Source organism: Oncorhynchus gorbuscha, linkage group LG02 (assembly GCF_021184085.1).
Source record: "Oncorhynchus gorbuscha isolate QuinsamMale2020 ecotype Even-year linkage group LG02, OgorEven_v1.0, whole genome shotgun sequence".
Lineage (NCBI taxonomy): Eukaryota > Metazoa > Chordata > Actinopteri > Salmoniformes > Salmonidae > Oncorhynchus > Oncorhynchus gorbuscha.
In genome coordinates, this window is record NC_060174.1 from 25,257,468 (window position 1) to 25,329,556 (window position 72,089).

The 72,089-nt window shown below is 41.5% G+C and overlaps 4 protein-coding genes and 1 pseudogene across 8 annotated transcripts in view; 3 read left to right on the plus strand and 2 right to left on the minus strand.

Moving 5' to 3' along the window:
* LOC123999641 (phospholipase A2 group XV-like) overlaps positions 1-3,595 on the plus strand; it is a 6,489-nt gene extending 2,894 nt beyond the window's left edge. Inside the window, exons 3-6 of the mRNA XM_046305604.1 lie at positions 1,090-1,208; positions 1,320-1,418; positions 1,767-1,991; positions 2,144-3,595. Coding sequence (XP_046161560.1) covers positions 1,090-1,208; positions 1,320-1,418; positions 1,767-1,991; positions 2,144-2,655 — 955 coding nt within the window. The 3' untranslated portion in view covers positions 2,656-3,595. The remainder of the gene's footprint in view (positions 1-1,089; positions 1,209-1,319; positions 1,419-1,766; positions 1,992-2,143) is intronic.
* Positions 3,596-8,013: 4,418 nt separating this feature from the next.
* On the minus strand, positions 8,014-10,461 carry LOC123989790 (annotated as a pseudogene).
* Positions 10,462-11,318: 857 nt separating this feature from the next.
* LOC123999618 (zinc finger protein 319-like) lies at positions 11,319-20,304 on the plus strand. Of its 5 annotated transcripts, none has more exons than XM_046305580.1 (3): positions 11,319-12,332; positions 14,565-14,597; positions 14,820-20,304. In XM_046305580.1, the coding sequence occupies exon 3, from the start codon at positions 14,885-14,887 to the stop codon at positions 16,664-16,666; it is 1,782 nt and encodes a 593-aa protein (XP_046161536.1). In that variant the 5' UTR covers positions 11,319-12,332; positions 14,565-14,597; positions 14,820-14,884; the 3' UTR covers positions 16,667-20,304. The 5 variants fall into 5 exon arrangements, with proteins under 5 accessions (XP_046161536.1, XP_046161511.1, XP_046161518.1 ...); XM_046305555.1 differs by having other exon boundaries at positions 11,319-11,700; positions 12,270-12,332; positions 14,565-20,304; XM_046305562.1 differs by having other exon boundaries at positions 11,319-11,700.
* A 3,446-nt stretch (positions 20,305-23,750) lies between these two features.
* ccdc113 (coiled-coil domain containing 113) lies at positions 23,751-30,456 on the minus strand. Its single transcript, XM_046293395.1, has 8 exons — positions 30,263-30,456; positions 29,996-30,134; positions 28,955-29,116; positions 26,537-26,692; positions 26,105-26,341; positions 24,656-24,763; positions 24,366-24,521; positions 23,751-24,098 (listed from the first exon to the last, which is right to left on the minus strand). The coding sequence occupies exons 1-8, from the start codon at positions 30,331-30,333 to the stop codon at positions 24,021-24,023; spliced, it is 1,107 nt and encodes a 368-aa protein (XP_046149351.1). The 5' UTR covers positions 30,334-30,456; the 3' UTR covers positions 23,751-24,020.
* A 1,198-nt stretch (positions 30,457-31,654) lies between these two features.
* LOC123999648 (casein kinase II subunit alpha'-like) lies at positions 31,655-54,775 on the plus strand. The gene is made up of 11 exons (XM_046305614.1): positions 31,655-33,008; positions 47,558-47,669; positions 47,887-47,988; positions 49,416-49,475; positions 49,616-49,699; positions 50,060-50,170; positions 50,332-50,433; positions 50,695-50,795; positions 53,657-53,805; positions 53,912-53,994; positions 54,236-54,775. Exons 1-10 carry the CDS (start codon positions 32,905-32,907, stop codon positions 53,986-53,988), a joined length of 1,002 nt encoding a protein of 333 aa, XP_046161570.1. The 5' UTR covers positions 31,655-32,904; the 3' UTR covers positions 53,989-53,994; positions 54,236-54,775.
* Positions 54,776-72,089: the final 17,314 nt, after the last annotated feature.

Consider the following 72,089-nt stretch of genomic DNA (forward strand, 5'->3'; position numbering starts at 1 on the left):
GCACACCTTTATTTGGAGTTGCTCTCATTCCTCTGCAGATCCTCTCAAGCTCTGTCAGGTTTGCTGGGGATTGTTGCTATACAGCGATTTTCAGGTCTCTCCATGTTCGATTGGGTTCAAGTCCGGGCTCTGGCTGGGCCACTCAAGAACATTCAGACTTGTCCCAAAGCCACTCCTGCGTTGCCCTGTTGGAAGGTGAACCTTCAAGCTGAGGTCCTAAGCAGGTTTTCATCTGTACCCCTACAAAAATCATCTCAGCTCTTTTCCTCATTTCCTTCGACCTCATGGCTTGGTTTTTGCTCTGACATGCACTGTTAACTGTGGGACCTTATATAGACAGGTGTGCGCCTTTCCAAATCATGTCCAATTAATTGAATTTGCCACAGGTGGACTTCAAGTTATAGAGACACCTCAAGGATGATCAATGGAAACAGGAAGCACCTGAACTCAATTTTGAGTCTCATGGCAATGGGTCTGAATACTTATGTAAATAAGGTATCTGTTATTTGTAATGAATTAACAAAAATATCTAGCCATGTTTTCACTTCATTATCATTATGGGGTATTGTTTGTAAATTGCAGAATGTATTTATTTAATCCGTTTTAGAACAAGGCTGTATCGTAACAAAATGTGGAAAAAGTCAAGGGGTCTGAATACTTTCTGAAGGCACTGTATACTAGGCGCACTTTATCTCGCACGCCCAACTAGTAGAGGAGAGGTAGGCTAATGCATACAGGGCAGAAAGACGTCCATTTCCAAATAATCTGTGGGACAACAAAAATATTTAAAGTTCTGTCTGACCGCTCGCTCCCAACCACAGCATGAAGAATGCTGACCGTTCCACAATGATCTCTGTAGGGACCCGCAGGTGTAGCCCTCTATACTGAAATAAATTAATTGAAACTGGTGTTGCTTGTGGGGTCTCTAACCAAAATAACCACATGTCAGTGTGCTGTGGGTTTATTTCAGGAACAACTCATGAATTAAGTGAAGTGAAAGTTTCCAGTTCTATTCAATGTTATCTTCATAATACTTAGAATGTATACTGTAATTAACTTTTCTAATATTCTGGCATCTGTCTGTATTAGACTGATTTACAACCGCACAACAAGGCAGACGGAAGCTCCTCCGGGGGTAGATGTCAGGGTGCCTGGCTTTGGACAGACCTTTTCTCTGGAATACCTTGACCCCAGCAAGCGCGATGTTGGTGAGTGGGCCCATCGTAGCGTGCCTAAAGTATTTATTCAACGGTCTATCTAATAGTGTTAGTCGTTGCTTGTGTGTGGGTTTGACTAAGCTACTACTGTGTGTATTGCAGGCATGTATTTCGTCACCATAGTGCAGTCGCTGGTAGAATGGGGATATACAAGAGATGATGATGTTCGAGGGGCTCCGTATGACTGGCGTAAGGCTCCAAGTAAGTAGCCCCTTACAGTCCATTGCATTCTGTTACATTTGCGGTCTGATGAACCGAGCTTTTTGGCAACAGGTCTTTGGATGAATTGCATGTCCTTGTGTTAGGAGCTAGCTATGTGTTATTGCCGCCAACCTTTATAGTGTTGTTGGGTAGATTTTAGCCTGTAAGTTGTATTACTTTGTATCTAGTCATTGGAATTATGATCAACATCTTAATACAGAAACAGAATGTCAATATAGACCTTTTAGATGTATTGTTTGCTTTAAAATATTGTTATAGGAATCGCAGTAGTTTAGAATGACCAGTCTCATGCAAGTTTTCTCCCTTGCTTTTATATGATTTTGACAGATGAGAACAAGGCCTACTTTTTGAGTCTGCAACAGATGATTGAAGAGATGGCAGAGAAGGCTGGATGTCCAGTTGTACTGATTGCCCACAGCATGGGGAACATGTACACCTTGTATTTCCTAAACCATCAGCCCCAGGCCTGGAAGGATCGCTACATCAAGGCCTTTGTGTCCCTGGGTGCTCCTTGGGCTGGAGTGGCCAAAACCATGAGAGTTGTGGCTTCTGGTAAGAGTCTGAGTGGGCTTTTTGGCATGAAGTTACATAGGAGTCAGACACAATAGTGGAGTTACTGTGGGCTACATACCAATCATAATGTCTAGCAATTATGTACTTTATATTAACTATTGCAGTGGTTTATATTGGGTCTTTCCTTATAGGTGATAATAACCGTATTCCAGTCATCAGTTCACTAAAAATCCGCTCACAGCAGCGCTCTGCAGTCTCAACCACATGGCTGTTCCCATACGCACATTCCTGGCCCGTTGACCAGGTCCTGATCCAAACACCCACCACCAACTACACCGTCAAGGACTACCAGCGCTTCTTCAAGGATATTGATTTCGAAGATGGCTGGGAGATGCGTCAAGACACTGCGCCACTGGTCAGTGCACTGGAGCCCCCTGGGGTGGCCATACACTGTCTGTACGGCAGTGGAGTTCCCACAGCGGAGGGTTTCCTCTATACCAACTTTCCTGATACAGACCCCACACTGATTCTTGGAGATGGGGATGGGACAGTCAACCTGCTGAGTGCCACCCAGTGCAAGCGTTGGATAGGCCACCAGAATCAGCCTGTCCATATGCTTGAGCTGGAAGGGAATGAGCATGTGGCAATGCTGCTTAACTTTACGACGGTCGCCTACATCAAGACTGTCCTTTTTGGCCCTTGAGCGACCAACTAGATCAGATCTTAAGAGAGTCACAAACATGAAAAACTGTGATGGTACAAAGAAGATGAACAATAGGCTTGTGGATAGATTATGACTTCGGAGCCTGATGAGGAAATGTTTTACCCTATTCCTGATTTTTATTTTATTTTAAATAAAATATCCCCTCAGCAGACATTGTTTCCCCCCCCCCCCCCCCATAGTGTCAATCCAAATGTGACAGTTAATTGATATTATAAGTAATGATTCAGTTTTCTAAGATCTTTTCCAATCCATTTAACTCAGATTACCAGATTGTTTCCTGTTGTGCTAAACCAAAACGCGTTGTGATTTTACATACAGATTTGACCATATTATATGTAAAGCATTGGGGGCATAGCTACAATAAGTCAGTAGTATTTGTACCATTAACATCAGTGATTTTACTGTACACATTAGCCATGTGAACACAGAAATAATAACTTTCGTATTCATTTTTTTATTCAGACCTTTTCTGCTGTTACAAAGCGTTACATTTTGTTTTGTTCTGTAGGTCACCATATGTATAGTATACCGGTTCATATTCTGTATCTATAACATAAGGAAATAAATGACGGTAATGCCTGTAATTTTGTTCCTAAAACATGTCCGCTATTAACATTTTTTTTTAACACTTCCAATCTAAATCAAACCAGGTTAACTGTTTAATATGTGATCCTCAGAAGTAGCAGTATGTCCAGTATTGAGCTGTGATTAATGCATAAATTCAGGTCCTTTTGTCAAGGCTAGGTTGTTTACTGGGACAGCACAGGAAGATGCTGTCCGATCAGCTTGATTGTAACTGTTCCATTGCGCTATGGTTGGGCTTGACCAATATGTTATTGCTGGTACTATCATGATATGTTTGTGTGCTGCCCTGTGACGATTAAGTAAAATGTAATGCTGAACATTGCATTAAGCTGGCCTTCTGTGGGAGCTCTGTTAAAGTAAGAGGGAGTGAAAATTGGAACTCTGTTTCATCAGCCTCGAGGTTCCTCTTCTCTAGTCTCTTCTCACAGCTGCCGTGGAGCGTGCATGCAGCGCGCCCATTGTCTGGCGAAAGAGACTACCTCTTCCCCTCAGATGTCTTAACACATCTACTTCAGTACTTTCACGGATCAAACGGGACCTACCATATGCACCTGTAACACTTAATCAGGGTTTCTGAACTCATCAGAAAGCCACGAGTGATTGCGCCATAAGTCATTGGGTCCTGTCGTCTGGAGTGTTAGTTCAGGATTATTATATCCTCTTTAATCAAAAAGGTTCATTAATGAATTCTATCCTTCTAGTTCACAAGTACCACTTTAAAAATGGATTTAGGCCTGTAAGCCTTAATCTAACAAAAGCTTTAGTTGACAACTACTGTTTCATTCTGTAGGTCAATTATGAACATTTGTCAGGTTTCACAACATTACAGTTGACCACAGAATGAATGAGAACTGGTTGTCAGTGTAGCGAATAGGTCTTGTTCCCAGACTAACGTTGCAACTCTTGACAGTCCAGTCTCAACAGGATGGCTCCATCCTCATGGGAGTCAACCAAACCCTACAAGACTTTAGTCTCTGTCAGACACTGGGGCTGTTTCATTTACTTGCACATTAACATCTATCACTCCAGTGTTAATGCTAAATTGTCATTATTTTGCCACTATTGTCTATTTATTACCTAATCTTACTACATTTGCACACACTGTATATTTTCTATTGTGTTATTGACTATATCTGTTTATCCCATGTGTAACTGTGTTGTTTTTGTTGCATTGCTTTGCTTTATCTGGGCCAGGTTGCAGTTGTAAATGAGAACTTGTTCTCAACTGGCCTACCTGGTAAAATAAATAAACTCCCCTGATAGGATTAGATAGCTGGTGAGATCAATATGGCAGAAACTACATGAAGTTAGCCTATTGCTTGCATTATAATTTTTAATAGGATCCCCATTAGCCGACGCCAATGGCGACAACTAGTCTTCCTGGAGTTTAACAAAAAAAGACTACATAAATACTTGACAATTTACATACAGTTGAAGTCAGAAGTTTACATACACATTAGCCAAATACATTTAAACTCAGTTTTTCACAATTTCTGACATTAATTCAAGGAAAAATTCATCAGGTCAGGTCAGTTAGCATCACCACTTTATTTTAAGAATGTGAAGTGTCAGAATAATAATAATAATATAATAATAATAATAATAATACATAAAATGTGAAGTGTCAGTGTAATAGTAGAGAGTGATTTATTTCAGGTTTTATTTTTTCACCACATTCCCAGTAGGTCAGAAGTTTACATACACTCAATTAGTATTTGGTAGCATTGCCTTTATCGTTTATCTTGGGTCAAATGTTACAGGTAGCCTTCCACAAGCTTCCCACAATAAGTTGGGTAAATTTTGGCCCATTCCTCCTGACAGAGCTGGTGTAACTGAGTCAGGTTTGTAGGCCTTCTTGCTCACACACACCTTTTCAGTTCTGCCCACAAATTTTCATAGGATTGAGGTCAGGGCTTTGTGATAGCCAATCCAATACCTTGACTTTGTTGTCCTTGAGCCATTTTGCCACAACTTTGGAAGTATGCTTGGGGTCATTGTCAATTTGGAAGACCCATTTACATTTAAGTCATTTAGCAGACGCTCTTATCCAGAGCGACTTTTGCGACCAAGCTTTAACTTCCCGACTGTCTTGAAATGTTGCTTCAATATATCCACATAATTCTTCACCCTCATGATGCCATCTATTTTGTGAAGTGTAACAGTCCCTCCTGCAGCAAAGCACTCCCACAACATGATGCTGCCATCCCTGTGCTTCACGGTTGGAATGGTGTTCTTCGGCTTGCAAGCCTCCATTTTTCCTCCAAACATAACAATGGTCATTATGGCCAAACAGTTCTATTTTTGTTTCATCAGACATTTCTCCAAAAAGTACAATCTTGTCCCCATGTGCAGTTGCAAACCGTAGTCTGGCTTTTTTATGGCGGTTTTGGAGCAGTAGCTTCTTCCTTCCTGAGCGGTCTTTCAGGTTATGTCAATATAGGACTCGTTTTACTGTGGATATAGATACTTTGGTACCTGTTTCCTCCAGCATCTTAACAAGGTCCTTTGCTGTTGTTCTGGGATTGATTTGCACTTTTCTCACCAAAGTACGTTCATCTCTAGGAGACAGAACGTGTCTCCTTCCTGAGAGGTATGACGTCTGCGTGGTCCCATGGTGTTTATACTTGCGTACTATTGTTTGTACAGATGCACGTGGTACCTTTAGGCGTTTGGAAATTGCTCCCAAGGATGAATCAGACTTGTGGAGGTTAACAATAAATTTGTGGAGTGGTTGAAAAATAGGTTTTAATGACTGCAACCTAAGTGTATATAAACTTCTGACTTCAACTGTACATTTAAAACAGACAGGACAGGACGGAGACACACATTTACATACAATCTATACACATATACAATGAATTCTGAAAGTATTCAGACCCCTTGACTTATTACACATTTGATTAAGTTACAGCTTTATTCTAAAATGGATTGAATAAAAACAATACCCTCATCAATCTACATACAATACCCCATAATGACAAAGAGAAAACAGGTTTTTGCAGCAACAGCTACTCTTCCTGGGGTCCAAACACACCAAAGCTCCCACATTACATTTAAAACAAAAGATAAAACTGAACTGTTTGTACTGAATGAGCTAAAGGTAAAATAGTACATCATAACACCTACACCACCACATATCCACAAAACAAGATGTTCAATACCACCATACAACAATATCACAATGTGTGCGTATGCATGTGTCTGTGCCTTCATCAAACAACACTGTTTCATGACGCAAGTGACATGGCAGGAGATGTTTTGAAACAATTACTGCTTCGCAGTCAACAGCTCCCGGTATGTGTCCGTTACGTTTATGGGGGGTCAATTAAAGAAGACATCCTCTTCTGCAAACCACTGGAAACCCGGACAACAGGAGAGGATATTTTTAAAGTACTGGACAGCTTTGTAACATCAAATGAACTTTGAGATGTGCTGGTATCTGTACTGATGGCGCAAAAGCCATGACGGAGATATGAGTGGAGTGATAACACGCGTGCAAGCAGTTGTTCCCGACACCCCTTGGGTACACTGCAGCATCCACCGAGAGGCTCTTACGGCCAAGGGAAGACCTGACAGCTTGAAATACGTTTTGGACACTACAGTGAAAATGGTTAACTTTGTTAAAACAAGGCCCCTGAACTCTCGTGTATTTTCTGCACTATGCAATGATATGGGCAGCGACCATATAACACTTTTACAACATACAGTAGTGCACTGGTTATCAAGGTGCACAGTATTGAGAGACGAGCTTAAAGTTTCCTTTACTGACCATAATTTTTCACTTGTCTGACCGTTTGCATGATGACAATGTTTTTTTTCGCCTGAATGATCTGAATCTAGGATTATAGGGACTCTTCGCAACTATATTCAATGTGCGGGACAACATTTAGGCTATGATTAAGAAGTTGGAGCTCTTCTCTGTCTGCATTAACAAGAACAACACAGGTCTTTCCATCATTGTACGATTTGTATGTGTGGAAATGAACTCAAGTTTACGAACAATGTCAAATGTGATATAGCGAAGCACCTGAGTGAGTTGGTTGCACAATTACTTAGGTACTTTCCTGAAATGGATGACACAAACAACTGGATTTGTTATCCCTTTCATGCCCTGCCCCAGTCCACTTACCGTTATCTGAACCTCATCGAAATTGCAACAAGTGGTTCTGTGAAAATGTAATTTAATCAGAAGCCACTGCCAGATTTCTGGATTGGTCTGCGCTCAAAGTATCCTGCCTTGGCAAATCATGCTGTTAAGACACTGATGCCCTTTGCAACCACGTACCTATGTGAGAATGGATTCTCAGTAGGGCTGGGCGATATGGCCAAAATATCATATAGCATTTTTCACATTTTTGACGGTATGATGGTATTTGACGATATTTTGTTTTTGATTCATAAAAGTTCTACATTTGCTTTATGAGTAGTGCGTGACCCTAGGGTGGCAACACATATGTTCTAAATGATTTCAATGAGTCTTTCTCCATTAGAATTCTTTTATACTGTTCAATTCAACTTCAACCTAAAATAATTTCCTGCATTCGTTTGAGATCATTTCCACACTGCCACGATATGGGGGGAAAAACTAGTCCTTGTTTTTAACCAAAAGTTGCAATTGCAGTCTCTCTGTCTCTCTGTCTCTCTGTCTCTCTGTCTCTCTGTCTCTCTGTCTCTCTGTCTCTCTGTCTCTCTGTCTCTCTGTGGCCATCTTCCAGAGATAGTTTCCCCCTCTGCTGGTTCCATTCTCTCTTTTATAGGGGAAGGAGAGTATGTCATTAGTACCGTCAGCTGTGCTTAATTGACTCTGGTTACCTTGTCTCCCATGCTTTGTTGGGCTACTATCCATGAGCCCAGTCTGCCCTCTAGTGGTCCTTCCACAGACACAATTGACATAAGTACAGAAAGTAACAAATTCTAGGACCGAACCGTTTTCATGCGCTACTAGCGTCTGAAACATGCTCCTCTAGCGACATAAAACCAGTGCACCTAACAAAAGAGAGGGCTATAAGATAAAAACAAAGATGTTTGGGAGATGTCATTTCTATTTATTATTACCTTTATTTAACTAGGCAAGTCAGTTAAGAACAAATTTGTATTTACAATGACAGCCTACATGAGGTGTCAGAAGAAATTGGTGAAAGAGAACAGTGATGGGTTGGAATTGAATAGTGTAGTTGTAATAGGCTATATGGTTTTGTGTTCAGACCTTGTAAAAAGTGTCAAGGGTGAACTCCTCCATGGTGCCGTCCACTGCTTTCATAAACTCTAGTAGCTGAGCCTGTCCTGTGGAGACTTCCATAGCCAGTAATGTCCTGTAGGGGAGAGCAGAATACTAGATCGTAAGACTATGATCTTGTACATGATCATGCTGTCAAATCAAGAAAATAAAAATAGGTGTTGACTACCGTGAAATGCTTACTGACAAGCCCCTTCCCAACAATGCAGTTAAAGTAACCTAAATTTGCTAAGTATAAAAGGAAATAGTGACAAAATAACAAGGCTGTATACAAGGAGTACCAGTACTGAGTCAATGTGCAGGGGTACGAGGTAGTTGAGGTAATATTTACATGTAGGTAGGGGTAAAAGTGACTGGGCAATCAGGATATATAATAAACAGAGTACCAGCTGTGTATGTGAAGATTGTGAAAGTGTGTCTGTGTGAGTGGCGTCAATATGCATGTCTGTGTGAGTGTATGTTGTGTGTGTTGGAATGTCAGTGTAGTATGTGTGAGTCCAGTGAGTGTGCATAGAGCCAGTGAAATGCAAATAGTCCAGGTAGCCATTTGATTAACTGTTCAGCAGTCTTATGGCTTTGGGCTAGAAACTGATCAGGAGCCTCTTGGACCCAGATTTGGTGCTCCGGTACTGCTTGCCGAGAGGTAGCAGAGAAAACAGTCTATGACGGGTGGCTGGAGTCTGACAATTTTTAGGGCCTTCCTCTGACACAGCCTGGTATAGAGCACAGCCCCAGTGATGTACTAGACCGTACGCGCTACCCTTTGTAGCGCCTTAGGGTCGGATGCCAAGCAGTTGCCATAACAAGTGGTGGTGCAGCCAGTCATGATGCTCTCAATAGTGCAGCTGTAGAACTTTTTGAGGATCTGAGAGCCCATGCTAAATTTTTCCAGCTTCCTGAGGAGAAAGATAAGTTGTCATGCCCTCTTCACGACTGTGTTGGTGTGTTTGGCCCATGATAGATCCTTAATGATGTGGACACTGAGGAACTTGAAGCTCTCGAACCGCTCCACTACAGCCTCGTCGATGTGAATGGGGGCATGCTCGGAACAGGCTTGGCACATGGCAGGAGGCCTGTCTCACTCATCGTGATAAGAGATCCTACTATACCTGGTTTTATCATGATTAGAGTAGACCTTCAGCTTCTCAGCCAAAGAAATTAACCTATAAAAAGATTGCAATCACTTTACCTCATTCAGACTATTTAGCAGAGTATTTGTTTCCTGCCAGTATACCTCTGGTGACATGCATCCTCTTACCAAAATATAACAGAGAATAGTAACACCAATTCCACAAACAAAAGGGACAAAACATAAATGTTGGTTGTACTATAGCAGACCTCCTGCCATGTGCCAAGCCTTTTCTGAGGGACTGTATGAAAGGCTGGATCCAATGATGCCTCAGAACCACTGTCTTAGACTGAGGTGAAACTCGTCTGTATGAGTGAGGGAGATGTCATGGGATCCTGCTACTTTAGTCATCTCATCAAGCAGCTCCAAGAATCCTTCCTCTGGGATGTCTAAGGAGGGACATAAGAAGTAGTGGGATGTTAAGACAGAGAGCAAACAACTCTTCAAGACAAAAACATTGTGCAGGTGATGTGAGTGTATGCAGCTCTGAAGATAAGGCATTTATGTGGAAAGTACAAAGTGGCCCAGTTTCCCCTCTCCTCTCATGTTTGAAAGAGCGAATCCGTCCACCATGTTGTATGTTGTCCAGTCTGTGGGCCATCATCTTCCTCTGTAAACATGTCCAGCACACTGCCAGGAAGAGGCAGTCTGGACTTGGAGTCATCTTCCTCCCTATGCACAGAGTCACTTGCTGAGATGGGATTGTGATTGCAGATACACATGCATGAAATAATTTAGGACAATGCAAGTTAAATCAATGAGACAGCCTACTATGAAATCGCTCAAACTAGTATATCTAATTGATAACAAAGAATAGTTTAAACAATGTTCGGAAAAGGATGCTACCTTGTTTTGGTGGTGTGTTCCTCTGATTTGTGCATTCTTCCTTAATGAGTTGTCATCTTTGTGCCAGTATCGTAGCCTTTTTGTTACATCCTCTAATAGCACATTTTCTATTTCCTCTTCAGAGCTGTTACTGTAACTGACTAACATTCTAATATGTAAAGCTTTCAATTACAAATTCATACATAAACGTTCTTAATTTCTGTCATAAAAATAAGAAATGGGAACCTTGAAATATTTTTTATATATTTTTTTGAGGGAACACAAGTATATATAGATGATATACAATGGACAGTCGAGCTTGGGGGTACAATATCACATGACAATTACACAAGGACCTTAAAGGACATACATACACTTACAATTCTAACAGCTTTTTTTTTGTTAGTAGAACATTGGACCAATGAACGGATTGCGCAGGCTTGCGATATACTTCCGATAAAAACAAACCGTTGCTGTGGTCATTTATGTCCCCCTGAAACAAAGTACCGTTCAAATTGGTTCCATATTCAGTGACGTTCTGAAAACATTTTCACAGTAGACTATATTGAATCATAAAGTACATAATGGTAGTATAATTTAAGTAGCTGCTTGTGTGGTATATTTTTTATTTAAACGTGATTATCAGAACACAAGTTATTATCTGAAACAACCTCTTCATATCAGCATCTTCATGGGGTTACAAAACATAGCAAGGCACCACACATTTATATAGCTTTCCCTTACTTACAATCAATAACATTATTTGCGAAAATACACAACAATATTACTGTACTGCATAGCTATAAAAATATTTTAATTGAAGAAAGATAAAAGCTATTCGTTGCAGGTTCCGGGTGTATGTGAGCGTGCCAATTAAACTTTGATTATTCATGTTCCCGTGCCTGGGAAGGAACTCTGAGGCTAGTCAGTTAGCTAGCGTTTTATTTAAAAACATAAATCGCCTTTTTAAGCGGGAGGAGTATGGCCTAGTGATCACATTCTCTGGGCGTTGACAAAGTTAACCATTCTGGGCAAAATAGAATATTACACATTTAGTTGGGTCAATTAGAACGACACAAAAGCTCTGAATTTTTCGGCCCTGATGCCAAACCCGCTTGACAAGAGAGCGGACAGATATTCCGACTGACCGAGGCTGAATACGGATATGAAAAGAGGTATTATTGGGCCTACGAATACTTTTTCTGTCAAAATCGTCAGACGCTACAAAAAACTCCGCAAAACGTTAAAGGTATGTTACCAGCAATAATGTCCCAAATATGTTACTCATTTATTTACTGCGTCTATAGATCAGTTTAATACAATAGCTGAATATTTTCCAATCGCAATATTACAAGCAAACGCAACGTTAACTAGCTCGCCATACAGATATATGCAGCTATGCTTCTGCAAAATGAGACCGCGACTGCCGCCCGGCTCCGTTAACAAATTCTGGGCTGTTTGCTGTTCTCTCTCGTGTGGAAAATGCAATGGCGTAACTAGCTAGGTAAATCGAGTTGTTTTTCTTCGGTTTACATTCGTGCGCAAACACCGACCAAATGGATGCTTATTGATTGCGCACGCTGTGGATGATTTTGAATATGCATGTCACCAATAGTGTAATCTTGGGGAACACCGATCGTAAATCAACCCAAACCAATATGATTGACATGTTCTGAAAGGAGTAACGTTAAGAGCATTACTAGACATTAGTGCTCACCCGGTAGAATGTTTTGAAAAATAGCCTGATGTACTCGGACGCACCAGTTTAAATTTTGTTCTGTCTCCCTATAATACTTATAAATAACAACCTGGACTCAGTGGAAGACGGAATATAGTACATTTAACGTGTTTCCCTCCATTTAGTATGATATGTTTCGTATGGTATGTATTAATTTGTGGATGTCCAAGTATGATGTAACAAATAACAATTCATATGTTATGAATTCCAATTTGTAAAATATGTTACGAATTTGTAAATAGGTATGATACGTTAGCTAGGTGGCTAATTTTAGCTAGGCTAGGGGTTAGGTTTGTATTTTTTTACATTTATTTAACTATGCAAGTCATTTAAGAGCTTAAGAACAAATTATTATTTACAATGATGGCATACCGGGTAACTGTGGGTAAACTGTCTTGTTAAGGGCCAGAACGACAGCTCGTCAGCTCGGGGTTTCAATCCAGCAACCTTTCAGTTACTGGCCCAACGCTCTAACCACTAGGCTACCTGCCGGGTTAAGGTTAGATGAAGGGTTAACAAACATGCTAAGTAGTTGCAAAATAGCAACCCAGCTAGCAATGAGGAATCGGCCCAGAAGCGCCCTCTTCCGGGGAGCTGAAACTGATTGCATCGACCAGGAATTGGTGTCGGACTCTGTCCGGAATCAAAATGAATGACTGCCCAGAATCGGATCAAGTACATTGAGCCATTTCCGTCTACCAACTTTGCCGGCATCTTGCCAGAATCTCCCCAATGCAAATTTAAATGAATGTATACAAAATTACCCAATTTAGTAGTTTTAAATATTACTATTATATATTTTATACATACAAATTATACCCACCCACAAAATAAAAACAATTTTGTCTCAGTGGAAACACCACACACCTGGTGACCATGTCAGCGTGCATGCGCCTAGCCTACCACAGGAGTCGCTACAGCGCAATGGGACAAGGCCATCCCTTCCCTACCTCGTGCCGACGCTGGGACAATTGTGCGCCCCCTCATGGGTCTAATGGTTACGGCCGGGAAGGGTCTCAAACCCGGGTCTGTAGAAACGCAGTTTGCACTACGATGCAGTGTCTTAGACCGCTGCGCCACCCGGGAAGTTCCAGCCACAAAGTTTTTAATGCTTATCAATTGCCTTGCAGAAAGTATCAAAATGCTACACAGGACTTTTAAAGAATTTAATTTAAATGTTAATTGTATTTTTATAATCACAGAAACAATGAGGGGGGAAATTAAATAAATAATGAAATGTTAATTATGTATAGCAGCCTGTTTAATCATCTGCCAGGGAGCAGCCCCGATCGGCCGAGCCCCAACTAAAACATTTGGGCCAGATAACTCACTGGAATTGTTCCGACCCCCAAGTAATATATTTGGGCCAGATAACTCACACCGGAATCAGGCCAAGCTCAATCCCCGCATCCCAATCAGGCCAAGCTCAATCCCCGCATCTGCTGAAGGCAGTATTACTTATGGCTGGGATGCGGGGATTGAGCTTGGCCTGATTCCGGTGTGAGTTATCTGGCCCAAATATATTACTTGGGGGTCGGAACAATTCCAGTGAGTTATCTGGCCCAAACTCTGACTCTCAGCTGAGTGCCCCGACTCTCATCTGGAATTGGCCCAGATCCACTGTGCTAGCTGGGTACAAAGTAGTAAGTAATGTTGTCCGAGATGAGATTCGAACATGCCACCTTTGTGTTGCCAGACGTTTGCGTTTTATATGCCCCCCCCATCCTCCCGGACCAATCATCCTCCTTTAGTATTTGCTTGAAGTAACCTATCTTATGTAACCATACCAAACCTAACATATCATAGTAATTTGAGTGTAGCGGATTTACATTTTACTATGTTATGTCTAGTCTATGAGACCAGGTTGAAAATAAGGGGTTTGATTGTTTGGATATGGCTATCTTGTTGTGTGTTTGATGATGGATCCTTAGACAAGTAAGCAGGAATGAAGTAGCCCTCTACAGCTGCTTTTAATCTGATGGAAGGATATAGTAGTAGCAGTGTTTTCTGACCTGCTTCTTCTGAAGTCTGGGGCGGCAGGTAGGCTAGTGGTTAGAGTGTTGGACTAGTAAACTGAAAGGTTGCTCGATCGAATCATCGAGCTGACAAGGTAAAAGTCTGTCATTCTGCCCCTGAACAAGGCAGTTAACCCACTTTTCCTAGGCCGTCATTGTAAAAAATCATTTGTTCTTAACTGACTTGCCTAGTTTAATACATTTTTTAATATTTTTAAAGTCTATCCTTTTGGGCTCTGATAATTATTCTGTTGTCTCAGGGAAAGTCTCTGAAACTGAGATATTGCGCTTTTTCTAGGATGCCATACCGCACTCAGTACTAGTAAATAGTTTAATAATAATTGTTCCCTTTTTCTGCAGTCATCAGAAGAGGACTGAAGACTCATGGAGACAGTGGGTTAATTTTTTCTAAATTTAAATGTCTTTGCAGCAGGTGTTCTTCCTCTGCATATAATTTTCAGAAACCCAATCTATTGCATCCTAAAAACAAGCCTTTTTTTTATATGTATATATTTTTATATAGTGATGTTCTCCACTGAAATGGCAGACTAAATTACTGACTTTCCACCCTACCCGTCCACCAATCAATGTACCTTTGATTTTTCTTCATAAAAGCCCCCACTACGATACAAAACTGAATCCCTACACAAGAGCCAGGATGAGTGAGGCGTGGCAGCAGCATGCTGTTGCTCCCCCTCCAGTGGTGCACACCATACCACCGGGGGGTGGAGAATGCGTTGGGCTGCGCCGTCTATGGTATTGTCCTGCAGCCTGACCCTGCTCTGCAGCAGCAGCAGCACCAGCATGGCCAGCAGCACAGCCAGCAGCACAGCCAGCAGCAACACCCTACCCAGGTACAGCAGCCCTCTCTGCAGGTAGGGGGCGAGGGCGGTCACAAGTGTGGAGCATGCGGCCACGACATCTCCCACCTGGCCAACCCACATGAGCACCAGTGTATGGTGAGCCAGGACCGCTCCTTCCAATGCACCCAGTGCATGAAGATCTTCCACCAGGCCACTGATCTGCTGGAGCACCAGTGTGTGCAGGTGGAGCAGAAGCCCTTTGTGTGTGGTGTGTGTAAGATGGGCTTCTCCCTGCTCACCTCGCTGGCACAGCACCACACCTCGCACAACAGCACCAACCCCATGAAATGCTCCATCTGTGAGAAGACCTACCGACCGGGCTCCTCTGGGAACACCACACCTTCCTCCTCTGCCACCAACCCTCAGCAGCCATCTGCTGATGGAGCCTCTTCCAGTGGGAGTGTGGCAGTGGGATCCTCTTCCTCAATTACATTTCCATCGGCCCGTGACAGGCCCTACAAGTGTTCCGTCTGTCAGAAGGGTTTCAGGCACCTGTCAGAGCTGGCCCGCCACGAGCGTGTGCACACTGGAGAGAAGCCTTTCAAGTGTGACACGTGTGACAAGAGCTTCAGCCAGTCCTCTCACCTGGCCCATCACCAGCGCACCCACAGCTCTGAGCGCCCATACAAATGTGCTGTGTGTGACAAGAGCTTCAAGCACCGCTCCCACCTGGTGCGCCACATGTACGCCCATTCCGGAGAGCATCTGTTTAAGTGCAACCTGTGTGAACTGCACTTCAAGGAGTCTTCGGAGCTGCTGCATCATCCATGCCACCCACAAGGGGCACGCCCCTTCCGCTGTGCAACCTGTGGAAAGGGCTTCAAGCGTCCATCAGACCTGCGGCAGCATGAGCGCACTCACTCTGAGGAGCGTCCCTTCCACTGTGAGGAGTGCCAGATGAGTTTCAAACAGCAGTATGCCCTGGTGCGCCACAGGCGCACGCACAAAAACCCATCTGACCGCCCCTTCAAGTGCAACCTTTGTGACAAAGGCTTCTTGCAGCCATCCCATCTGCTGTACCACCAGCACGTCCACGGCATGGAGAACCTGTTCAAGTGTGCATCCTGCCAGAAGGAATTCAGTCAGTCAGGAGAGCTGCTGCGCCACAAATGCGGTGAGTCGTCCTCTTCATCTAGGGAGACAGACAAGCCTTACAAATGTGATGTGTGCGGCAAGGGATACAAGAAGAGTTCGACACTGCAGCGACATCAGAACTCGCACTGTCAAGAGAAGCCCCTAAAGTGCTCCCTATGTGACCGCCGCTTCCTGTCATCCTCAGAGTTTGTGCAGCACCGCTGCGACCCGTCCCGAGAGAAGCCCTTAAAGTGTCCTGAATGCGAGAAGCGCTTCAAGTACTCGTCTGACCTGAATAGGCACAAGCGTGTCCACACCGGGGAGAAGCCCTATAAGTGTGCTAGCTGTGATAAAGGCTTCAAGCAACGGGAGCACCTGGCCAAGCATCAGAGTGTGCATTCCAGAGATGCCCAGTTCAAGTGTGTTTGGTGTGGAGAGCGCTTTGGAGACCTGGGAGCTTTGCAGGAGCACACAGTCCAGCACACAGCTGAAGGAGGGGGTTACCCTGTGCCACCTTGCATATAGTCACGCCCCTCCGCTCTGTACAAGTTCATAGCAAACGTCCCTGTCTACCATTAATTTGCAGCACCCAGCTTAACACACTTGAACTGGGCATCTCTGGAGTGCACACTCTGGTGCTTTCCAGAGATACCCAGTTCAAATGCTTTGGAGACCTGGGAGCCTTGCAGGAGCACACAGTCCAGCACAAATCTAAAGGGAGGGTTACCCGATGGTAGGTTACTCTGTGCCACTTCTTATCCAGTCCATAGCAAATGTCCCTGCCTACTCTTAATTTGTCCCCAGCATATACAATCCATACCCTCACTTCCCATCTGAAAACTGATACCAGTCCACTTCCCCACCCTAAGAAACCCATACAATTTATAATTGTTAAAAACAAAAAATAGAAGTCACTGCCAAGTGTCACTGCTTTAGTGCTACTGTCTGAAGGACAGAGGAGACACCAACAAGAATATGTCTTTCACTTCAAACACTAGGGTGGATGTTCTAGCCCAGGTCATTTACTCTTATCTATCCTTAGCTTCTTGAATCAACTTCCTTGCAAGTGGGGGAAAAAATAAATGTAAATCACCACATTCGCCTACATTTCTGTCTATGAAAAGCTTTGCATTTGTACATAAATTACCTTTTAGATTAAAAAGAAAAAAGGCGATGTGGACCAGTTCCCCTTGTGATGACCTGCTTGACTGGTGTGTTGCACCATGACCCAGAACTATTCTCTTGCCAACAGTGGTTGTCACTCTAGAATGCATCTACAGAGATCCTGCATGCATTAAATGTTCCATTCTCTTACCCAGGATACTCAAGACTTTTATGATTGCTAAGTTTCAGCAGCTGCTACAGTCTACTGATGGCCTCTTGCTTTTTTTATTTTGGAAACAATGACGCTGTATCAACTCTGATATAAAATGTTTTGTTTGGTGGGTGGAGGGTTGAAATGATTGTGTATTGGTTACTTTTCCACAACCTAATCACTGTAGTAGCAGTGTATGCATATCAGGAAATGGAACCGGTTCAGGGAACAGAACCAGAAATATCACTAAAACAAAAATGATGATCAGTACTGGGAACGGAAGTGATCTATACTGTTCTTGAACAGAACCGTTATTTTAAAAGCACGGGAACCGGGTAATGTTATTTTACATTCCAGCTATTTTTTTTTTTTTTACAGTCCCACAAACGCAACAATGCGCCTATGCAAAGCCCTCACTCTGTCACTCAGATAATCTTTGTGTGTGTAGTTTACCTGTCCCTCCCCCTCCGAAGCACTGTAGCCTACTGACGTTACATGCGTGATTCAGAAATGTAGAGATGTTTTATTAGAGAAGAATGGATTAACTTTATCAATGCTGGTTAACTATGGTATCCTTATCACGTTTCTCATAGGATTTATTAACTACAAAAAGGTAAGATGTTTTTTATTTGAATTCTGATGCCGCTCTGCACACACAAGTTTGTTAGCTAGCTCTCGTCCAACTTTAAGCCAACTCTTTTCAAGTTCAAAGACATTCAAAGTTCCTTCATATAAGCCGCTCCTCCGTAGGTATCATTCTGTGGGCCTAGTTCAGATAATGCATGTCATCACAAGATGCCCAGCACTTCAAGCCTCCTCCTCCCACCTCTCCATCTTTCCCCACCTGAAAATTTCAATTGCATCTCGCGCCCTACACTTGTTTACACATGCAGTAGATGTCAGACAACTATTGCTTGCCCGTGCCATAGCAAGCTGCTCTATCCTCACTGATTGGTTAAGTAATTTAATGTTGAGCTAAATATAGCGGTTTAAAAAGGAATGATATAAATCATTACTTTCTTGGGTCGAACCGGTTCAGAACATTAATTTGGCTGGTGGGAACAGTGCAACATAATGTAAAAAATAATGGTTCTGTTCTTCAGAATGAAACAATTGGAAAATAATTTTGGTTCCAACCTCTGACGCATATACAATAAAATCATACACCTCTTTGCTTAAGTATTTTTATGATTTTTTTTTTTATGGACACGAATCAACTCTAACTAGAAGTGGTTTATTTTTAGAAATTGTTTTTGTGCTATTGTGAAACATTTTGTAATATATGTGGACGTATATGTGGCCATCATTGTGGCAACTATAGTTTGTACCAAAACACCATTGTACTGCAGCAAATCCCAAAGGTGTGGAGATTAACAAGCTGAAGTATCAAGACATCTCACTGGTATATAGAAATATATATTTCACACATATACAGTTCATATTCCTAGAGATCCATGAAGAGTATCTGTGCTGAACATGTCTAAAACCTGATCAAGCTTCCTCTTACAGTAGAATATGTATGTGACTATGTTTACCAGTTTGGTTACAGAAGTTGCATAACTATTGTTTCTAAAACTGCATTGGCTGTTTTGTATGTTACAACTTTTTATCATATGAGGACTTTTAATTGTTTTTCATATTTTCAAGTCATTGTTATGATAGTGCTATATGTTGCAAGTTTCCAAGGAGAACATTCTGTCTCTAAGCCCTACAAGGATTCTGACCCCTGGTGCTCCTTTGTGTTTCTTTGATGAATGATTGTTGAATCATGTCTGTGAAAATGGAATCCTGGCTGTGAAGTGGATTGTATAAAACATACATCTGGTGTAGAATTTTGTCAGGTCTGTATAGTTTAACCCCAGTTATGTCAAACTTATCTGCAGTAGATTTGTGCAGATCATTTTAACTTCTGGATTTTATAGCCTTATTTTTTTTTTATAGCATCCTTACCAAAATGGGCTGCTTAAGCTTGATTGCAAAAGTTATGGATTGACTCTTTTTATAGTCTGGTAAGACAACTAATAAGGCAAAAATCTGTGTGAACTTTGAGGGCAAATCAATGTGGCTCAGTGTTTTTTTAGTGTGGGGGGGGTCTTTTTTTCAAAGGAAGTATTTCAAGGGGATGTATTTGGTTGTGGTTTGAGTGCAGTATTGAGAAACTATTTTATAAGGTAATGCTAACTTTGAGGAAGGTTTTTTTTTATAGTCAGTTTCAGTAGACTGTTAAACTGGGGTCAGGGTTATTTAGAAACTCATTCTACTCCAGAACTGACTGCCTCAATGTTGTTGCTCTGTTTCTTGTACTGTGCTGTGTTTTTTGTTTCCTCCATCGTCACCTGAGGTGGGCTAACAGTTTGTCATTTGTCTGTCGTCATTCGTCTTTCATCTGGCATTAAGACCACATCAAAAAGCAGTTGCGACTTGAATTAAAAAGAAAAGTACTGTATGTTTAGTTTATATACATTTAAAAAATATATTTTAATCTATATGAATATTTCCATTCTTGGGAGGAGGTAACAGGGTCTTTTAGGATGTAATGGGAGGAGATGTTTGATTGATAGAAGGGTCATTAGGACTGTGATTGACATGACTTTTCATCCGGTGTAGTGTATAACAGTTAGCCCCAATTGACCCTGCTTTCTCTGTTTTGTGCATGCCTGCTGTGTTAGTTCCTGTAATCTTCCCTAGGTATTAGTGTTTCAGATGGCACTTATTCCACATAGCTTTTTTCAAATTGTTATGTGAAAAAATATTTGTGACAATGTACAGTATGTGTACATTCATGCTAAAATATCTGTATGTAGCATTCATTACACACAGCACTAACAAATAAACTTTTTATAAAGGGGGGGGTGTCATGTATGTTTTAAATGCAGAGGGGACTGGCATGTATTCTTTCAGGGTTTTTAAGTATGTAGATTAGGTAGTTAAACAATATGACAAGATGTGTACATTCACTAAAATCAAATGTTCTAATTTGTAATAGGGTGTGTAATGCTTGCTTAAATATAGACTGTAACATGTCCTTTATGCCGCCCAGAAGAAATACACTGTAATACTAATAATGTAATACAAATATAACACTCATGTAGTTAATTGTAATCTCTGTTAACCCAGAACCAAAATCTTGCATAATCTTGCATAATTTGGTCAGATGTTATTTGTTTATAGAGTCTGTCAACAGTAGAGTGGTTACGCTGCAAAATGTTACTCAAGCATTCACTAAAAGCAACAAGTTTGGTACAGCACCAGCTGTTTTTCAAAGTGGCTATACTTAATATACAATTTATATAGAGGACTGCTATGCGGTAAAGGAACCAAATTAGTCAGAGCTGAAAATATTTAGATATTGAGTCACCCCCGATTTGGGCCATCTCACAACATGGCTGCCGCCTAACTATTTTACAGTTCAGAAGGACTATTTTGAGAAATGCATTTGGTAGAGAAGTAGATTTACATAGCCTGAACATATTTTGATGCGGAGCCACCATAGATTTGGCCCCTGGGGGCTGTGGCAGCCATCTTTGAAAATTACTGCCTAGCAGTACCAATATTTTACAATGACTATTTCAAGAGATGTCCAATCAATTGAATTTACTAAAGGAGTCCAATCAAGTTGTAAAAACATCTTAAGGATGATCAATGGAAACAGGATGCGACTGAGCTCAATTTCAAGTCTCATAGGAAAGGGTCTGAATACTTATGTAAATATAAGGTATTAATGTTGTTTTTAATTTTTTAAATATAAATTGGCAATCAATTCTACAAACCTGTTTTCACTTTGTCATTATGGGGTATTGTGTGTAGATTGAGGGGGAAGAAATAATTTAATACATTTTAGAATAAGGCTGTAACGAAACAAAATGTGGAAAAAGTCAAGGGGTCTGAATACTTTCTGAATGCACTGTAATTATCTTAAAATATAGCTGCAAGCAGAAATGAATGGGGTTCCCAGGATAACAAAGGACACAAGACCAGTTGGATAACAAAGCAAGCACTATCATGTAGGAACTATCTTCCTTTATGTGCATTCATGAGTCTAAATAAAACGTGCTAATATTCATCTACTTGTATAGTTTGGCCGTCTTTGAATGCATCAACACTATTTTTTTTCAAACTCTTCAGGGACCATTGTGATGAGACCAAATTTGGAGTGAATCAGACTTAATTCCATGACAATATTATTTTAAGCAATAGTGTTACATTGTAAAAAAACTGAATTGCTAATATACTGAACAAAAATATAAACGCAACATGTAAAGTGTTGGTCCCATGTTTCATGAGATTAAATAAAAGATCCCTGAATTTTTGTGCACAAATTTGTTTACATTCCTGTTAATGAGCATTTTGCCTTTGCCAAGATAATCCATCCAACTGACAGGTGTGGCATATCAAGAAGCTGATTAAATAGCATGATCATTACACAGGTGCACCTTGAGCATGGGACATTAAAAGGCCACTCTAAAATGGGTAGTTTCGTCACACAGCACAATGCCAGCAGCATACCACTGCTGGCTTGCTTCTGAAGCTAAGCAGGGTTGGTCCTGTACAGTCCCTGGATGGGAGACCAGATACTGCTGGAAGTGGTGTAGAAGGCACTGTTTCCTCTTTTCTAAAAAAATATCCCAATGCCCGAGGGCAGTGATTGGGGACACTGCTCTGTGTAGGGTGCCGTCTTTTGGATGGGACATTAAACGGGTGTCCTGCGGTCATTAAAGATCCCATGGCACTTATGGGTGTTAACCCTGGTGTCCTGGCTAAATTCCCAATCTGGCCATCAAACCATCACGGTCACCTAACAATCCCCTGTAACTATTCCCCAGGTCGTTGCTGCAAATGAGAATGTGTTCTCAGTCAATTTACCTGGTAAAATAACAGATAAAATGCCACAGATGTCTCAGGTTTTGAGGGAGCATGCAATTTACATGCTGACTGCAGGAATGTCCACCAGAGCTGTTGCCAGAGAATTGGATGTTAAATTCTCTAGCATAAACTACCTCCAACATCGTTTTAGAGAAGTTGAAAGTAAGTCCAACCGGCCTCACAACCGCAGACCAATTGAAATCACGCCAGCCAAGGACCTCCACATCGGGCTTCTTCACCTGTGGGATTGTCTTAAGGCCAGCCACCTGGACAGCTGATGAAACTGAGGAGCATCTGTAATAAAGCCCTTTGTGTGGAAAAACTCATTCTGATTGTCAGGGCCTGGCTCCCCATTAGGTGGGCCTATGCCCTCCAAGGCCCACCCATGCCCCTGCCCGGTCATGTGAAGTCCATAGATTAGGGCCTAATGAATTTATTTCAATTGATTGATTTTCTTATGTGAACTGTAACTCAGTAAAATGTTACATGTGTTTTTATATTTTTGTTCAGGATAGTTTCCTTATTTTTTAAGATATCAATGCCAAAAGTAACATGGTTCATCATGGTAATATCTCTGATGACCCTAAAATAAAGGTTCAAGTTAATAGGCCATTGTGAAGTGGATGTACAAAGGATTGAAAAGAACACATAAAATCTGATTTCTGGATTTATCAATAACTCCGCCATATCTTATTAACCAATCCCATAGCTTTTCTCTAATAAAGTAAAGTGATGTACCATGGGCCTACGAATTTGGTGTTATTTGGACATAGTTCATGAGAAGAAGATTTCTAAGATTGGGGAAAATCTATCCTGATGGGTTCTTGAGCCAAATTTGTTCAGCGTGAGGAAAGATGCCCACATCCAAAGTTTAGGCCAATCTGTGCCATTCTGTTTGACCAAGTTACTTATTGCCTCTAGTTTCTGTGTGTCAAATTAGAAACAAAGTTGCCAATCTATGTATAAGTTATTTGACCAAGTCAAGGAATGTTTTAAAATCAAAGAATAACAATAGTTTTCACAACTTTGCTGTGACCCCCTAATGATGGTTTTGGAGGTCTCTCGGATCAACAATCACCACCAAAATAGTGGTACAGTCTGGGGACATTTAGTAAGATGGCTGCCAGGGCCAAATCTGCAGTGGCGCCACATCTAAATATTTTAAGCGTATCTAAGGCTACCATAGTGTTACCATTGGCAACCATTTTGTAAGATGGCCTCCACAGCCCCCAGGGGCCAAAACTGTGGTGGCTCCATATCTAGATCTTTTCAGAGACCATAAATCTAGGGTCTATGACAAATTTGGTGCCTTTACCTCAAAACAGTCCCTGAATTGTAAAATGTTGTTAGTTGGGGGCCATTTAAAAAAATGGCTGCCACACCCCACAGAGGTCAAATCTGGGGTGGCTCCATATTGAAATCTTTTCAGGGTACATTTCAGGGTGTTTTTAATCAAAAAATGAACGATTTATCAGCTTAACCACCCTACTACAAGCGATAAGTTCAATTGTGACTTAAAACATGATTGTTCAACCATTCTACAAATGTTCCATATACTGAAAGTTAAAAACAGCTAAAACACAAGAGTTACTTTATAAGGGCATATCTCCGCTAGTTTACAAAAGAGACTGATGGATTTTTGACTGCTTTGGATGATTGAATATTTGCAGAGAATATATTTATTAGGAAGCATGTGCGGATTCACCGGGCTGTGACTGGTCCTGCTCCTGCAGCTTCCTTCAGCTTGTTCCAGGTCTTGGTGTGTGTCCTCAGAGCCATCTGTATGGATGGCATGGAAATCAGGAACTTTCTGGTTCTATAATGATAATTTCAGAACTGCATGTCCCTTACCTAACATGATAACATTACTTAAAAAGGGTACCTATGTAAGGACTTCGTAACATTTACGAATTCATAAGCAGAACAGAAGCCAATTGCAAAACAACATGAAAATATTATTATCAATGTGTTATGAAGTATGTACTTACCTTCTGTAATTACCCTTCGTAAGTAAAGTTATATCTAACCTACAACTTTGACACTCACCTCAGATATTTCAACTTTTCGCTCCCAGGCTCGGACACTCTGCTCGAGCTGGCTATGGGAGGCCTTAGCTGTGATGTATTGCAGCACGTGGGGAACACGGAAATCTGCCAGCTGGCCTCGCAGCTTCCTGTTAAGAGTCTCTGCCTTGGATCGCTCCTGCCCAAGAAGGACACGAAGAGGGGGATATTTATTAGCTTACGCACCAGCAGTGTTGCAAACATAGCTGAATAGTTGGCTACAAAAATCGTATGATTTTGGTTAAAAACTAAACAGGTGAATGTTAAATTGACCTCTTCTGCCTGCAGTGTCTCCTCCTCGATCTTCACCAGCATCTCCTTACGGGAGGTGATGTCACTACTAAGCAGCTTTGACTCACATGTCATGCTCTGCAGCTTCTTCTACAATGGGAAAAACAACACATTTCCTTATCAAAGTCCCAAACCCCCACGTACGTACAAACACAACAAAGGTCAAGTACCTTAGTTGGGCCTGGGTGATGAAAATAAGCCTAGAGTTTTATCAGTTTATCTCAAGGGATCTACCTCTCAAATTCAGATTCCCCAACCAGGAATATATAATTCCGCTCTCCTGAACCTGATCACACCCCTGCACAAGAAAAGAGATGTACAGTGGGGCAAAAAAGTATTTGTGGTGTGTTTGGGATCATTGTCATGCTGAAAGACCCAGCCACGTTTCATCTTCAATGCCCTTGCTGATGGAAGGAGGTTTTCACTCAAAACCTCACGATACATGGCCCCATTCATTCTTTCCTTTACACGGATCAGTCGTCCTGGCCCCTTTGCAGAAAAACAGCCCCAAAGCATGATGTTTCCACCCCCATGCTTCACAGTAGGTATGGTGTTCTTTGGATGCAACTCAGCATTCTTTGTCCTCCAAACACGACGAGTTGAGTTTTTACCAAAAAATTATATTTTGGTTTCATCTGACCATATGGCATTCCCCCAATCTTCTTCTGGATCATCCAAATGCTCTAGCAAACTTCAGACGGGCCTGGACATGTACTGGCTTAAGCAGGGGGACACGTCTGGCACTGCAGGATTTGAGTCCCTGGCGGCGTAGTGTGTTACTGATGGTAGGCTTTGTTACTTTGGTCCCAGCTCTCTGCAGGTTATTCACTAGGTCCCCCTAGTGATCTTGCGTGGAGCCCCAGATCGAGGGAGATTATCAGTGGTCTTGTATGTCTTCCATTTCCTAATAATTGCTCCCACAGTTTATTTATTCAAACCAAACTGCTTACCTATTGCAGATTCAGTCTTTCCAGCCTGGTGCAGGTCTACAATTTTGTTTCTGGTGTCCTTTGACAGCTCTTTGGTCTTGGCCATAGTGGAGTTTGGAGTGTGACTGTTTGAGGTTGTTGACAGGTGTCTTTTATACTGATAACAAGTTCAAACAGATTCCATTAATACAGGTAATGAGTGGAGGACAGAGGAGCCTCTTAAAGAAGTTACAGGTCTGTGAGAGCCAGAAATCATGCTTGTTTGTAGGTGACCAAATACTTATTTTCCACCATAATTTGCAAATAAATTCATTAAAAATCCTACAATTTGATTTTCTGGATTTTTTTCTTCTCATTTTGTCTGTCATAGTTGAAGTGTACCTATGATGAACATTACAGGCCTCTCTCATCTTTTTAAGTGGGAGAACTTGCACAATTGGTGGCTGACTAAATACTTTTTTGCCCCACTGTACATACAATAGTGTTTGAATAGGAATCAAACCTTGTAGGAGTTGAGAACCTGTAGGGTGTTTCCTGCCAGGAGTTTTAGGCGCAGAAGGTCCTGGTTTCTTTCATCAATGCGTTCGAGATACTGGCTGTTCTCGATCTTCAGCTGCTGGAAATCCACCTCGTGCAGGGCTTCACCCATTTCCTCTTTCTGCCGTAGCTGTAACTGCAACTTCCTCTTCTGCACATGGAGAGCTGCATTCTTCAACCGCAACTTCTCAACCAGTGTGTCCTGTAGGATGAAGTAAAGGTAGCAGCAGGATGAGACAAATAGGTGATGAGGTCAGAGAAACAGGGCAGCAGTCGGTAACAGTGAATGTTGATATTGAAGCTTGCATTACTTCCAAGATTTGTAATTTAAGTCAGGAACCAAATGTGATTTAAGATCTCTGACCTGACACCCCTGCCTGACATGCAGCTTGCTTACCTTTGCTCTCATCCTGTCCTCAAAATAACGAATGACCTTCTCTGCACCCATCATGACACCTCTCTTCTCCCTCAACACCTTAGCGACATCACGGTCAAACTCATAACTTGCTTTCTTGACCTCCACAAGTCGAATATCTGCTTCCTCCAGAGTTGCCTAATATGGGGAAGGGTCCAGAAATGATTGGTTATCAAGCTTTTGATACAATGTACAGTACCAGTCAAAGGTTTGGACACACCTACTCATTCAAAGGGTTTTTCTTTATTTTTACTATTTTCTACATTGTAGAATAATAGTGAAGACATCAAAACTATGAAATAAAACATATGGAATCATGTAGTAAACAAAAAAGTGTTAAGCAAACCAAAATATAATTTATGTTGAAGATTCTTCAAAGTAGCCACCTTTTGCCTTGAGGACAGCTTTGCACACTCTTGGCATTCTCTCAACCAGCTTCACTGGGAATGCTTTTCCAACAGTCTTGAAGGAGTTCCCACATATGCTGAGCATTTGTTGGCAGCTTTTCACTCTGCAGTCCAACTCATCCCAAACCATCTCAATTCGGTTGAGGTCGGGTAATTGTGGATGCCAGGTCATCTTATGCAGCACTCCATCACTCTCCTTCTTGGTCAAATAGCCCTTACACATCCTGGAGGTGTGCTGGGTCATTGTTCTGTTGAAAAATATATTATAGTCACACTTAGCGCAAACCAGATGGGATGGTGTATCGATGCAGAATGCTGTGGTAACCATGCTGGTTAAGTGTGCCTTGAATTCTAAATAAATCACTGACAGTGTCACCAGCAAAGCACCATCACACCACCTCCTCCATGCTTCACGGTGGGAACCACACATGCAGAGATCATGCGTTCACTTACTCTGCGTTTCACAAAGTCACGCCGGTTGAAACCAAAATCCTCAAATTAGGACTCATCAGACCAAAGGACAGATTTCCACCGGTCTAATGTCCATTGCTCGTGTTTCTTGGCCCAAGCATGTCTCTTTGCTGCTATTTCTGAGGCTGGTAACTCAAAGGAACTTCTGCAGCAGAGGTAACTCTTGAGTATTCCTTTCCTGTGGCGGTCCTCATGAGAGCCAGTTTCATCATAGTGCTTGATGGTTTTTGAGACTGCACTTGAAGAAACTGTGATGAAAATGTTATACATGTGCTTTTCTAATAACCTATTTCTGTGTTCATGCAAGTGAGTGATTGAACAAATCCTCATTTATCAGTATCTGCAATTTTGCAGTATGCCCAGACCTTGTTTTGAGAACGAAAGATATCTCAGTTTCAAGGTCTAAGCTTAGAGAGAAGAAGCCTCGTGAAGTATTGGTCTGTCACATGTTATGAACCAGTATTGGTAGGTCACATGAATGAAAAACGGTAATGCTGAATGGATTAAGTGGATCATGCAAATAAATCAATCATGCAAATATAACTTGTCTGTATATAAGACAACTGCTGGGACTGCTGCAGCAGAGCTCCTAACAGACATTCACTATGGCGCATTGGGTTTGTTGGAACCTCTCCAGCGCTCTGATAATAAACAATGATTAATTTATGATTGGCTTTGAGTGTCCCTGTGTAAGAATTTCCACAACAAAACTTTCAAAGTTCTTGAAATGTTCCAGATTGACTGACCTTCATGTCTTAAAGTAATGATGGACTGTCGTTTCTCTTTGCTTATTTGAGCTGTTCTTGCCATAATATAGACTAGGTATCCTACCAAATAAGGCTATCTTCTGTATACCACCCCTACCTTGTCACAACACAACTGATTTGCTCAAATGCATAAAGAAGGAAAGAAATTCCACAAATGAACTTTTAACAAGGCACACCTGTTAATTGAAATTAATTCCAGGTGACTACCTCACAAAGCTGGTTGAGAGAATGCCAAGAGTGTGCAAAACTGTCATCAAGGCAAAAGGTGGCTACTTTGATGAATCTCAAATATTAAATATTTTTGGATTTGTTTAAAGAAAATGGGTTCCTACATGATTCCATGTGTTATTTTATAGTTTGATCTCTTCACTGTTATTCTACAATGTAGAAAATAGTACAAAATAAAGACAAATCCAGGAATGAGTAGGTGTGTCTAAACTTTTGACTGGTACTGTAATAATGCCAGAAATCTGAATGGGTTAATATAATAATAATAATATATATGCCATTTATCCAAAGCGACTTACAGTCATGTGTGCATACATTCTACGTATGGGTGGTCCCGGGGATCGAACCCACTACCCTGGCGTTACAAGTGCCATGCTCTACCAACTGAGCTACAGAAGGACAGGGTTTAAGTGCATCTTAACTACATAGACCACAACTAAACCAAATCACAGATTCCTCTGCAGGTTACACAGATCCAGAATAGTCTTTCTCTATCCATTCCCTCTATGTTTGTATATTGTGTTTACCTTATAGTTGTGGAGCACTCTTTCTGAGCTCTCCTTCAGTTTCTCCAGGTCCTCCTTGGTTTCATCTAACTCTCTCTGTGCCACGTCACACTTTTGCTCCAATGTCAGACGTTGTAACTGCTCCAGAGCCGTTGTCCGTGTTTTCATCTTTCTCCCACGGCCCTAAAGCCACAGAAATATAAGCATTCAAACATGCAGTAAAAACCCTTATTTTTCTATGGTAATAACACACACACTTTGTATTTCCCACCCAAGCCTTAGCCAACCATCTCCTCATTGGTTTATAGAAGCAGGTACCCAAGTGCCATCTCCTCATTGGTTATACCCAAGTGGGTGATTGAAAGACGAACTTTGTTGCTGGTTGTCGTGGTAATACAATAGAAGTTTAGATGTGATCACCATATAAGTTCAAAGATGAAAAAGCCTGGAAGGAGGAGAGATGACTAGAAACGATTCGGTTGGCCGTTTATGTGTGGATTAATTTGTCGGGGTAGAGGACCTTGTGCAGTTCAGGTAAAATAACAACTCAGTGTTTATATCCCAGTACAAATTAGCTAGCAACAGCAAGCTAGCTAAATAGGACACATTTGCTAGCTAGCAAGTGCAAGCTAACTAGCTAAATTGCCATACATGTTTAATGCTTTTCGACCTGTCCCCAAATTAATATCATTGGTTCAGAATTTGTTTTGATATTTTAACCTGCATGTCGTGATCGCGTTTGGTGTAGGGGGACAAAATACATTTATGTACGATAGTGCACGCGCGCAGCCGTTAGCCCTTGGCGACTCAGAAGCTTGTTGGCGCGCGCGAGCAGTGCGGTTGGAATATTTTAATAACATGGATTTCTAAATTTATTTTTGCGACGCTCGCGCACGCGACGTGTCCGGTCTGGTCAGCATGTTAAACCTACGAGGTTATAGTGGACGACGAGATTATGGTGCATGAGTCAATCACGAGAGGTCAAATAACATATAGGGTAGGGAAATCCATTTCATTCAACACATTAAGTTTGTGGAAGTTGTGCGAGATGCTTTCTCATACCCCTCCAATCTCCAACTGTGATGCTGCAGCTGCCCCCAGAGAATCTGATAAAGGCTGAGGAACCAAGTCCCTGGGGTCCAAGCGGCTTATATACCGCTCATACATATCAGTTTCTGCCCGTAGCACCGCATTGGAGCGTCTGGAAAAAGAGGCAGTGAGGGACAAGGCCTTTTGTTTTTTTGCGGCCACAAATTGCTACTCTATGTAGCAAATCTATGAGTTAAGACAAGAGTTAAGAAGTGTTGAAACTGAAAAATATCTTTATACCTGAGTTCTTTGACGAGTTCAACGAGATGTCGCTTATCTGCTTCAGAAACATCTTGAACCGTCTCTGCCATGGTTGCTAAGGTAAACAAACAGGTGGGAAAGCAGTTGCTGCGTCTGCTCAGACCAGCTATGGACGGATAGAGTTCTAAATTACGTGACTAGCACACATAAAATCTGATAATTTATCAAAGGAAATTGTTGCAGATTTTAGAAAATCTGTGCCAATTGGATGGAAACCAATTATATAAATATATATATATAGTAGATATGTTTCCATCCAATCAGCGATCGATTTTCATGCAAATATTCTCAAATCTGCATAAAGAAAACACACGTATTTTCCCACCAGTGGTGTTTCCACCAAACATATTTGTTGCAGATTAAAGTAAGTGCATTATGAGGTAGTGCACATAAAACAATTTCGCTAAAGTTTTAATGTACAGACAAAAAAAATCTAAAGTTCAATGTCTTTCCATCATAGTAATGAAACAGGCAGGGAGCAGGTCTCGAACCCTCGACCTTCGAGCCCGAGGTCCGGCGCGCTATCGATGTCGGCAGAGTCGATATCCGCGCATATAAACCCAGGGTCGTTACAATATGTTCAACTCTACGGTTTTGTCACAAAAACTGTTGCGTTAAATAGTATACTGCCTACTCGGGTTTCGGCAGATGGCTCAAGCCAACAGTTTGCAGATACAATGCGGGTTGGCTAGTCTGCATGATAAGATTATTATGGATAACAGCGATAATATTTGAGTTTGTCAAACGGCAGTCAAGCAACTATCATCACGTCACAAGAATAAGACTTTCGATATTTTTTGGAAAGGAGCATCAAGATAACCGTGCACTTTCACCACCCCGTGAAGTTAATCATAATTGTATTTAATCTGTAGACTAATAACTGCATGTAGACTAATCTGTAGACTAATAACTGCATGGTCATAGACCACACACCAATCGCGTGACTCCAAATGTACTTTGATATGATGGTTATTATATTAATATTTGCGCATAAAGGCGTTTCCATCACATAATTAATTTTACCGACAGAAATAGACCCCACCATGTCAAATGAACAAATTATCTGTTGCCGTTTATACAATTTTACAGAAACTACCTGTTTCCACCACAGCTGTGGTGATTTGTTTTTTTAAAAGTGTATGATTTTCATCGCATAAAAACTGGATGTGAACGTGGTGAGTGATGGAACAATTGTTTCCAATGCATTTGTATACCCTACACACTAGAAGGCGCTGTAGCCTTGGCTGAACCCGGGGCCATGTGGCCACAGAGTTTCTAAACGTAGAAGTGCAACATCGCGAGACTTCCGGGAACATTTGCGAAACAGAACAAACAGGCCAGGGTCTGGGATTTGACAAGTCAATGAGAGAAGTGAAAATGTCTTCCTTTGTTTTTTTAATCGAATTCTAAAGGCACAACCTAGATTCGAGCCAATGTCTAAAGTAGATGAATGTTACCACTCTAACCTCGTGAACGTGACAAACTGAAACGTTTTCATTTGTGTCTTTATATCAAAGAGTGTCTTTGATACGACTGTGTGCACACGCGCAGTTTGGCGCGAGACGACCATTAGACCCTATAACGTGTCTCTACGCATGAGCTTTGCTAGCCAACGTCGCCCTGACATCGCCTACAAACGTGATCGGGGATTTAAATTCGAGAAGCAGTTTTAGCCTATCTTTATACTGTACTGTCTTTGATATGGCCATTCCACAAGCGTATCTAGATGATGTTCGTTTCCGGGTGCGCCTTACATCGCAATCCGGTTCCCTGCGGTTCGGAATAAGGACCGGGGCGTTTCTAAAAGAAAGCCTCAAAACCCGACCTCCAACGGGCTTTTCAAGGGATTTTGAAGCGGCGTTCCCTCCGCTTTCATATGCTACGCGCCCCGGCGAGGGTGCACTGCACCGGCGCTCAATGGTGGTGCAATTCTCTCTGCGTTAGCATACTAGCTAACAACATCGATTTCTACTCCACCCCCTCTCTAACCGGCTGTAGCTACTAGGCAATACCCAGTAGCTAGGGGTGAGCTGTAAAACCCAATTTGCCCATTCAATTCCTCCTCATCACATCCATCCACAGCGCTAGAAGATTGTTGACTTGGGAGGGCCATTGCAAGACTATTCTTGAAGGATCCCTGCATCGGATTCGGGATTTAAGGCCCTCGGGGTTTAACCCGCAATCATTTCATTCATAAACTCCCCAAAGCCTGTCTTCTCGGTCAATGTTTTGGTCAGTTTTAATACAATGTTTAAACTTATTTTACGTAAATCGTACCAGTTCGTGATTTTTCCTTTCTACCTCAACACTTCATTTTAATTCTCTTCCCAGCCGTCTTAGTTAAACTAGCTATATCTGACGGCCCCTTTCCTTCCCATCAACCTTGGAGCCCAATTAGGTTTAGCTGCTTCTGGCAATCTGTGCAACGATCGCTGCTCAGTGGTAACTGCTCGCAGCACACTGTGCTCATCTCTCGTGGGGAAGATATCAGATAATAGGACGCCTCCTACTCGGACAGTGCGAGACCTCGGGCTCCGACACGAATACGGTGGCCTGTGTAGCCAGCAATAGAGCTCTGTGGAAATCGAATCCTCCACACAGACGGTGCTCAGGTGCTCGCAATGCCCGGCCCGGCGGCCGGCAGTAAATCTCGGGTGTACGCCGATGTCAACACTTTGAAGAGCAGGGAATATTGGGACTATGAAGCCCACGTGCCTAGCTGGAGGTGAGATGTTTATATATTCAAGACCAAGATATTAAAACATCATAATGCACTATTTAGTATTTTATTGGCAAATGCTTTATCAACCGTATGATAACACTGTTGATGTCGATACGTGTATTCTATTTGTCTTTTGTTTTATTGTATGTCTAAATACTCAGCGATTTCCAGCTACTACAACAACGACACATAATATTTTACTACTTACTGGATTATGTTCCAATGGCCATAATATCGTTCAATTGCTTTTGGATCTTTGTGGGCGGATGCAATATTGATATATTATATATTATCATAATAAATTAGTATCAATAAGGCGTATTTTGAAAACCACCTAATTTGGAGAATATGTATTTTTGGAGACCTAAAGTTTTGTCGGGAACGTACATGGTTATGTCACTCTTGATTGGGATGGGAAAGTCATCAATCTGCGAGATCTAGCAGGCCTAGCTGACAGTTGACGCTGACAAGGCAGTACCGCTTGTGAATTTTACTACTGTAGCTACTTCCTATGTTCTACTTTTTGATATTTCCACATAAGCAACATGTGAACTTCGTAGGGGCATATCAAATTGGTTGTCAAATGAAAGCTAAATATGTTTTGTAGAAATTAAAGGCATAGATGGATACACTAGTCTGGATAAACAGATGGAAAATGGGTCGTAGTATTCATCTACCAGAAAAAGTCTTAAAAGGTATCAGAAATGCATCAAAACACAATGTTGTCATAAACACCGCTGCCAACTAATATCAACACTTTAGTTTTAGAGAAATTGTTTACCTTCTGTAAGTTTATGAAATATTGCCTTGTGCCTTGAAATTCCGTTACCAAAAACCCACATATCTTTAAGATATTTCCAAATAGGATAATAGGAGGATAATGTAGGTTAAAATCAAATTTGATTTGTCACGTGTTGAATACAACGGATGTAGAGTAGACCTTACCAAGAAAATATTTACAAAATAAACTATGGTAAAAAAAAAATACCACAAAATAACAATTATGGCATACTGGTACCGAGTCAATGTGTGGAGGTACAGGTTAGTTGAGGTCATTTGTCCATGTAGGTAGGTGTTCAGCAACCTTATGGCTTGGGAGTAGAAGCTGTTAAAGAGCCATTTGGACCTAGACTTGGCACTCTGGTACCGCTTACCATGCTGTTGCATAGAGAGCAGTTTATGACTTGGGTGACTGGAGGCATTGTCGTGCCCTCTTCACAACTTTCTTGGTGTGTTTGGACCAGGATAGTTTGTTGGTGATGTGGACCCCAAGGAAGTGAAACTCTCAACCCGCTCCACTACAGCCCTGTCAATGTGAATGGGGACGTGTTCGGCCCTCCTTTTCCTGTAGTGCTCGATCATTTCCTTTGTCTTGCTCACATTGATGGACAGGTTGTTGTCCTGTCACCACACTGTCAGGCCTCTGACCTCCTCCCTATAGGCTCTCCCATCGTTGACAGCGAGAAATTGCGTAGCGCGATTTCTTGTAAGTATCTGGATTAGTGTCCTGCTCCTTGAAAGCGACAGCTCTAGCCTTTAACTCGGTGCGGATGTTGCCTGTAATCTATGGCTTCTGGTTGGGATATGTACGTCGGTCACTGTGAGGACGACATCGTCAATGCACTTATTGATGAAGCCGGTGACTGAGCTGATATACTCCTTAATGCCATTGGATGAATCCTGGACTATATTCCAGTCTGTGCTAGCAAAACAGTCCCGTAGCATCCGCGTCATCCGCCCACTTCCGTATTGAGCAAGTCACTGGTACTTCCTGATTTCGTTTTTGCTTGTAAGCAGGAATCAGGAGGATAAAATTATGGACAGATTTGCCAAATAGGTCGGGCAGGTAGCCTAGTGGTTAGAGTGTTGGACTACTAACCGAAAGGTTGCAAGAACAAATCCCCGAGCTGACAAGGTAAAAATCTGTCATTCTGCCCCTGAACAAGGCAGTTAACCCACTGTTCCTAAGCCGTCATTGAAAATAAGAATTTGTTCTTAACTGACATGCCTAGTTAAATAAAGGTTTAAATTGTGTGTGGAGTAAAGATGGTCTAGAGTTTTTAAAATTTGATTTATTTTTAATATCCTCTGCTTGCCCATGTGACATGCTGGTAGAAATGAGGTAAAACAGATTTAAATTTGCCTGCATTAAAGTCCTCGGCCACTAGAAGCGCCGCTTCTCGATGAGCGTTTTCTTATGGCCTCATACAGCTCGTTGAGTGTGGTCTTAGTGCCAGCGTCGGTTTGTGGTGGTAAATAGATGGCTACAAAAAAATATAGATAGCTTATCATGAGGTATTCTACCTCCGGCTAGCAATACCTCGAGACTACCTTAATATTAGGCATTGCGCACCAGTTGATATTGACAAATAGACACACACCCTTACCCCTTGTCTTATCAGACATACAGTGGGGAGAACAAGTATTTGATACACTAGTGATTTTGCAGGTTTTCCTACTTACAAAGCATGTAGAGGTCTGTAATTTTTTAAATCATAGGTACACTTCAATTTAAGTGGACCTTATACAACAATCCAGAAAATCACATTGTTGTATGATTTTTAAGTAATTCATTTGCATTTTATTGCATGACATAATTATTTGATTACATCAGAAAAGAAGACCTTAATATTTGGTACAGAAGCCTTTGTTTGCAATTACAGAGATCATACGTTTCCTGTAGTTCTTGACCAGGTTTGCACACACTGCAGCAGGGATTTTGGCCCACTCCTCCATACATATGTCTCTGGGCAATACAGACTTTTTGCTCCCTCCAAAGATTTTCTATTGGGTTCAGGTCTGGAGACTGGCTAGGCCATTCCAGGACCTTGAGATGCTTCTTACGGAGCCACTCCTTAGTTGCCCTGGCTGTGTGTTTCGGGTTGTTGTCATGCTGGAAGACCCAGCCACGACCCATCTTCAATGCTCTTACTGAGGGAAGGAGGTTGTTGGCCAAGATCTCGCGATACATGGCCCCATCCATCCTCCCCTTAATACGGTGCAGTCGTCCTGTCCCCTTTACAGAAAAGCATCCCCAAAGAATAATGTTTCCACCTCCATGCTTCATGGTTGGGATGATGTTCTTGGGGTTGTACTCATCCTTCTTCTTCCTCCAAACACGGCGAGTGCAGTTTATACCAAAAAGCTCTATTTTTGTCTCATCAGACCACATGACCTTCTCCCATTCCTCCTATGGATCATCCAGATGGTCATTGGCAAACTTCAGATGGGCCTGGACATGCACTGGCTGGCGTAGTGTGTTACTAATGGTTTTCTTTGAGACTGTGGTCACAGCTCTCTTCAGGTCATTGACCAGGTCCTGCCATGTAGTTCTGGGCTGATCCCTCACCTTCCTCATGATCATTGATGCCCCACGAGGGGAGATTTTGCATGGGTGGAGAACAGGAGGGCTTAAAGAAAAACTAACAGGTCTGTGAGAGCTGGAATTCCTACTGGTTGGTAGGTGGTCAAATACTTGTGTCATGCAATAAAATGCAAATTAATTACTTAAAAATCATACAATGTGATTTTCTGGATTTTTGTTTTAGATTCAGTCTCTCACAGTTGAAGTGTACCTTTGATAAAAATTACAGACCTCTACATGCTTTGTAAGTTGGAAAACCTGCAAAATCAGAACACCTGCAAATCAAATACTTGTTCTCCCCACTGTAGCTGTTCTGTCCAGCCGATGTACGGAAACCCCAGCCAGCTGTATATTATCCATGTCATCGTTCAGCCACGACTCTGTAAATCATAATTTTTTACAGTTTTTAATGTCCCGTTGGTAGGATAGTCTCAAACGGGAGCTCATCCAGTTTATTCTTCAGTGATTGCAAGTTGTCTAATAGAACGAATGGTGGAGGCGGATTACCCACTCGCCGACGAATTCTCACAAGGCACCCTGATCTCCGCCCCCTGTATTTCCTTATTTTCTTCATGCGAATTACAGGATTTGGGACTTGTCTGGGAGCAACATTATGTCCTTCGCATCCGACTCATTAAAGAAAATCTTTGTCCAGTTCTAGGTGAGTAATCGCTGTTCTGATATCCAGAAGCTCTTTTCGGTCATAAGAGACGGTAGCAATCAACATTATGTACAAAATAAGTTACAAACAAATTGGTTAGGGTCCCGTAAAATGGCAGCCATCCCCTTCGGTGCCATTCCGTAACAGGTAATAGTAAACCTACCAATTAGTTATATTGATTTTTACTGATATGTATTTTGTTTATGAATTATTAAGTGATTAAAACTCAAAATTCCGTTATCAAATTGGTAACAGAATTACCAAAAAATCTGTAACGGAATTACTGCAGCTGAATTGGCTACAATGGGAAATCACAATGGTCACAAATCACAGTTGGTTCACCTGCTACTGTCCTCCCTTCCACTGACATATTGTTATGTTCAGCTCATAGCAGTTTTCTTTGTCTTTCTGTTGTCTTATGGTCAAACCAAGACTGTTTTAACAGTCTGGAAACCTCTCCCTCGCTCTGCCTTTCTATAATTCTCCAGTTAATGTCACATCTTCCAGCTCTTACTAACACCTACCCATGAGTAGGGCTGTTGCAGTGACCATATTATCACCACTCCGGCAGTCACGAGTCATACTCCGGCAGTCACGAGTCATGAAAGCAGCCAAATTTCACACGACTGTTCTGTCACGGTAATTAGGCTTCTCCAAGCTCTGATGGTGCTGATGGTCATTAGTAGCCTACCAAACTTGCTAACTGCCTGTTACTCAACACTCTATTGTCACTCTAATCACTCTGACATCCATGCAAATGTTTTTTTGAAAATCTAATCAAATACTTAATCAGAGCTCATGTTGCACAACATTTCAATAGGCTATGCAATTGCGCAAGAAAACCGAGTGATGGCCTCTACTACAAAGAGGAGGATTGGCTTTCTACAGGCTAGGGCTACTCTGTTTATTTCTTAACTTTCCTAACATTAAGCACATTGCTTATATTTACAGCAGGAGTATAACCTACCTGGTTGGCATTAAAATTAACCACGGGGAAAAGAGTCCTCCATTTGCTATTTAAGTGCATAGATTACTTATTTTTCCCCATTGCCCCTGTTTCGATACAGGTGCATCATAATGTTCCATTCTTAATCAAAACAAATTTCACACATATATTATTTAGTATATGTAAATGCAAAATTTAATCAAGAATATGGGGGACAATATTGCTTATCACTTGTGAATGATGCCCAGCATAAGAAACAAAGCCTTTTCTTACTACTTTTTAAAATCATAGCCGCACACCTCGTGTAGCCTAGCCCATAGGCCTATATGTTTTAATAAGCTTTGTATCACATCTAAAGTGGCCAAATAACTTCTTAAGATTAAGCACGTTGGGCTCAACATGCCTTCTAAAGCAGATTAACTGGAATACATGAGCGGCACATGAGATTCAAATTTGGGGGAGATAATTTTCACCATAAAAATGCACCTTTATAATAAAAGCATTACATGCATAATTACATTTGCAGTCACTTTTGATAATGTTTTTTTCCGCAAATGGAACATTTGCGTTTATAGCCTACTACCATTGTGCGCATTGTTGCGCTTATAATGTGAAGATATAGCCTAATAGTTTTATCAATTTTAAGCTAAATGTTCTGATCTGTTGTGTAAGCCACATTGCGTAAACGTTTTGTTATGCTAGTGGTTGTATTAATTTGGAATCTCTCATTCCACAACTGTCCCATACTATGTTTGGAATATGTATTTCTCACACAGAGTAGAATAGGTTGACCTTTGTACTATGGGGGATAGTAGGTTGACATAGGCTAGTGCTTTTGCTGTTCGTTAGGCCTTCTCATCTTGTTAGCCGATGAAAAGAAAATGTGGACAGTTCTTCCAATATCTTCAATATGCACCTCGGAATATGATAAGGACACGCGCAGTTGCGTCCCCGATGTGTCTGTTTTCACTTGTAGCCTGTGAGAATGACCTGATCATGTGTTGGAGCGTGCAGCACTCAGGGGAAGGGGCACAACAGCCACTGGCTGCAAACGCCATGGATTCTTTTAGGATGCATTACTGCACACAAACGGGATGCCGCCGTTAAATTCTAGGCATTATCAAGTGCTTGTCAAATTGTGAATGAGTGACTGATATAGTGTGTACAGCCTGTGCAAAAAACTAAGCAGAGCTCATGCCTTTCAAGTGACTTATTTTCAAATCCTCATTAGTTGCATCATGCAGACTGACAATGTATTAAAAATAAAAACATAGCCCAATGTTTGTGGAACAACTAAAGTTATATTAACTCTAAATGAATCATATAGGAATTAGTGATGCACCAATATTAAATTTTTGGCGAATATATCCAATATTTTCCTTGCAAAAAACCCCCCTGATACTGATAACCGATATTTAGAATTTTAACGGCGTTTTAAGCATTCTAGTACAGTTAAATAGTTAACGCACAACGGACACAGCAGTCTAAGGCTCTGCATCTCAGTGCAAGAGGCGTCACTACAGTCCCTGGTTCGAATCCTGGCTGTATTATATCCGGCCGTGATTGGGAGTCCTATAGTGCAGCTCACAATTGGCCCAGCGTCGTCCGGGTTTGGCCGGGGTAGGCCATCATTGTAAATAATAATTTGTCCTTAACTGACTTGCCTAGTTAAATAAACGTTACACACAAACCATACTGACCAAAAAGTTTGTTTGTTGGCATTTACGTAGGTCCCCATTACCAGTAAAACAATCCAAACCAACTTCTTTCACTTACTTGCTGTGCTGTTTCGTTGTCCATTAGTTCAGTCGTTTCATTCTCAACCAGAATTTCTATGGAACGCCATTTGGGTCTTTGCATGTCAAATAACACTATTTGACATGTCAAATAAGCCTGTTGACCAATCAGGACCTGAATTTCACTGCACGTCACATAATAATTTAACGCGTTCATAATTTTTCACATTACACATTGATTACACTATCACTCGTCACAACATTCATAGATACGTATGCTATAAAGTTGTCTCGCGCACTTACAGTGCTGGTCATAAATAAAAAGCTAGCTATCTCATGGATGCAAACAATTTTAAGTTATTGTTTTTTTTTATTTTTATTAACTAATATCAACAAACAAAAGAAGAATAGTCACATGCAAACAAGCATACAAACAAACTATTTACATTGCCAGGAATCCTAAACAAACAAATCATATTAATTAATAATACAAGTTTTAGTTGCCATTTTGTTTTTCATTTTAGTCAAAGTGGTGTCATATTGTTTAAACTCATTTATAAAGTGATATGTGAAAAAAGTTAGGTTTTGAATTAGACCATTTGCATTTGTGAATGTGAAATTTACCTAGTATTATTAGCAATTGGATTAAATATACTATATCTTTATCTATGTCAGAATTTCTAACATAAATCAGTATATCAAAACCATTAAATAGTACAACCGGTCCTATTTTCTTTTTGTAAAGAAATTCTGTATGTCAATCCAAAACATTCTACGATAAATAAAGGCAAAAAAACTAATGCAAAATGGTCTCCTTCTCCATTCCACAGAAATCAGTTATATTCAATATTCAGCTTGAATCTTTCCAAAACATCTTTCACAGGATAAATTCTATGTAACATTTTAAATGAAACTTCCCTTACTTTGTTACTGATACAATATTTGTTAGCAATTTTCCATGCTTTGCCCTATTGTATATCACCATAGATATTTGACCAAAATAATCTTGCTGAGGGAATTGTAGTAGCACAAACAATATTCCTAATCTGTTTATAGCTACATTTATCATTGATGTTAATATTGCCAATGAATATATTTTCATGTAAATCTATGTTACTTACATCAACCACAGAGGAATTTAAGAGATACTACCCCCCTTGGAATCGCATCAAAAACAATTGCCTATTCTTTCTGGGTTATTGGAATTTTACATTTATCAAGAAATTCCCCATATGAGAGTAGATACCCATCCTTATTCAGTAACTGACCAACCAACATAATTTTATTCTCAAACCAGTTATGAAAAAAATACATTTATACGATTTAAAAATATCTTTGTTGTTCCATGAAAAGTATCTGTGAGGGGAAAAATGGTGTTTATAAGTTAACATCTAAGCGAGAATTGCCTGTTTATGGAATTTGGCCAACTTTACTGGGGTTTTATCAAAATGACATCGAAGCAAAAATTCTAAACCAATTCTAAATTCTAAAATAATTATATACTTAGGGAAGATATTCTAAATACTGTTCTGGTTCTTTAATATCAGAATCCAATTTATTTTAAAAGCATTATTTAGAGTATTGAAATCTAAAACCTCAAGACCTCCTTGTTCATGGATGCAAACAATGTTCTTCCCCAAAAACATAGCAAACCGTCTTAATCTAGGTGTCGTCATCTTAAACAACCCTAATTTATAAAACCGTTCTTATTTGATTAATGGTGGTTGGACCCATCTATGTGTAGTTATAAGGATTAGCCACAATAGTGGAATTTGCGGTTAGCCTTCAAAATAAAAGTATGGCATAATTGTACTATTTGTATCACTGTCGATGACATACTTTTATTTTGAAGGCAAACCGCAAATTCCTCTATTGTGCCTTATCCTTATTGTGGCTAGCTTCACAACACATAACCCGGTCTGGTGCGCCTCACGCGCCAGATGAGGCTAGCTGGCTGCTTATAACGTTAGTTTTGGGCAACAAGGTTAAATTGCTGGCTAGCTATTTATTTCCATTTACTGAAGTTCAATTTCAATAGGTAAACAACAAGTGGCAACTTAGCTAATACTTAGAATTTTTTTTTTTTACCTTAATTTAACAAAGTCAGTTAAGAATAAATTCTTATTTTTAATGACGGCCTAGGAACAGTTGGAATTGATCTTGCAACCTTTCGGTTACTAGTCCAACGCTCTAACCGCTAGGCAGCCTGCCACCACAAGGATTCCTAAATTATTGCTAAGAACAATGAAAATGACTGCAGTTTCTACTGGTCATTGTTTTCAAGCTGGTTGTAATGGTGCTAGCTAGGTACCAAGCTAAAGCTAGCTACCCCAGAAGTTGCGGTCGAACATGTGATGCTTTATTACCAACGCGGTATTTTAAACACATCGTTAGTGGCCGGTGTTTGCTCGTTTGCAGACTTATTTTGTACAGCTTTGACAGTGCTACTGTATCTTTTTTGACATGCAAAGACCCTAAACGGCGTTCCATAATATGTATGTCGTGAAGCTAATAGCAGAGACGCTATTACAATGTAACCGAGAACGGTTGATTTTCAAGGGCAATGAATTCCATTATCTTGGCATTAATGGATTTCTCCTTTGCGTTGTCTCGCTGAAATGTTCTTACTCTTTCAAATGACTACTGGACTTGTTGACTGCTCGATCCTCCCAGGTTAGGAGTTCTGTGTTGACGTGTAGCGCAACATTTTAAGTGGCGTCATTACATCATGTACCCACGTTATATAGGTATGCAGTCAGGTTTGACATCTGTTTTGCACATATCGGCCGATACCGATGTTGGTATTTTTATAAGAATATGTTCACTGATATATCATGCATCCCTAATAGGAATACCTATTTCTTTGTTAACAGCTGAACACAGAATGTGTGCGCACTGCCTCAAATCGTTTGGAGGAAATATCATTTTTTATTCAGCTTTGTTCAATTGTATTCTTCATACTATAAAATTATGCCATGGAATTCTAAGCAAATATTGTCTGCTGAATGAACTAGTGTAGCCCACAGCCATTTGGCATAACCAGATCAGGACATCTCAGAGTATGCTTTTCTGTTCTTCTGAAATAGACTACATTTCCTCATATCATTAGTATTGTACAGTGAGTAGAGCACAGAGTACAGTCCAGTACAGTAGGACAGTACAATACAGTGAAACATGAGGAGAATGACATTCATATCAATAGTTATGCATTCCTGTGTAGTACTGATCATGGACCAATGATGTAAATCCGTTTCCCGGTTGTAAATCCACTTCACTTACTGTAGTTCAATAACTAAAATAGATTTGTTCAAACTCAAGGTACCATGTCCGAGCTGACACCCCATTCTTTCTGCAGATATCTTTGAGTTAGGGTTGGGTGATATGTCGAATTAATTCAAATGTATGTTTTTGTGTGATATTCCAAATGCCTGTATTTCAAGAATCAATGTTATTAAATGTTTGGTCTTAAAAAAAAAGGTTTATGCCCACTTGTTCTCATGTCTTTTTGACTTCTGTGCTGTGTGCAATGATTTTGGGCCAAGGATCATCAACTAGATTCAGCCTTGACACAATTAATTTTCTTCTTGAGTGGATGGTCAGGGGGCCAGAACATGATTACAAATAATTTTTAGACTGAAAACTGACCGCAATACTTACGTCCAAACAGATATATTTGACTAAAACATAATTTCTTACCTTGCTTGTATATGATCACATATACTGAGTTTACAAAACATTAGGAACGTCTTGTTAATATTGAGTTGCACCCCACCCTTTTCCCCCCAGAACAGCCTTATTTCATTGGGCATGGACTCTACAAGGTTTCGAAAGCGTTCCACAAGGATGCTGTCCCATGTTGACTCCAATGCTTCCCACGGTTGTCAAGTTGGCTGGATGTCCTTTGTGTGGTGGACCATTCTTGATACACACACAACTTTTAGGCGTGAAAAACCTAGCAGCGTTGCAGTTCTTGACACAAACTCACACAAATCTAATTCGTTTGAGAATACTTTGGAACAGATTTCCAAAATTAAAATAACTTGCAGCTGATTTACTAGTGTTTTTACAGTATTTTATGTCTAACAATAAAATATATATTTTGAATCACTACCCCATCTCTGTACCCCACACATACAATTATCTGTAAGGTCCTCAGTCGAGCAGTGAATTTCAACAACAAAGACTAGTCCCCCCCGATCCATCACAAAGAAGACTTTTAAAAAGCAGACATTGAATATATCCCTCTGATCATAGAGAGGTTAATGAATTACACTTTGGGTGTACACCCAGTCACTACAATGATACAGGCGTCCTTCCTAACGAAGTTGCAGGAGAGGAAGGAAATCGCCCAGGAACTTCCCCATGAGTTTAAAACAGTTAAAGTTTAATGACTGTGATAGGAGAGAACTGAGGATGGATTGACAACATTGTAGTTACCCTACAATACTAACCTAATTGACAGAATGAAAAGGAGGACACCTGTACAGAATACAAATATTTCAAAACATGCATCGTATTTGGAACAAGGTACTAAAGTAATACTGGAAAAAGCAATTAACTTTGTCCTGATTACAGTATGTTATGTTTGGGGAAAATCCAATGCAACACATTACTGAGTACCACTCTCCATATTTTCAAGTATAGTGGTGGCTGCATCATGTTATGGGTATGCTAGTAATCGTTAAAGATGAGAGATTTTCAGGATAAAAAGTCAATGGAATGGAGCTAAGCACAGGCAAAATGCTGGAGGAAAACCTGGTTTAGTTTGCCTTCCACCAGACACTGGGAGATTAATTCACCTTCCAGCAAGACAATAACCTAAAACACAAAGCCAAATCTTCCCTGGAGTTGCTTACCAAGAATACTGTGACTGTTCCTGAGTGGCCAAGTTACAGATTGGACTTAAATCTACTTGAAAATCTATGGCAAGACCTGAAAATGGTTGTCTTGCAATGATCAACAACCAAATGACAGAGTTTGAATAATTTTGAAAAGAATAATGGACAAATGTTGCACAATCCAGGTGTGGAAAGATCTTAGAGACATAGCCAGAAAGGCTCACCAATACCCCATAATGACAAAATGAAAACAGGTTTTTAGATTTTTTTTGCAAATGTATTAAAAACAAAAAATAGAAATACCTTATTTACATAAGTATTCAGACCCTTTGCTATGAGACTCGAAATTATGCTCAGGTGCATCCTGTAACCAAAGATCTTCCTTTGAGATGTTTCTATAACTTGATTGGAATAAACCTGTGGTAAATTCAATTGATTGGATATGATTTGGAAAGGCACACACCTACTATATGAGGTCTCACCGTTTACAGTGCATGTCAGAGCAAAAACCAAGCCATACGGTCGAAGGAATTGTCCGTAGAGCTCCGAGACAGAATTGTGTCGAGGCACAGATCTGGGGAAAGGTACCAACAAAATTATGCAGCTTTGAAGGTCCCCAAGAACACAGTGGCTCCCATCCTTCCTAAATGAAAGACGTTTGGAACCATCAAGAACCTTCTTAGAGCTGGCCCCTGGCCAAACTGAACAATTGGGGGAGAAGGGCCTTGAAAAAAAAAATGTATTTCACCTTTATTTAACCAGGTAAGCTAGTTGCGAACAAGTTCTCATTTGCAACTGCGACTGGCCAAGATAAAGCATAGCAGTTCGACACATACAACAACACAGAGTTACACATGGAATGAACAAAACATACAGACAGTAGAAAAAAAGAGAAAAAAATCTATATACAGTGAGTGCAAATAAGGGAGTTAAGGCAATAAATAGGCCATGGTGGTGAAGTAATTACAATATGGCAATTATATACTGGAATGGTAGATGTGCAAAAGATGGATGTGCAAGTAGAGATACTGTGGTGCAAAGGGAGCTAAATAAATAAATACAGTATGGGGATGAGGTAGATAAATGGGTTGTATACAGATGGGCTATGAACAGGTGCAGTGATCTGTGAGCTGCTCTGACAGCTGGTTCTTAAAGCTAGTGAGGGGGATGGGAATCTCCAGCTTCAGTGATTTTTGCAGTTCGTTCCAGTCAGTGGCAGCAGAGAACTGGAAGGAAAGGCGACCAAAGGAGGAATTGGCTTTGGGGGTGACCAGTGAGATATACCTGCTGGAGCGTGTGCTACGAGTGGGTGCTGCTATTGTGACCAGCGAGCTGAGATAGGGCGGGGCTTTACCTAACAGAGACTTGCAGATAACCTGTAGCCAGTGGGTTTGGCGACGAGTATAAAGCGAGGACCAGCCAACGAGAGCGTACAGGTCGCAGTGGTGGGTAGTATATGTGGCTTTGGTGACAAAACGGATGGCACTGTGATAGACGACATCCAGTTTGCCGAGTAGAGTGTTGGAAGCTATTTTATAGATGACATCGCCGAAGTCAAGGATCGGTAGGATGGTCAGTTTTATGAGGGTATGTTTGGCAGCATGAGTAAAGGAAGCTTTGTTGCGAAATAGGAAGCCGATTCTGGATTTAATTTTTGATTGGAGATGCTTAATGTGAGTCTGGAAGGAGAGTTTACAGTCTTGCCAGATACCTAGGTATTTGTAGTTATCCACGTATTCTAAGTCAGCCGTCAAGAGTAGTGATGCTGGATGGGCGGGCAGGTGCGGGCAAAGATCGGTTGAATAGCATGCATTTAGTTTTATTTGCGTTTAAGAGCAGTTGGAGGCCACGGAAGGAGAGTTGTATGGCATTGAAGCTCGTCTGGAGGTTAGTTAACACAGTGTCCAAAGAAGGGCCAGAAGTATACAGAATGGTGTCGTCTGCGTAGAGGTGGATTACAGATTCACCAGCAGTAAGAGCGACATCATTGATGTATACAGAGAAGAGAGTCGGCCCGAGAATTGAACCCTATGGCACCCCCATAGAGGCCTTGGTCAAGCAACCCGATGGTCACTCTGACAGAGCTCTAGAGTTCCTCTGTGGAGATGGGAGAACCTTCCAGAAGGGAAACCATCTCTGCATTACTCCATCAAACAGGCCTTTATGGTAGAGTGGCCAGACGGAAGCCACTCCTCAGTAAAAGGCACATGACAGCCCGCATGGAGTTTGCCAAAAGACACATAAATGACTCTCACACCATGAAAAACAAGATTCTCCTGTCTGATTAAACAAATATTGAATTCTTTGGTCTGAATGCCAAGTGTCACGTCTGGAGGAAACGGTGAAGCATGGTTGTGGCAGCATCATGCTGAGGGTATGCTCCAGAGAGCTCATGACCTCAGACTGGGGTGACGGTTCACCTTCAAACAGGACAACAACCCTAAGCACACAGCCAAGACAACGGTCCTTCGCGGCCCAGCCAGAGCCCGGACTTTAACCCGATCTAACATATTTTGAGAGACCTGAAAATAGCTGTGCAGCTACGCTCCCCATCCAACCTGACGGAGCTTGAGAGGGTCTGCAGAGAAGAATGAGAGAAACTCCTCAAATAAAGGTGTGCCAAGCTTGCAGCTTCATACCTAAGAAGACTCGATGCTGTAATCGCTGCCAAAGTAAAGGTTCTGAATACTTATGTAAATGTGATATTTCAGTTTTGTTTTTTAAATGAATTTGCATTTACGGGGTATTGTGTGTAGATTGAGGGGGAAAAAACTATTTAATACATTTTAGAATAAGTCTGTAATGTAACAAAATGTTGAATACTTTCCGAATCCACTGTCTGTATTTCATTTTCAACTATTTTGCAAAAACATTTTTAAACATGTTTTCACTGTGTCATTATGGGATGTTGTGTGTGTGCATGGGTGAAGGGGACACAACAAAATGTGGAATAAGTCAAGGAGTATGAATACTCTCTGTATCTGTTCCCCTATTCTCTCTCATCTAGTAACCAGGAAGACTACCAGTTGGTGCGGAAGCTCGGCAGGGGGAAGTACAGTGAGGTCTTTGAGGCCATCAACATCAACAACAATGAGAAGGTGGTGGTCAAGATCCTCAAGGTAAGTTGTTCAAGGGCTGCTTTGTTCGTCTGTATGCCCCAGTAGAGGTGGATTTGTCTAAGTAAGAATCAATCAGGAAAACATCTTAAGTATCTAGGTAACCTGGATGATGCTGTCACCATTAGTTAGGCTATATGTTGTTATAAATGAAGTTACGTCAAACGTTTAGGCTACATCCTGGTCTGATTGTATGTCTGTTTATTATGACCCTGATTAGCCTGTCAAGAAAAAGAAAATCAAGCGGGAAATCAAGATCCTGGAGAATCTGCGAGGGGGAACCAACATCATCCGATTGGTGGACACTGTGAAAGACCCTGTGGTATGTCTTACAGCTCTGCTTTCCTCTAGCCATGGGCTAGTTCTTAGTCACCTGATTACATGGCCACTTCCTTACCCCTTCAAAGATCAGATTTGTTTGTTTATATTGTGAATTACTTTTGTGAATGTTCCTATACATATAATGGCTGTTGAATTGACATTCTTACACTTTATAATATCAGTACAATTAACTTTACAGATGGTGAACGTGTTTGATATTCTTTTAGTGGTGTTCACTTAAGTCTTTGAAAGTTCTGCAAACTAGTCATCTGTTCACATATGAAGTCTTAGACTAACTAAATTAACTGACTAATGATCTAGAAGCAGGCGAAACAGGACTCCGTCTTTCTCACATTTTGGCAGGGTTATTTTGAGAATGTTTATGGATGCAAGGGAGACAATTACCTCATCAAATAATTTATTCATCACATGTTCACTATGCTGCTACCTACAATAACAGAAATGGGAATTTTGATCATGGGAATTAATAAGGCTAATATTAACATGGCTTTATCTTTAATTACAAAACACATGATTTCAATAGCAGCTGGGACAAAATTGGGACGTGATGCCTTGTAATTATATTATTTCATGCTTCATCTGTGCTTATGTGCTTCTGATGTGTGTGTTGTGGGTGTGATGGGTGTGATATGGGTGTGATATATGTGTGATGGGTGTGATATGGGTGTGATATGGGTGTGATATGGGTGTGATATGTGTGTGATGGGTGTTAAGCCACTGCACAATGATGTGTGCTCTTCCTTTTTGTTGATGGGTGTTAAGCCACTGCACAACGCCTGCTCTTGTCTTTGATGCATCAATAACACAGATTTTGTATAATCATTTCTAGGCATGGGGTTTTACTGGTTTGGGATGGTGTTGGGGAACCAGTAAATAATGGCTCAAATAGCCTGATGTAATTGTTTTTAATGTTTTTGTCTTTGCTCCAGTTTCTGGCCTGGGCCCTAGGACCATGTCCCAGGACTACCTGACATGAGGACTCTTCTGTCCCCAGTCCACCTCATGCTCTCTGCAGTCCCTTACTATTATTCAACCATGCTGGTCATTGTGAACATTTGAACATGCATCAATAACACAGATTTTAAGGTATAATCATTCCCTCTAGGCATGGGGTTTTACTGGTTTGGGATGGTGTCATGAGTGGGGGAACTTGGTCATGTAACCCAATAAGGCTTGGTACTTTCAAATACCATGTTGGTAGCCATGACTTAGCATTGCAGGTTTTGGCCTTTCAGAGAATTTTGCACCCAATTGTTTGCTGTTTGTTTTGTGGGTTTCTGTACTTTGAGTTGCTGATTGAATTTGATTTGATTTGATTTAGTTAAACAGTGTGTGTTGCATCATGGATGCATGCATCGCATACTTGCTTTCTGCAAATTAAATCTTAAACTTTTCTTCTCTCCCCAGGAGCTCTACCAGAAGTTAACAGATTTTGATATACGTTTTTACATGTATGAACTACTAAAGGTGAGCCTTGCAGTTTTACCCCGTGTGTTTTCACATGCACTCCCAGTCCTACCTTTTACCTTCCGAACTGTGGGATTAGTTTGTGGTGTCTAGTCATTATTTTGCTGCCTCTTACATGATTTTGGTTTTTGTGTTTTCAGGCTCTGGACTACTGTCACAGTATGGGTATTATGCACCGGGACGTCAAGCCCCACAATGTGATGATTGACCACCAGATGAGGAAGGTAGGGGGAGCTCTTAACCTTTTTCAACCTTAGGTATGTAGAACCTTGGTAAGTTCGGAGTCAGATGATGTTATATGTGTCTTGTCCAATTTTTAAGCTGTTTGAAAAGTCTACAAAGCTTAAATAAATTGTCAGAGATTTGTCTGAAGTGACTTCAGTTATTTCTTTGCCAATATTGAATGGCAGTTTATAACTCTTTTAGCCTTTGTCAAATACAGTATTCTCATTGCCACCAGATGGCATCAGGGCACAAACAGGACATCAAAACCTTTTTAGTAGTAGCAGCGATATCCCTTATGTGCCACATTGGCAGTGTGGTTTCTATTCTAACACTATGTGGTTTGTGTTTTTGTGCTGCAGCTACGCCTGATAGACTGGGGCCTTGCAGAATTCTACCATCCTGCACAGGAATACAATGTCCGAGTAGCATCTCGCTACTTTAAGGGACCTGAGTTACTGGTGGATTACCAGGTAAATCCCCAGCACATGCAAGCAAACACACACACTGACACGTGGTCATCCTGTAAATGAATAGTGCTCCAGTGTTATTGTGTACCAATTTAATTGTAATTGGTAGCTGTTTGTGTATTGATTTATAACTGTAACTGATGCGTTTTGTGGTTTCCTGTCAGATGTATGACTATAGTTTGGACATGTGGAGTCTGGGCTGCATGCTGGCCAGTATGATCTTCCAGAAAGAGCCCTTCTTCCATGGCCAGGACAATTATGACCAGGTATCCAATTCATTTACCAATGAACTGAACCTTTCTGTTGTCACTACCAAACTTCCTTTAATCTCACTACAACCCATCTCATTTCACCCTCATCTAGACCTCTCATAATATGATAACACTGACTGCTACAATCTATTAGAGCAGATAACACATTCACTACCTGATGATAACATGTACTTACCAAATTAGATTGTACATGAACAAATATTCCCTAAGACAAACCGAAACACATTTGTAAAATTGACACTGTTCTTATTTCAGCTGGTCCGAATTGCCAAAGTCCTGGGGACAGATGAGCTTTTTGGTTACTTGCGCAAATACCACATTGAACTGGACCCACGCTTCAAGGACCTTCTTGGCCAGTGAGTACCAATAGGGAGTGCCATTGAGACATGTACAGTACCTTCAGAAATGATTCATACCCCTTGACCTAATTCCACATTTTGTTATATTACAGCCTGAATTCAAAATGGACTAAATATTATTATTTTTCACCCATCTACACACATTACCACATAATGACAAAGTGAAAACAAGTTTTTATAAATGTTAGTAAATTTATTGAAAATTAAAAACATAAATATCGAATTAACGTAAGTATTCACACCTCTAAGTCAATACATGTTAGAATCACCTTTTGCAGCGTATGCAAAGCAGTGAGTCTTTTTGGGTTTTGCATACCTCTCTCCAAGAGGTTTGCATACCTGTATTGTACAATATTTGCGCATTTTTTAAATTATTTTATTCTTCAAGCTGGCAAATTGGTTGTTGATCATTGACATTCAATGTCATCTTGGTAAGCAACTCCAATGTATATTTGGCCTTGTATTTTAGGTTATTACCTGTTGAAAGGCAATAACCTAAAATTATAATTACCTGTTTATTTGTCTCCCAGTGTCTGTTGGAAAGCAGACTGAACCAGATTTTCCTTTAGGGGTTTGCCAGTGCTTAGCTCTATTCCATTTAATAAACAAATCATTTTACTTCCTAGTCTTTGCTGATGATAAGCATACCCATAACATGATACAGACACCACCATGCTTGAAAATATGAAAAGTGTTACTTAGTGATGTGTTAGATTTTCCCCAAATATAATGCTTAATATTCAGGACATAAATTTTAAAAAATTGCCACGTTTTTTGCAGTTTTACTTTACTGCCTTATTGCAAACAGGAAGCATGTTTTAGAATATTTGTTTCATGAACAGTCTTCCTTTCACTCTGTTATTTAGGTTAGTATTGTGGAGTAACTACATTGTTGTCGATCCATCCTCAGTTTTCTCCTATCACAGCCATTAAACTCTGTAACTGTTTTAAAGTTACCATTGGCTTCATGGTGAAATCCCTGAGTGGTTTCCTTCTTCTCTGGCAACTGAGTTAGGAAGGACACCTGTACCTTTGTAGTGGCTGGGTGTATTGATACACCATCCAAAGTGTTATTAGTAACTTCACCAGGCTCAAAGGGATATTCAATGTGTGCTTTTTTTTACCCATCTACCAATAGATGCGACTTTTTGCAAGACATTGGAAAAACCTCCCTGGCCTTTGTGGTTGAATCTATGTTTTTAATTCCAAATCAAATCAAATTTTATTTGTCACATACACATGGTTAGCAGATGTTAAATGCGAGTGTAGCGAAATGCTTGTGCTTCTAGTTCCGACAATGCAGTGATAACCAACAAGTAATCTAACTAACAATTCCAAAACTACTGTCTTATACACAGTGTAAGGGGATAAGGAACATGTACATAAGGATATATGAATGAGTTATGGTACAGAGCAGCATACAGTAGATGGTATCGAGTACAGTATATACATATGAGATGAGTGTGTAGACAAAGTAAACAAAGTGGCATAGTTAAAGTGGCTAGTGATACAAGTGTTACATAAGGATGCAGTCGATGATGTAGAGTACGGTATATACATATGCATATGAGATGAATAATGTAGGGTAAGTAACATTATATAAGGTAGCATTGTTTAAAATGGCTAGTGATATATTTACATCATTTCCCATCAATTCCCATTATTAAAATGGCTGGAGTTGGGTCAGTGTCAATGACAGTGTGTTGGCAGCAGCCACTCAATGTTAGTGGTGGCTGTTTAACAGTCTGATGACCTTGAGATAGAAGCTGTTTTTCAGTCTCTCGGTCCCAGCTTTGATGCACCTGTACTGACCTCGCCTTCTGGATGATAGCGGGGTGAACAGGCAGTGGTTCGGGTGGTTGATGTCCTTGATGATCTTTATGGCCTTCCTGTAACAACGGGTGGTGTAGGTGTCCTGGAGGGCAGGTAGTTTGCCCCCGGTGATGCGTTGTGCAGTCCTCACTACCCTCTGGAGAGCCTTACGGTTGAGGGCGGAGCAGTTGCCGTACCAGGCGGTGATACAGCCCGCCAGGATGCTCTCGATTGTGCATCTGTAGAAGTTTGTGAGTGCTTTTGGTGACAAGCCGAATTTCTTCAGCCTCCTGAGGTTGAATAGGCGCTGCTGCGCCTTCTTCACGACGCTGTCAGTGTGAGTGGACCAATTCAGTTTGTCTGTGATGTGTATGCCGAGGAACTTAAAACTAGCTACCCTCTCCACTACTGTTCCATCGATGTGGATAGGGGGGTGTTCCCTCTGCTGTTTCCTGAAGTCCACAATCATCTCCTTAGTTTTGTTGACGTTTTGTTCACTGCTTGACTGAGGGCCCTAACAGCTAAGAGTATGTGTGGGGTACAGAGATGAGGTAGTCATTCAAAAATCATGTTAAACACTTATTGCACACAGAGTGAGTCTATGCAACTTATTATTTGACTTTTTAAGCAGATTTTTACTCCTAAAGTTTAGGCTTGCCATAACAAAGGGGTGGAATATTTATTAAATCAAGAAATTTCAAGTTTTCATCTTAAATTAATTTGTACAAATGTCTTAAAACATAATTCCAATTTTTGTATTTTTAGTTCAGGCTATAACACAACAAAATATGCAAATAGTCAAGTTGTGTGAATACTTTCTGAAGGCACTGTATTTAACTTAACTGAGTGTAAACCCTAGAGATGGGTCAGTTCCACAGATGGGTCAAGTACCAATTCTACGCTAGATGAATCACTATAGACTTAGACCATCTTTATCAGACAGTGGCCTTATAGATCCAGAAAAGGAAACATTCTTTCCCAGGTGATAATACTGTTGTGTTGAAGTGACAGCCTAGAGTAAGTTAGCTCTCTGTCTCCCCCCTCAGGCAGACACGGAAACGCTGGGAGCAGTTTGTCCAGACAGACAACCAGCACCTGGTGAGCCCTGAGGCTCTGGACCTGCTGGATAAGCTGCTGCGCTACGACCACCAGCAGAGACTGACGGCCACAGAGGCCATGGAGCACCCCTACTTCTGTGAGTAATAAAACCTGAACGATTCCTATTGACCACCTCTGTTGTGAATTGCCGGTTATTATGGCATTGAGGATATGATCTTTAACATGATGACTCTTCTACTAAGATCCTGTGCTAAAGGAACAGTCTCTCTCTAATGCGGATGGCAATATGGTGTCCAGTGGATCCACTACAGCTCGATGAAAGCAGGTGAGTGAGAGAAACACCAACACTGATCTTATTGTAAATTTTGACATTCTTTTGGTCTGAGAGAAATTTAGCTCCATGTCAGGTGTCCAAGCAGGTTCACTGAAATTGTTCCATTGTTCTCAATTATTCTATTGCTCTGGGTTAACGCTGCTATTTAAATCTTTTTTATAAAATCACTTTTAGATTTCTTAAGATAAATAAGCATCAACAGTATAATTTCTCTTCCCTTTTTGTCTTTCAGAAGAACATTTGTTACCTCAAATTTTGACCCCTTTGTGGCAGAATCCTCTTCAAGTGTACAGTGACAATGGATCAAAGCACCGCCAACCAGTAATACCCTCAGATGTTCATACGGGCACACACACACACATACGTGAACACACTCACACCCTCCTCTGTGTCAGTCCATGGTTGGCTTGCCCCAGTTACATGTGAAGCAGCCAGACCAATGAGCTTGATGTCTCACCTCTGCCTCTGCCCCCCTTCCTCTTATCATTAGGTAAACAGAAAGTTTCAAAGACTAGAAAAAAAGGATACTTTCCTGTCATTAGCCCCCCCCTCCCTCGTTAAACTAAGCATGAAGAATGAAAAGGAGCGTGAGCCTGCCCCCGCCTTCCCTCGGTCTGTCTGTCTGTCCGTCTGTGTTCAGTATTCAGCCCCTCGGCAGACTTGAGCTCAGCCTCCACACACTGTAGTACTGAAGTGGCATGGTGGACCTTTTCTCTGCTCTAGGTAGAATGATGATAATAATATTAATGAAAATAAAGGATTTTTATTTAGATTGATGTGTTTGTGTGATTTTTGGAAAATGTATTTGCCATGAGCAGTATGGCCTGCTGGGTGTTGGGTGTTTGACAAACAGTGGTTTAACAACATGTCAAAGAAAATGACTGCCACAGTTCTGTGGTCAGAGGCCATAGGACAGCTGCACACGGCCGACCTCTGTTTTTTATGTAACCTTTGTTTAACAAGGAAAGTTAGTGAAGAACAATTTCTTATTTACAATGACGGCCTAGGAACAGTGGGTTAACTGCCTTGTTCAGGGGCAGAACGACAGATTTATACCTTGTCAGCTTTGGGTTTCGATCTAGCAACCTTTCCGTTACTGGCCCAACGCTCTTACCACTAGGCTACCTGCCGCCCCACTAGGCTACCTGCCGCCCCACTAGGCTACCTGCCGCCCCACTAGGCTACCTGCCGCCCCACTAGGCTACCTGCCACCCCACTAGGCTACCTGTTATGGTGTGTTCCATTTTTATCTTACTTATTGTTGTTCAGACAGTCTTACAGTAATTATTCAGAGAGACAACCACAAACAACCCCAGTATCTGGTGGTCAATTAACAGTGGGTCATCTATGCCATTAATTGCTGAGGAATGTGACAAAGTCTTGTCTTGACACCAAGTTGCTACCACAACCCTTAATGGGCTTGGCTCCAAAACACACTCACCCTAGATACAGAGAAAATGCTTTGACAGACCATCCAATGTGAACCATCAGTGCTCATTCACTGAGTGAGTAATCTGTTCAGCTTCGTGAACTTTACTCAAGTGTTTCCTTCATTTGGGCAGTTACCGTTTGCTTACAGTCAGAAAGGCTGCAATTTGGGCAGCATGCTCACCAAAAATACAGCTTGTTGTGTTGTGGCCATAAACACAGTGGTGGAAAAAGTACCCAATTGTCATACTTGAGTAAAAGTAACGATACCTTAAAAGAAAATGACACAAGTAAAAGTGAAAGCCACAGAGTAAAATACTACCAGATTAAAAGTATCTGGTTTCAAATATACTTAAGTATCAAAAGTAAATGTTATTTCAACATATATTTAAGCCAGGGACACACTCCAACACTCACAATTTACAAACTAAGCAATTGTGTTTAGGGAGTTCACCAGATCAGATGCAGTAGGGATGACCAGGGATGTTCTCTTGATAAGTGTTTGAATTGGACCATTTTCTGTCCTGCTAAGAATTTGATAATGTAACCAGTACTTTTGGGTGTCAGGGGAAAATGCATGGAGTAAAAAGTATATTATTTTCTTTAGGAATGTAGTAGAGTAAATGTAGTCAAAAATGTTTAAAAAAAATGGTAAGTATAGGAATCCCAAAAACGACTTCTGTAAAAATACTTTAAAGTACTATTTAAGTACATTACACCACTGCATAGGCATCATCCATAGAAGTGATTGACTATTGCCAAGAGGAGCGCACCGGCCATCTCCGTGAGTTGTAGCCTATGGCTTCATCTTCGTCATTAGGTGAGTCCGTGTGCCACTGGAAACTATTTAGTAGCCTACTGTAGCCTATAATAAAAACATATATTTATAATGGCCTGGACTATTGTTTGAATTCAAGGCCAGATTGATCTCAGTTTGTCAGAGTAGCCTATAAAAAATAACTTCCCGGGCCTATGATCTCTTAATCCTGCCCTGGTGAATACTTATGTAAATTAGATATTTTTGTATTTCATTTTCAATACATTTGCCAACATTTCTAAAAACATGTTTTCACCTCCATGTGCTATTGAGTGTACAGGTGTGAGAAGTTTTTATTTTGTATCCATTTTGAATTCAGCCTGTAACACAACAAAATGTGGAATAAGTCAAGGGGATGAATACTTTATGAAGGTACTGTAGATGCATTCATGCTGTGACCCTTACTGTAAGTAGAGCAGTGCTACTGGAAAGCTTTGTCATCGGACACTTGCTGCGCCTGAGTGCATAAGGCGCAGCCACATCCCTGTTCCACAGGAGGAGCTCTTGTGAATGGGATTACTGGGAGGGCAGGTGACCTAATGCAGTGTCCTTCACTTTTGCTCACAAGTGTCTGTGATCAACTCAGGAACTGATGCAGTTTCTCCACAACACTTATCCTCTGCCAAAATGTCCACCTATCTGAATCAGAGCCCCTGATTCTTTGTACATCTGTAATAATGAGGCAAGCTTAGCTGATACATGTAGGCTAATGGTATTCTTGTGTAACCTTGGTAAGTGTTATGGACACCATGCAGTACACTTTGTGGTGAGACTGTACCAGGTCACACTAATTGGCTCCTTAATTTGTTTGACCTCAATGTCAGAATACAGGAGTAAGAACATTTGGTGAGATGGAGAAGATGTGCGTGTATAGTACAGTACATATCTGGTGTCCTTCTCAGACCACATACATCAACTTGTTCCCACTGGGCATACGCTGGTTGAAATAACTTTGTTTCCACATCATTTCAATGAAATGATGTTGAACCAATGTGGAATAGACGTTGAGTTGATGTCTGTGCCTAGTGGGTTGTCTCTCACACCCCGAGTTGCAGAGCAAGGCTTATGTGGGGGCAGGTACCCTAGCATTTAAGGGGTCGGGCCAGTAATCAAAAGGTTGCTGGTTCAAATTCCCGAGCTGTCTAGGTGATACATCTGTCAATGTGCCTTAGAGCAAGGCACTTAACCCTAATTGCTCCTGTAAGTCTCTCTGGATAAGAGGGTCTGCTAAATGACTCAAATGTAGCAAACTACATTGACTTGTATGGGGGTCCATTGACCATTTAATTAGTATGTCTCCACCAAAGGAACCGGAGACCAGTTAACATGATGTAAATAAGTACTGTAACTGGTGCTGGAGCCAAACAGCCACTTAGCTAAATGTGTGTTTCTATCAGTAACAACATGGAGCCCTCCTAACTTTAGAATAACCTTTTGTTGAGATGCGTTGTTATTGATTGTGTATCCAGTGTCTGCACCATAGGGGTTTGCTTTTGACTCTACAGATGAAGGATCGTGATCACCCTGTTGCAGGAGAACTTGTCCATTAATTATATTGCACATAATAATTCACATTTCCTGTTGCTGCATGATTATTTTCCTACTGTAGCAAACTGGTTCAAATTAAGTTCCTACATCTGTGTATGTTTAGCTATGCCATTGGGACCTAATTTTGATTTTGCATGTGCAGCTGCATCACGTCTTGTTTTTGGTTATGAGTGTGTAGCCCAACCTCAGAGCCCTGTTCACCATTCTGTGCAAGGCGGTGGTGGCTGGACTATGGAGTTGTGTTTTAGTGTAAAATCCTACTGTTCCATGTTTCTGAATGAGTTAGCTATGATCACCATTTCTATGAGAATTGACCCTGAGTGAAGGACAAGGTGTTTGCTCCATGTGCCTGCACGCACAGTAGCAGCTTAAAGGAGATGCACGTGCGTGATCCCAGGGTAGCATGACTGAAATATCCACTTCCTCCTCAAGATGAAACCTGAGAGCGAGTTTCCTGTCCTACAACCTGACTCCTCTGCTCCTCACGTTCAGACAACATCTCTCCCCATCAATGTTTCAGCAGGGGCCTTGTCAGATCAGCAGGGGCCTTGTCAGATCAGCTGGGGCCCGGGTCTGGTCAGCTGTGGACCGGTCAGCATGGCAGTAGTCAAGAGAGAGAACAGGAATCTGTGTTTACAGCAGGGGCTCTGAGCGGGGTTTTCTATGTCATTTGACAACCATATTAATCATTTGGAATTGATAGGAGGGCTTATTTTAGGTGTTTAGTGTTGTTTTTAAGGGCCCAGTGTCTTTTAATTGTTGTAAGTGTCTAGCGTAGCATTGTAGCCTATTTTAAAGTATCCAGTCTATTCTATTATTTTAAGTGCCTACTGTCTGGTGTGTCTAATTAGTTACCTGTTCTTCCCCTTTCTTTCTGTCTCTCTGCCTCTGTGCGAAAGAGGATAATTCATGTGAGTCTTCTGGATTCATGTTCTCAATTAAACAATGAAACCTCAACAGCATAACAATTCATCATGTTTTTCTCATGATTGTGTCTGAACTTCCCTCCAGCTCTATCCTGGAACCTGCAAGGAAAACGAAAAACAGTGCACCGAAAAAACACCTGGAGGCAGGAACTAGAAGCAGATACTAAAAGATCTGACATGGGGTGGAAGTCAGTAAAACCTAAGTCAGTAAAAACCTCCCCCCAGCCAATAATTACTGTATTATGGTAATTACTTACCTCCATTTGGAATGAATGGCAAATGCTTTAAATGATGTATGACACAAGTATACAGGTGATAGTACTATGTGTGTTACTTTGTAAATACAGTGTCTATGTAACCCAGAGCATACACTTCGATGGACAGTAATCTATTTGATAAAATGTACACAGAAACACAAACCTGTAACATCACAACAGCAAAATACAACAGACAAGGAGTTAAGTTGATCTTAAGAGTCAAAGCTTTATTAAATCTTCACAGTGAAAATGTAAGTCAATTACACCCTTCATTTAGCAATGTACACCCAGATTTCAACACACCTAAAAAAGACAACAACCCAACACCTAACCCCCCCAGCCCACAACAGAGGAACATGAAAAAGTGAAGTCCCCTTTCCTGACCGGTGGTAACTTTCCACAGGTTTATTTACTGTTGGACCTTCCAGTGAGCATAGACTCACCTGCTGAAATTACATATATAAGACAAAATAAAATCCCTGTGGTTGCCATACAGAAAGGAAAAAATAGTAGATTTTCTGTATCAATGGTGAATCATTGCCCACTGGGCTCTAACATGAAGCTAAATCTATCAGTCACTACTCCACTTCTGACCACTCCAGATAGAAAAAAATACAGGTGTGCTGTCTCTCAGGAGTGTCCTCCCTCCCATCAACAAAGGAAGCATGGGGGAGACATGGTGTCTGTGCCACTATGTACTGGTTTGTGTGGAGACGTAAAGGGGGCTCATCCCCAAATGAATTGTAGCTCCCAATGGGGGGGGGGGGGCTCTTAAGGTGCCATTATCATCCAAATCTTTTAATGTTAGGAGTAATACGTCTGTGACGAAAGCAGGAAGGCAAACATCTCCTGTCTGACTTGGTCGGAGAACCAGGTGGTGGAGGAGAAGATGCTTGCTTCCTGAAACCCAAAGAGTTTGACCATGAGTCAGAGATCTATAAATTGAGGTAATAATTTAACATCTACATCCTCTAAAATATTCAGAAGGTAATTGTTTTTTCATTCAATTGACAAAACAACTTACAAAACAACTACACTCTTAGAAAAAGGGGTTCCAAAAGGGTTCTCTGGCTGTCCCCATAGTAGAACCCTTTTTGGTTCCAGGTAGAACCTTTTTTTCTCAGAGTGTATCACCTACCCTGAATATAGCACATTTTGACAGTGCTAGATGATACAGTGCATTCGGAAAGTATTCAGACCCTTTAAATCCACATTTTGTTACGTTACAGCCTTATTCTAAAATGTATTCAATAAATATTTTTCTTCCTCAATCTACACACAATACCCCATAATGACAAAGATTTAAAAAAAATCTTTTTTTAGCAAATGTATATATATTTTTTAAACAGAAATACCTTATTTACATAAGTATTCAGAACCTTTGCTAAGAGATTCGAAATTGAGCTCCATTGATCATCCTTGAAATGTTTCTACAACTTGATTGGAGTCCACCTGTGGTAAATTCAATTGATTGGACATGATCTGGAAAGGCACACACCTACTATATAAGGTCCCACAGTTGACAGTGCATGTCAGAGCAAAAACCAAGCCATATGGTCGAAGGAATTGTCCGTAGAGCTCCGAGACAGAATTGTGTCGAGGCACAGATCTGGGGAAGGGTACCAAAACATTTCTGCAGCATTAAAAGTCTCCAAGAACACAGTGGCCCCCATCATTCTTAAATGGAAGATACCTGGAAACACCAAGACTCTTCCTAGAGCGGCCCGCCAGGCCAAACTGAGCAATCGGGGGAGAAAGGCCTTGGTCAGGCAGGTGACCAAGAACCCGATGGTTACTCTGAAGGAGCTCCATAGATCCTCTGTGGAGATGGGAGAACTTTCCAGAAGGACAACCATCTCGGCATGACTCCACCAATCAGGCCTTTATGGTAGAGTGGCCAGACGGAATCCACTCCTCAGTAAAAGGCACATGACTGCCTGCTTGGAGTTTGCCAAAAGGCACCTAAAGACTCTCAGACCATGAGAAACAAGATTTTCTGGTCTTAGGAAACCAAGATTGAACTCTTTGGCCTGAATGCCAAGCATTGCATATGACACCTCCCCATCTCAATCACCTCTGGAGAGACCAGAAAATAGCTATGCAGTAACCCTCTCCATCCAACTTGACAGTGCTTGAGAGGCTCTGCAGAGAAGAATGGGAGAAACTCCCCAAATACAGGTGTGCCAAGCTTGTAGCGTCATACCCAAGAAGACCTGAGGCTGTAATTGCTGCCAAATGTGCTTTAACAAAGTATTGAGTAAAGGGTCTGAATACTTACAGTATGTAAATGTGATATTTCAGCTTTTAATTTTCAATAACGTTGCTAAAAATGAGAAAAACCTGTTTCTGCTTTGTCATTATAGGGTATTGTGTGTATATTGTTGAGGGGGAAAAACAATTTAATACATTTTAGTATAATGCTGTAACGTAACACAATGTGGAGAAAGTCAAGGGATCTGAATAATTTCCGAATGCTCTGTATATGCTACCTACACACACAGGACTTAAAGAGAAATAAGACTGATGACAGTGCATCCAGAGAGATGTTGCACTGTAGTACAGCAGTGGGATTTGGCCTCACCTCTTGTTGGCTGCTGCAGCAGCCTCATAACGCATCACACACAGCATTCTGTAGATCTGACGTAGGGTCAACTTAGGGGTATTGCATGCCAGACGCGGGTGGGGGTCATTACGAGGGCCGCGGTAGGCGATGAGGGACATGTAACCACACTTGGGGCCCTTCCCAAAGAGTTGGAGAGGCTGATGGAGAGTGTTGTTTCCATAACAGGAAGCAAACTGGAGGAGACATGGGGACAGAAAAATACAGGTTTTTGCTGAGCATTCTGAAGCAACACAATGTCAAGTCTATTTTGTGGATTTAAGTGCCATAATAAAAACAAATTAGGACCCTAATCATTCAAAACTTGTTTTCAAAAGCACAAAAATAAAAAAAGTTCTGTTCATTTTAGTTTTACACAGTGAACATTGTTTCATTCATTTCCTCATTTCCACACAATGCAAACTGTTTTGTCTCTGTCCAGAATTTCAGTAAACAGTTTGAGAAGTTGAGAAAAAAATCCCCCTCTCCATCAGAAACCCAAGACCAGCACTCACACACATACTGGATCCTTCTTTCTACCTCACAGTGAGACTCCAGGCAAACAGATTATTTTACTTGACACCTGATCTTCATGGAGAACATTGTCTGAAAATCCTCACTCTGACTACCAGACAACCAAGTCTGCTACAGACACACAGCTGAACTGAAGCCCCTCCATGGGTACAGTGACACATAGGAGTTTATCAACTGAGGCTCCTGTCCAACATTTCATATTTATTTCCCTTTGTCTATTTAACATAATAACCATCATTTCATAAAAACTTGTTTGCTGATCCAGTTCTGTTGAGGATCGTTCATAAATTACCCACATTTTCACAAACCACTATTATGACCCAAACACATAAATAAATACTCACAGGCACTACAGTTGCCATGGACTGAGATGGAGAGGCTGCTTGATCTGTTTAAAGTGCTGTAGTTCAGCTGAGAAGGTAACTTTGAGCCACTCTGCGGACATGTCACCTTCTTATAGCTTTCTGAGACAATGATGCTGAATAGGGCAGGGCCAGTTACATTCCAGTCAATACAAAACAGACCCGCCTACTTCTGACATCACCCAGTGAGCTCACTGCTCTTTATGCAGCCACACTCCACACACAGAACACAGCAAAGAGGATGTCTCATGTTTCAGAAAATCAGCACCACAAAGCTTTTAATTATTAAGAAAGCTTTTGTCCCTGGGGGTAAATTTAGAAGCAGAGGGGTGTGAATTGAAGTGTAATTCTGGGAATGATGAGGGAGAAGCTTAGTAGCAGGTGCACTTTGTGTCATACTTTAATGGTTTGAATGGGCCCCTGGCACTCATTCTTGACTTAGACCACATTAGAGGACTCTGTCATTACTCTGTGACCAGGGGTGCGATTCCACTGAGCCTCTGCATATACACTACTAAAATAACACATCCTAGATCTGAATGAATGAAATATGCTTATTAAATACTTTTTTCTTTACATAGTTGAATGTGCTGACAACAAAATCACACAAAAATTATCAATGGAAATCAAATTTATCAACTCATGGAGGTCTGGATTTGGAGTCACACTCAAAATTAAAGTGGAAAACCACACTACAGGCTGATCCAACTTTGATGTAATGTCCTTAAAACAAGTCAAAATGAGGCTCAGTAGTGTGTGTGGCCTCCACGTGCAGGTATGATCTCCCTACAACAGCTGGGCATGCTCTTGATGAGGTGGCGGATGGTCTCCTGAGGGATCTCCTCCCAGACCTGGACTAAAGCATCCGCCAACTCCTGGACAGTCTGTGGTGCAATGTGGCGTTGGTGGATGGTGCGAGACATGATGTCCCAGATGTGCTCAATTGGATTCAGGTCTGGGGAACGGGCCCGTCCATAGCATCAATGACTTCCTCTTGCAGGAACTGCTGACACACTCCAGCCACATGAGGTCTAGCATGGTCTTGCATTAGGAGGAACCCAGGGCCAACCGCACCAGCATATGGTCTCACAAGGGGTCTGAGGATCTCATCTCGGTACCTAATGGCAGTCAGGCTACCTCTGGTGAGCACATGGAGGGCTGTGCGGCCCCCCAATGAAATTCCACCCCACACCATGACTGACCCACCGCCAAACCGGTCATGCTGGAGGATGTTGCAGGCAGCAGAACGTTCTCCACGGCGTCTCCAGACTCTGTCACGTCTGTCACATGTGCTCAGTGTGGACCTGCTATCATCTGAGAAGAGCACAGGGCGCCAGTGGGGATTTTGCCAATCTTGGTGTTCTCTGGCAAATGCCAAACGTCCTGCACGGTGTTGGGCTGTAAGCACAAACCCCACTCTGATGACGTCGGGCCCTCATACCACCCTCAGGGAGTCTGTTTCTGACAGTTTGAGCAGACACATGCACATTTGTGGCATGCTGGAGGTAATTTTGCAGAGCTCTGGCAGTGCTCCTCCTGCTCCTCAATGCACAAAGGCGGAGGTAGCGGTCCTACTGCTGGGTTGTTGCCCTCCTACGGCCTCCTCCACATCTCCTGATGTACTGGCCTGTCTCCTGGTAGCGCCTCCATGCTCTGGACACCATGCTGACAGACACAGCAAACCTTCTTGCCACAGTTCGCATTGATGTGCCATCCTGGATGAGCTGCACTACCTGAGCCACTTGTGTGTGTTGTAGACTCCGTCTCATGCTAACACTAGAGAGAAAGCACCGCCAGCATTCAAAAGTGACCAAAACATCAGCCAGGAAGCATAGGAACTGAGAAGTGGTCTGTGGTCACCACCTGCAGAACCACTCCTTTATTGGGGGTGTCTCGCTAATTGTCTATAATTTCCACCTGTTGTCTATTGCATTTGCACAACAGTATGTGACATTTATTGTCAATCAGTGTTGCTTCCTAAGTGGACAGTTTGATTTCACAGAAGTGTGATTGACTTGGAGTTACATTGTGTTGTTTAAGTGTTCCCTTTATTTTTTTGAGCAGTGTACAATGCTTCTTCATTCACAGTCTTTTTAGCCCAGCAAGTAGGTTTCTGTGCTGTAGTAACAAGTGCCTCTGGCATTGGCTTACATTACATAGGCACTGCACTGAAGGCTGGAAAGTCCCACCTATTTCATTGGCTGAGAGACCTGTCAATTTAACTAGGCTAGTCAGTTAAGAACTTATTCTTATTTCACAATGACTGCCTACCCCAACCAAACTGGACCAACTGTGCACCGCACTATGGGACTCCCAATCACTGCCAGATGTGATACTGTCTGGATTCAAATCAGGGACTGTAGTAACACGTCTTGCACTGAGATGCAGTGCATTAGACCACTGCGCCACTTGGGAGCTCAGGAGTAAAAGGTTGATGTAGCGGAATTAAAAACATTGGCAACCAGAATAAGTATGTCTTCCTGCCTTGTATAGTTCATTAAGTGGCAGCTTGTTATTTTTCTTGTCCTGAGGTGGAATGTATATGACAGTCACAATAACAGCTGATAACTCCCTCTGGAGGTAGATGGGTCGTGCTTCAACTGTGCTCGAGTCAAGAGACAAACCCCTCCCGCTCTTGATTTCCCTGACTCCACTGTCAGGTCCGCATTGGGACTGGAGAATCCATCAAATTGGATAGCCATGGGGGGTATCAAATCTGAGAGCATTTTTTCAGAAAAGCAGAGAATATTGCTGTTTCGCGAGTCCCATTGATAGCAAATCCACGATCGGAGGGCATTCATCTTATTATCAAGTGATGAGGGAAGAGGTGGCCGGTTTTCCCTTTGCCTTAATCTCACCAGGATCCCCCATTTCTTGCCTCTGTAACACCAGCGTTTCCTCTTGGTTAGCCTGAAAATTGGATTGGAATTAAAGAAAAAATCCAGGGCAGATGAGTCGACGACGAAGTTGAACCCGGAATTGAAGTAAGTAACTGGCGATCTGATGTTCAAAAGTTCTTGTCGGTTGTAAGAAATGATAGCGGATACATTTAGTGAAAATAGGTCAAAATAATTGATGAAAGAATCACAAAATAGCTAAATTGGGTTGGAGCTTGCAAAACGGCGGCCATCCATTATGGGGCCATCAAGGGCCATCTATTAGGCGTTTATTCACTAATCTTTCTTCTTTATCTAATAATTGTGTTTATTCATTCACAACTAGGATGCTGCTGGGCCCAGCACAGGCAGTGTGGTCCCCTGCTCTTCTGGTACCAGCGATGTGGGAAAGGATGCTGGGCTTAGCAGAAACAGCTCAGAGGTGGACGCACACACACACACACACACGTTACATTGACAAATGGGACACCTGCTCTTTCCAATGTATCATATGTATCTACAGATGTAGGATCTTAATTTGATCGCCCTGTTGCGGGAGAGCTTTCCTGAAATGCAGGAAATGTAAAACTTGTAGTGTATTTGAGGTTTAAAAAGACTTCTGAAGTTTGGAATTTCCACTTTGAAATTTCAGACTTGATTTTCCCATACAAACAAATCTATCAACCCTTACAAATATGTCGAATAATTATAATCCACATAATAATTCACATTTCCTGTTGCTGCAGGATATTTGAATCCTTCTGTAGGAAACTGGCTTAAATTAACCTCTTAAGGATCCACCACTTTTCACCCCGTTTGGACAGTGTAGTTAGATTAACAAGAATTTAAGCTTTCTGCCAATGTCAGATATGTCTATGTCCTGGGAAATGTCCTTGTTAATTACAACCTCATGCTAATCGCATTAGCCTATGTTAGCTCAACTGTCCCGTGGGGGACCCACCGATCCTATTTCTGTATGGGTGAGGAAACAGCTTCTGATCCTCTCCTCTTCTTCTGCCACCTACTGGGAGACTCTTGAATTGTTATGAAACTGATTGCATGGATGATTTTTCAGAGTGCAATGCCCCCTCCATGTTTATAATTAGTTTTCACAGCTCCTTTTAGAATCAAAAAGATCATTGTGAAAATGGAATAGTCATGACGTGTGTGTGTCTAGTGGGGTGTTGTGTTGTAGAGCTGGAGTATGTGTCTCACTGTTTCACCAAGCGTAATAACGTGTGCACTGTGCAGCTGTAAACCATGCTACCGCTTCAGAAGCAGTGGGCCCTGTCTGGACTGTGAGAAGATCCCCAGTATGACCACACCATGCCGTAGGGACTTATTATTAGGCAACTCAGGCAATTGTTTGGGGCCTCACATCATCAGTGGCCTCGTGAACTTGGCATAGATAAAGGTAAGGACACATACAGTAAGTTACAGTGCATTCGGAAAGTATTCAGACCCCTTCACTTTTTCCACATTTTGTTATGTTACAGCCTTATTTTAAAATGGATTATAATATTTTACCTTTCTTCTAACTTTGAAACAAATATGATCATATTTAGTGACAGGACAAAATTGGCAACATTTCATATAACTAATGACAGAGTATTTTCTGCCCAGATGCCATTCAAATACCTGCTGACTAGTTACAACTTCAGCTTTAAGCACAAGGTGATTTCGTCCCTCTGTGACCAAGAGAAAGTAGTATTATTTCAATTCTATGACATTATTTAGTATTTTTTTCATGTTGAGATCTCTAAATCCATCTGAGAGTATCACAGCGAGTTTAATCACAAGAGTCTCCTGTTTCATATGCCATATTGTAAGCCGAGCTGCGAGGTTCACAGACAGGGGATTTCAAACCTTTGTCTGGATAGGCCAGAAAATGTGACGTGTTGCTCCCTATGCAAATTAGGTGTCAGATTTCATAAACTGCAAGAACGGAATGCGAAGCCTGACAATCAGAACTGTCAAGGAGTGCACAGCAATTAATGTTGCACCCCTCACAGAGCGCTCTGTACACACAAATGTTGGTCGGAACCGGTCTAGAACCGCTCAAAATCCCCTAAATAGAGGACAACGTTCTATGTCCATCTCTGCTGTGTTTTCCAGGGCAGCCAAAGTGTGCCTGACCCATTCTCTGGAGATGCGTCAGTGTAGGTTGGGGCCGGACTACCAGAACTGTGCCCAGTCCCTCAACAATCTAGCTGCCCCACACACAGAGAGGATGAGAGCCCTGTCCCCTGACCACCCCTCCCTGGCCTACATCCTCAAACACCTGGCCAAGCTCCACAAACACACAGTAGGTTGAGGAGATGGAAAGTTTCTAACAAAGCTCCACAAACACACAGTAGGTTGAGGAGATGGAAAGTTTCTAACAAAGCTCCACAAACACACAGTAGGTTGAGGAGATGGAAAGTTTCTAACAAAGCTCCACAAACACACAGTAGGTTGAGGAGATGGAAAGTTTCTAACAAAGCTCCACAAACACACAGTAGGTTGAGGAGATGGAACGTTTCTAACAAAGCTCTACAAACACAGAGTAGGTTGAGGAGATGGAACGTTTCTAACAAAGCTCTACAAATACAGAGTAGGTTGAGGAGATGGAAAGTTTCCAACAAAGCCACCAGAGGGCTGTTGCAGATAATCCCATTAAGACAAGTCCTAGACAAAACATTTTTTTAAAGTTTATTTTTAAAGGAGAAGTTAACTTTTTTTACAACCAAATCTGTATTTTTGATGTAAATGGCATGCTATAGAAAGGTACAGACAGTTTTTTTGCATTGTCACATGTTTTCGCAAAACCTACCCCAACCAACCTACCCCAATGTTGTGCAAATGGGGGTGTCAAACAGAACATGAACAAAGGCCCCAAAAATACCCAAATATGTAATATTTTTAAATGGAAATGCTCTCATTACAGTGATGCTAGTCTTAGATGTTTGTCACATGAAATTGGGTCATTCTTAACTTATCCGCAACATTATATTCCATTTTGTGTGACTCGAACAGTTTAACACAAACACACACACACACACACACACACACACACACACACACACACACACACACACACACACACACACACACACACACACACACACACACACACACACACACACACACACACACACACACACAAACGCAGTCTTATTATTCATACAGTATATACAGTACTATGAGCTTATCCCCATATCTCTTTATGATCCTTATTTTCTCTCTTCTCTGTCCATCTTCCTCTCCTGCCTCCTCCCTCTCTTTCCTCCAGCTATGAGGAGGGGGACTTTGAGAAAGCAGAGGAGCTCTACAAGCCAGCCATGGACATCAAAGAGGTGGAGCCGTCTCAACACTCGTCCAGTAGGGTAACGTTTAGCCTGCAATGGCCCGCCCCTCTCCCACACGCCCCCAGGTGAACCCGCCCTCTACCGCCCCTCCCACGAACACAAGTGGTGGATCTCGTTTTGTCTTTCCTTGATCCCGTGTGTCCATTTCCTTGTCTCCTTCTAGAAATGCATTGGTGGAGAAGGTCTGAGGGTAGGGACATTGGATCTTCTCCTTTAATGCATTTTGAGAAGGAGGAAAAGAGAGAGGACATGAGGAATCAAGGAATTACAACTGAGGGTCACCCAGGGTTCACAATCTGCATTCCTGAGAAGAACAAAGTCAATCGCACTCACAATGGTTCGTTATGCTGCTTTGAGATGGAACAGTGTAGTGGTGGCACCTGTCAAGTGTACTGTAGCTGACTGCCTTTATGGAAATTTGAAGTATGCTTTATTCAATAATGTCTGTATTGTTCTTTTTTTATAAGAAAAAAATACATATTATTAATGTAATAATTTATTATTATTATTAAATAATGTGAAATTACGTCAACACCTGGTTATGAAGTTGTTTTTAGTCCGTATTCAAATATTTGTTACGTGTGTTACGTGTGCCAAATACAACAGGTAGACCTTACAGTGAAATGCTTACTTACAGGCTCTAACCAACAGTGCAAAAAAGGTATCAGGTGAACAATAGGTAAGTAAAGAAATAAAACAACAGTAAAAAGACAGACTATATACAGTAGTGAGGCTACATACAGACACTGGTTAGTCAGGCTGATTGAGGTAGTATGTACATGTAGATATGGTTGTGACTATGCATATATGATCATATATGATCAACAGAGAGTAGCAGTAACGTAAAAGAGGGGTTGGCGGGTGGTGGGTGGCGGGACACAATGCAGATAGCCCGGTTAGCCAATGTGTGGGAGCACTGATTGGCCGGCCCAATTGAGGTAGTATGTACATGAATGTATTGTTAAAGTGACTGTGCATATATGATAAACAGAGAGTAGCAGCAGTGTAAAAGAGGGGGGGGGGGTGGCACACAATGCAAATAGTCCGTGTAGCCATTTTTTTATGGCCTGGGGGTGAAAACTGTTGAGAAGCCTTTTTGTCCTAGACTTGGCACTCCAGTACCGCTTGCCATGCGATAGTAGTGAGAACAGTCTATTACTGGGGTGGGCCTTCCTCTGACACCACCTGTTGTAGAGGTCCTGGATGGCAGGCAGCTTAGCCCCAGTGATGTACTTGGCCGTACACACTACCCTCTGTAGTGCATTGCGGTCAGATGCCGAGCAATTGCCGTACCAGGCAGTGATGCAACCAGTCAGGATGCTCTTGATGTTGCAGCTGTAGAACCTTTTAAGGATCTCAGGACCCATGCCAAATCTTTTTAGTTTCCTGAGGGGGAATAGGCTTTGTCGTGCCCTCTTCACGACTGTCTTGGAATGTTTGGACCGGTCTAGTTTGTTGTTAATGTGGACACCAAGGAACTTGAAGCTCTCATCCTGCTCCACAACAGCCCCGTCGATGAGAATGGGGACGTGCTCGGTCCTCCTTTTCCTGTAGTCCACAATAATCTCCATCGTCTTGGTTACGTTCACAAACGTTTCCAAATTACTATGGTTCGCTGGTACTATCTATGGATGCATGTAGCTGTCAATGTCATTTGCATTTCAAAGAACAGCTCAAATAAGCAAAGAGAAACAACAGTCCATCATTACTTTAAGACATGAAGGTCAGTCAATGAGGAAAATTTCAAGAACAAGAAGCAAGTTTCCTCTAACGCAGTTGCAAAAACCATCAAGCGCTATGATGAAACTGGCTCTCATGAGGACTGCCACAGGAAAGGAAGACCCAAAGTTACCTCTGCTGCAGAGGATAAGTTAATTAGAGTTAACTGCACCTCAGATTGCAGCCCAATTAAATGCTTCACAGAGTTCAAGTAACAGACACATCTCAACATCAACTGTTCAGAGTACTCTATGTGAATCAGGCCTTCATGGTCGATTTGCTGCAAAGAAACCACTACTAAATGACTCAAATAATAAGAAGAAGAGACTTGCTTGGGTCAAGAAACACAAGCAATGGACATTAGACCGGTGGAAATCTGTCCTTTGGTCTGATGAGTCTAAATTTGAGATTTTTGTTTCCAACCGCTGTGTCTTTGTAAGACGCATAGTAGGTGAACAGATGATATCTGCATGTGTGGTTCCCACTGTGAAGCCCTGGGTAGATGGTGTGGGGGTGCTTTGCTGGTGACACTGTCTGTGATGGCTACCTCAAAGTCCAGACCTGAATCCAATCGAGAATCTGTGGAAAGAACTGAAAACTGCTGTTTACAAATGCTCTCCATCCAACCTCACTGAGCTCGAGCTGTTTTGCAAGGAGGAATGGGAAAAAATTTCAGTCTCTCGATGTGCAAAACTGATAGAGACATACCCCAAGCGACTTACAGCTGTAATCGCAGCAAAAGGTGGAGCTACAAAGTATTAACTTAAGGGGGCTGAATAATTTTGCACGCCCAATTTTTCAGTTTTTGATTTGTTAAAAAAGTTTGAAATATCCAATAAATGTCGTTCCACTTCATGATTGTGTCCCACTTGTTGTTGATTCTTCACAAATAAACAGTTTTATATCTTTGTTTGAAGCCTGAAATGTGGCAAAAGGTCGCAAAGTTCAAGGGGGCCGAATACTTTTGCAAGGCACTGTACATTTCACACACTTTATTTAGATACTGACTGTGGCCTATAGCAACACCCCAAAATAATTGGCTTAGATGAGGCATGTGAACCTGCAACCACAACACTTCAATAACACTTGACATGAGATCTTCTCTAAGCATTACAAACATGTCACGGTATCCAAACTCAAAAGGTAGCTAGCTAGTAACAAAGCATGTTCAATAGAATACTTTTTCAGAGACTTTAAATACTTTCCAATACAACGAAACAAGTTCTCCCTCGTTCCACATTCAGCAGGAAGTACACTACTTTGATACGCGTCATGGGGATTAAGAACTGAGTACACAGTGCACACTGAAAAATATACTGGACAAAATATACATTTAAATTATTTTACTGAGTTACAGTTCATATAAGGAAATCAGTCAATTGAAATAAATGAATTAGGCCCTAATCTATGGATTAGGGCCACAATTTCACACGACTGGAAATGGGGGCAGCCATGGGTGGGCCTGGGAGGGCACTTGAGAGCCAGGCCCAGCCAATCAGAATGAGTTTTTCCCAACAAAAGGGCTTTATTACAGACAGAAATACTCCTCAGTTTCAACAGCTGTCCGGGTGGCTGGTCTCAGACGATCCCCCAGGTGAAGAAGTCGGGAGTGAAGGTCCGGGGCTGGCTTATGGTATAGAAATTAACATTAAATTATCTGGGAACAGCTCTGG

Coding starts and splice junctions, on each gene's coding strand:
- LOC123999618 (XM_046305580.1), top strand. CDS start 14,885: ATGCTGTTGCTCCCCCTCCAGTGGTGCACACCATACCACCGGGGGGTG.
- ccdc113 (XM_046293395.1), bottom strand. CDS start 30,333: ATGGCAGAGACGGTTCAAGATGTTTCTGAAGCAGATAAGCGACATCTC. Junction 30,135..30,262: donor GAACTCGTCAAAGAACTCAG/GTATAAAGATAT, acceptor CTCTTTTTCCAG/ACGCTCCAATGCGGTGCTAC. Junction 24,099..24,365: donor GAAAAGTTGAAATATCTGAG/GTGAGTGTCAAA, acceptor CCATCCATACAG/ATGGCTCTGAGGACACACAC.
- LOC123999648 (XM_046305614.1), top strand. CDS start 32,905: ATGCCCGGCCCGGCGGCCGGCAGTAAATCTCGGGTGTACGCCGATGTC. Junction 47,989..49,415: donor ACACTGTGAAAGACCCTGTG/GTATGTCTTACA, acceptor TTCTCTCCCCAG/GAGCTCTACCAGAAGTTAAC. Junction 49,700..50,059: donor TTGACCACCAGATGAGGAAG/GTAGGGGGAGCT, acceptor TTTGTGCTGCAG/CTACGCCTGATAGACTGGGG.